At 41.2% G+C, this 71,790-nt stretch overlaps 4 protein-coding genes across 4 annotated transcripts in view; 3 read left to right on the forward strand and 1 right to left on the reverse strand.

Annotated features, from left to right (window-relative positions):
• LOC311063615 (uncharacterized protein) overlaps positions 1-9,515 on the reverse strand; it is a 9,832-nt gene extending 317 nt beyond the window's left edge. Inside the window, exons 1-12 of the mRNA XM_084083135.1 lie at positions 9,379-9,515; positions 7,853-8,612; positions 6,044-6,236; positions 5,524-5,576; positions 4,552-4,717; positions 4,274-4,366; positions 4,096-4,176; positions 3,900-3,992; positions 3,734-3,814; positions 2,221-2,286; positions 1,788-2,030; positions 1-1,539 (exon numbers count right to left, since the gene is read on the reverse strand). The exon at positions 1-1,539 is cut by the window's left edge and continues 317 nt beyond it. Coding sequence (XP_083939261.1) covers positions 728-1,539; positions 1,788-2,030; positions 2,221-2,286; positions 3,734-3,814; positions 3,900-3,992; positions 4,096-4,176; positions 4,274-4,366; positions 4,552-4,717; positions 5,524-5,576; positions 6,044-6,236; positions 7,853-8,059 — 2,088 coding nt within the window. The 5' untranslated portion in view covers positions 8,060-8,612; positions 9,379-9,515 and the 3' untranslated portion in view covers positions 1-727. The remainder of the gene's footprint in view (positions 1,540-1,787; positions 2,031-2,220; positions 2,287-3,733; positions 3,815-3,899; positions 3,993-4,095; positions 4,177-4,273; positions 4,367-4,551; positions 4,718-5,523; positions 5,577-6,043; positions 6,237-7,852; positions 8,613-9,378) is intronic.
• An 18,535-nt stretch (positions 9,516-28,050) lies between these two features.
• Positions 28,051-38,159, forward strand: LOC311056309 (bifunctional apoptosis regulator-like). The gene is made up of 9 exons (XM_084072837.1): positions 28,051-28,224; positions 29,402-29,731; positions 31,133-31,231; positions 31,644-31,737; positions 34,258-34,430; positions 34,913-35,057; positions 36,220-36,402; positions 36,935-37,131; positions 37,261-38,159. The coding sequence occupies exons 2-9, from the start codon at positions 29,409-29,411 to the stop codon at positions 37,466-37,468; spliced, it is 1,422 nt and encodes a 473-aa protein (XP_083928963.1). The 5' UTR covers positions 28,051-28,224; positions 29,402-29,408; the 3' UTR covers positions 37,469-38,159.
• A 3,072-nt stretch (positions 38,160-41,231) lies between these two features.
• txndc11 (thioredoxin domain containing 11) lies at positions 41,232-53,479 on the forward strand. Its single transcript, XM_084072803.1, has 13 exons — positions 41,232-41,524; positions 42,100-42,196; positions 42,401-42,520; positions 43,243-43,340; positions 44,572-44,701; positions 45,389-45,482; positions 45,628-45,740; positions 46,741-46,944; positions 47,939-48,695; positions 49,462-49,625; positions 50,947-51,059; positions 51,246-51,326; positions 51,973-53,479. Exons 1-13 carry the CDS (start codon positions 41,400-41,402, stop codon positions 52,502-52,504), a joined length of 2,628 nt encoding a protein of 875 aa, XP_083928929.1. The 5' UTR covers positions 41,232-41,399; the 3' UTR covers positions 52,505-53,479.
• Positions 53,480-54,756: 1,277 nt separating this feature from the next.
• LOC311059167 (lipopolysaccharide-induced tumor necrosis factor-alpha factor homolog) lies at positions 54,757-58,788 on the forward strand. The gene is made up of 4 exons (XM_084076849.1): positions 54,757-54,812; positions 55,558-55,590; positions 55,839-55,971; positions 58,116-58,788. Exons 2-4 carry the CDS (start codon positions 55,563-55,565, stop codon positions 58,222-58,224), a joined length of 270 nt encoding a protein of 89 aa, XP_083932975.1. The 5' UTR covers positions 54,757-54,812; positions 55,558-55,562; the 3' UTR covers positions 58,225-58,788.
• The last annotated feature ends 13,002 nt before the right edge of the window (positions 58,789-71,790 follow it).

Consider the following 71,790-nt stretch of genomic DNA (forward strand, 5'->3'; position numbering starts at 1 on the left):
TGCCCTCTTTTTATAAGAATTGTATCTTAATGGAAAGATAATAAACCATCAAAATGTTTGAGTAATCTTTTTGTTCTCCACCAGGAGATCATGTTTTCAACCCTGTCTGTGTCTGTGTGGGTATACTGTATGTCGCATACTACAATGTATTGTATGTTTTATGTTAATCCTAGTGATGACACTGCTTTTTGACCCCCAAACATTTGACTCCATATAACCTGTCTACTTTGGTTGCACTGTAGTTATGTAATAACAGTTTTTTATAATAGCCCTTCCCCCACTGCCCCTTGCCATGTACTCGCACACAACCCCAAAACATTGTCATCACATGCCCTAGAAGACAGACAGAACTATATCAGATTTACATGTAACTTCACTAGACAGTGAACAGGCATAAAAGGGATGGCTGGCTATATACAGTCCTCTATGAATCTAAAGGCAAAATAAAGGAGAAATATTCCGCTCATTCGTCTTGTTGCCTCAGAGCTCACTGTCTAGAGAGAAGCTGCATCAGTCATGTTCCAACTGAATCTTTCCACAAAATAAATCGCATTTCTGTCAGTCCTATGTGTATGGTAAAATAATACACTTTAGTAACTTTTTTAACTACATGAATTGACATTGCTTCAAAAAACAATAAGGAAGAAATAAATGCAAAAGAAAAGTGGACTAGATTAATAGCCCTAGCATAAAACCAGTTTACAAAACCATTCCACTGTGTATTGTGTCATTCTTGGCAGTCATCCTGCCTGGCCTGTTGCTTGGGTCTACCAAGCTGTTTCGTGGGACCCACACGCCTTCCAGCATGAGTGCGTTGATGTTGTCTCAGGCCCTGGCGATAACTGAACTTTTTCCCACACACAGCACACTGGTAGGGTCTCTCTCCTGTGTGAAGCCTGTGGTGCACCTTAAGTTCCTCGGCTCTGGCATAACCCTTCCCACAAACACTACAGAGGAAAGGTCTATCCTTAATATGGGTCTGGTAATGTGCCAACAGATAGGAATTTATGCGAAACCTCTTCCCACATAGGGAGCAAGCAAATGGTCTGTCTCCCGAATGCTGCATCTCATGCAGCTTGAGGGACGAAGCTGTGTGGTATCCTTTACCACAATGGGAGCAAAGGAACGGCTTCTCCCCGGTATGGAGGCGCTGATGAACTTGAACGTAACTCTCGGTGATAAACCTCTTACCACAATCAGGGCAGGAGTAGGGTTTCTCTTTGACGTGGCTTTTCGTGTGCTCTTCCAGCTGCTCTTTTTTACTGTACTGAACCTCACAGTAACGGCAGGCATACAGCATTAGTGCACTCACTGCACTGGACTCAACCTCCTGGGTGTCAGCCGCCGCCTGTGTATGTATCGTGATGTGATGTGCTTGTAAGGCTGAGAGGTTTTCACACTCCTTCCCGCATTCCAGGCAACGTAGAGATGACTCATTTCTGGGCGGTTCTTCTGGTGACTTCTCCACATATTCAGGATCAGGGAGTCCCCCTGTCATGGGACCAACGTCACCAGACCAATCCTTGATGCCTTTACCGCCTACATAAAGAAACAGGAGACAAATTATGCTTTGTTTTAGCTGTCTTCACTTAAACATTTTATGCAATGTCAAAATGATCTGCATGCAGTGCACGTGAGCTATTATTTCTTTTAAAATACTCAAATAATTTCACTGAACTCTGAGAATACTATAATATGACAAAGTAATGTACAAAAACAATTGGTATGAGTCAGGTGAAAACATTGTAAATGGCAATGTGCGTTGCACTGTGGTGATCATTTCTCACCTGTGTGAACCTTATAATGCGTTTTAAGATTTCCCTTCTGGTTGAAACCCCTGGCACAGATTGAACAGCGGTAAGGTTTCTCGCCTGTGTGTGTCAATTCATGCCTCTCCAGTTTGTATCCATTAGGAAAATCTTTGGCACACACTGAACAGTGGTACTCTAACTTCTCTCTGGGCTTCTTCAGGAGCTCCGGTGGTATTTCTATTGGTACAGGAATTTTCTTTCTGCCAGGGCGTCTATTGGCTGCTCAGAGAAAAAAAAGAACAGTGCGGACTTAATTATTTTGTAATTTAACACGGAAGTAAGTTGTAATTAAATGCATTTTAGAATAAAACAGACAGCAAAAAAATATGAATCACATAAAGTATTTGCTCTGTACTACATTATAAATAGCACTAAAGATTCCCTCTGCTCTTATCAGAAAGGTTAATACCTGTATTATTTTCTGTTTCTCCGTCCGTGTGTGTAAGAGATTTCCTCTTTCTGTAGCGCCTCTTTCCTTTGTTAGAAAAAAGAATGAACTGAATAAACATGGGGAACAACTTAAACTCACATTAAAACAAGGCAAGAGCACACAATTCAACATGCTGGAGTGCCCATGACTGACCACTGTCTGGAAGCAAGTGGCCATGGTACTGTATTTGCAGTGCAATTTGACCATTACTTACAACTAGGGATGTGCCGCGGTGTACACTAATTTCACGATACTATACGATACGATACATGATATTGGGCTCATAATATCGATACGATATATTATTTATTTATTTTGATTATCATCAACATTGGCCATCATCTTCAGTTTAAAATTGGTTTATTTATAAAACACATAAAAAAGGGTTTTACACACAAAAAATAATACAATTATACAATCTTAAGGAACAAGTGAAGTAAGTTTTCACTATAAACCACTTTGTTTCAGAGGACATGTAAGACACTAATAACAAATATAATATTTACTGCATAAATATAAATTCCATTAAATCATAGTCATATTCTTGTCATCTGGACTTTTACCAACCAAGTGTAGTCTAGTTATTAACAACAGCTTGAACAAAATATCTATAAGCCAGAGAGGGTCACTTGTAAAAAAACATCTATGGCTTTGATGCTATAGATTAGATGTAGGCCTATTTGACCGTGCAGAAACCTTGATGCATGTAACATTAACGAGCGTCAACGAGCATCAACTGGACACAGACACACACACCTCCCCTCTGCAGTGCTCTAAACTGAAAGTGACTGGAGTCTCATTTCTCTCCAATAGCCCTTGAATATTATTAAGGATTACTGTGATTATGGTAAGCTCACATTTCATATAACACACACCATACAGTAAGAACTCCTCTAACTTTCACTAGCCCTAAAAATATTGTGTAACAGTATGACGTCACGACGATACATATCGTCACGTTTTAATATTGCAATATATCACGCCGGAACGACATAGCTGGCACACCCCTACTTGAAACTATTTGGATGCATTCCATGTGGGGATTTAAATCTCTAAACCTCACAACGGTTCGATTCAATACATTTTTTGGGAAACAATGCTCATGCAATGCCTAATTTCACCATGATAAAAGTTCTATTTGATTATTTTGGTACAATTAATTGATTTCAAAACTGAATTATGTTTAAAAATACATTGAATTCTCAAATTTTACTGGAAGAACTGATTTATTCAGTATTAATATATATTCAAAGAAACATCATCCATTCAAATTCTTTAACCACTTTTAACCTGGAATCACTATTTTGAGCATATGTAAGCAATATGTTTCCAAAATCTTCCAAAATAGCAAAAGTAGCCAGTCTACAAACTCATCTCACGTCACTTTGTGAGCATGTAGATGGTAGATCGGTTATATGCGGCATGTATAAAACAGGGCTTAAGTGGAGCTCAAATTGACAAATCGACACTTTGACATTTTATCTGCTCTTACCAGGAACAGATTCAAAAGACGTGCTGTCCTTTTCCAGTGCTTTAGATAGAGTGGTAACTCTCCTCCTGTAAGGTCGCTTTGCTGGTTGATAAAAAATAGTTTAATTAAAAACACAAATGTCACCACTAAGGCTGTAATGTCTGTGCTACTTTTTTTATGCTCTTACCAGGAGATGGTGGGACAGCTTTTGAGTCCATTTCACCCTGTGAGGACACCACTGCAGTAGGAAATGCCCTCTTTCTTCGGGAATACCTTTTAACTACGAGGTAGTACGTGAGTTTCAATTTAAAAAAATCATTTTAAAAAACAGAACAATAAAATGGTCAGAGCTTATATTTTCAAGTGTAAAAAGGCACACTCACCAGGATTGAGGCGGGAATTATCAATTTCATCTTCAACTGGAATCACTGGAATCGCTGGTATCATCCTCTTACTTCTCCTCCCTGAGTATGAGAAAGGTTTTCACAGACTCTCCCATTTACCCCCGTATAATCTTGCCACTGCTTTGCGTGGGTCTCTCTAACATAATCATTTTCTCACCGGGATATGGACCAATTCTTTTCTCCTCCTCGGGGGTGTCCAAAGACACCACTATTTCTGCCGGAGCCTTCTTTCTCCTGCCACGTCTCTTTCCTGTTAACAGTGGGGGCACAGACATCAGCAAACCAATACGCCTGGAGCCCAATTTATACTTCTGTTGTACGGATGCGTAGGTTGAACATCAGTTGTTTTTGGCAAGCCACAGGGTCACACAACAAAGTGTTATTTAGGCCTAACAAGTGTTAACTTCTAACCACCGCTATTGTGACTTTATTTACCATGGTATGTGGGAGAAACGGTTATCTTTACTACTCGCTCTTCTTTCTCTCCTCCCTCTGAAGCTCCCGTTTCACCCTCAGTTGTGACTTCCATCATGAGGGTTGGACTGCTGCTCGCCCTCTGGTCAGCACATTCCAGATGGGACACTGAGGGAATGCTGTCGCCCTGGAGTCAAAACGTAACAATTAACCAGTGGTGGAAAAGGTACTCAAATGTTTTACTTAAGTAAAAGTATCAATACTGCAATGTAGAAATACTCTGTTACAAGTAAAATTCCGGAATTCAAAATGTACTTGCGTAAAAGTACAAAAGTATTGGTATCAAAACGTACTTAAAGTACAATATATAGTATAAAAATCTTTAGAAAATAGCAGATCTACAAGCTCACAATGCGTCGCATCGCAACACATTGTGAGCTTGTAGATCTGCTATTTTCAAATGGCCGAAATGTATATAGGGCTGAAGTGGGTAATGTATGTTTTGTAATAATAATAAAAATCTACAAAATAACTAGTAACTAAAGTTTTCAAATAATTGTAATGGTAAAGTAGTAAAAGTACTGAACATTGGAAGTACTCTAGTAAAGTAAAAGTACCTCAAAATTGTACTTAAGTACAGTACTTGAGTAAATGTACTTAGTTACTTTACACCACTGCAATTAACCACATAATGTCCTATTGCATCACATCACATGTGAGCTTGTAGATCTTTTATTTCTGGGGTGGGCTGTCACAAGTTGAAAGGTTTTGCCTATACTGACAAGCCCAAAATAGGGACACCAGGGTTAAAATGGTTAAAGAGCCTATATAAAGCCCTCTTAAGATTCTGCTGGGATGTACAGGAAATAAATAACTGCCTCATTAAAGTCACATCAGAGTGAGAAACCTTTGTCCAAGTGATCAATTCAATCAATTACTTTCATTTGAAGAATTACGGGATGATACAGTTATTGAGCAATTTTTTGTATTTACCTTGCTAGTAGTGGTTTGTGTTGTTTGAGGGTCTTCTGTGTTATCACAGCAGCCTATCACAATAAAGTCATGCAGAGAATGAGATACTTCACAGACAGTACAGACATGAAATACAACAGTCTTACAAAATGCTATGTAGTGTAGTGTACCCAGGCCTAGTTTGCAGGTTATATCATAATGGTCCAAACTGCAAGTTCTGCAGTCTTTTATAGTAGTACACCATAAGAATTTAAGCTAGATACATTTATTATTTGAAATATGTTTTGCTGATTTATGGCATTTTTGACAAATCATACCCATGGTATCCCGAGTGTCTAGCATTAACTGTGGCTACATTTTCCTGCCGTTTGTGTGACTATCACCACAGAATGACCAGGCATCCGAAATTCTCCCCAAATAATTTATTGAAACACTTTGATGAAAATTTTAATATTAAATGAAATAACAGCCACTGTCCTTTCTTTGTGAGAATGTGTATTTCTTCCACCACTGGTGGATATGCAGTGTTTTTCCTACTTACTAGGATACTTACTAGGATCCCATTCAACGGTTTCACCATCAGAGTTGATCAAACCACCTATGACTTCTTCTCTCTCCTCTTGCTGATCCTCTTCCTGTTGCAGCCTGACAGTCAGATGGAGTGTTTCATCCTTCACATTTCCTGGTGCAATCTTCACAGCTTGAGGAATCGTCTGTTTTAATTCGCCAGAACCCTAATTGCATAAGAAGTTGGTATCAAACATCAGGTTCAGCATTTATTGGAAAGAAAACTTCAATGACTGTGGTTTACATTTATAGTTGAAGATTACATCAACCCATTCAGGCTTTGTAAAAAAACAAAAAAACAACAGCATTTCACAGGCAGATTTTGCATCGCTGTTGAAAGTGATATGGCTTCAAAATTTACATTTTGCTGTTTTTGGAATGCCAAGCAAAAGGATGTCTGTGATCCATGAATCAATGTAGCAGTAATGGGACCAAATAAATATCTAACTAGAAAATGTGCTCCTCGTCGGAGCACAGGTCTCCCTCCGCCAGGCCAGGTAGTAGAAGTCAATCTTAGGCCATTAGGATGAAATATGAAAAATTGGACATGTCCATCTTGATGACATGACTATAAAAATAATGTGTACTGATTTACCGATATTAAGGCATATTTGGCTTATTAGCCAGGGATCCTTTTAAACTGTAATTTCTGTCCTTTTTTTGTAAACTGTTAATAAAGCATTCAATCAATCAATCACTTCTGGTCTCCTAAAGGGGTGACCAACCAGTACCGCGGGAAGTAGGGGTGCGGGGGGAAGTAGGGGTAACTCTAACCTAACCCTAATCCTAACCCGAAATAAAGAAACCAAAAACTGGGAAAAAAACGAACCCAATCCGCCCAGACCCGCGGAAAAAAATCCGGGGGGTGCGCATACCGCACCCCTAACCTAAAAGGTCTTCCCGCGGCTATGTGATCAACTACAGTAAAAGCCAGTTGGGCTGTCTTGCTCTATTTGTCTTGGCACCTATGAAGGTGTTGTGTGTTTCCGGTTCAACTCTACTCCTGAGCCAATCAAATGAAACTATGAGAAACTCACCCGGAACGGGAATGCCACCCTCTGGGAAAGGGAACTACAGTCATGCAGAGAGCCTATTCAGGACTCCACCACGAGCTACTGTAGTTCATCACTTTGTTATTAGAAAGCTATCTGAGAATGCGTTATGAATACGTAATGGTAGCGTACCACAAAATAATATATTGTGTTTAGTACCCTAATATTCTGCATTCTAAGACCAGGGTCTCAGCCTGAATTTATTGTCTACGCCAGGCCGAAGGTGTGACCGAGACTATGTTTTCGCCCCTGTCTGTCCGTGTGTCCGTGTGTGTGTGTGTGTGTGTGTGTGTGTGTGTGTGTGTGTCTGTCCGTGTGTGCATGTTTGTGTGTGTGTGTGTGTGTGTCTGTCCGTGTGTGTCCGTCCGTCCGTCCGTCCGTCCGTCCGTCCGTCCGTCCGTCCATCCGTCCATCCGTCCGTGTACAGCTAATCTCCGATTTTTCATATTTCATCCTGATTGACTTCTACTACCTGGCCTGGTGGAAACCTGTGCTCTGTGTTCATCTGTTTTCAAAACAAAGTATTTAATTCCTAAACCAATAAAAGCGATTGAAGCCTGTGGGGTCAGGGGTCAAAACATTTTCAAAGCATTGCAGCCACAATTGTGAACTGGTACTTTAAAGAACCACTACCATACAGGAAATATAGGAGCTGACTTTGAATGAATACTTTCTTTATGAATCTAATAAATCCTCATATTGTGGTACATAGTAAATTCACGTTGACCTACTCGGTGGTCAGATGCCGTCTTTCCATTTTGATCCTCGGGTTCTCCACACAAAGTTGTGCTTTGCTCATCACCTGCATTCTGGTCCTGAGCACAGCGCTCTGGGCGGGGCTGTGGGTCAGCCATTAGGTTAGCCCTCCCAGAGAAGCCTTTGCCATAGTCAGAACGTTGGCACTGCTCGCCTGCATTCGACCTTTCATGGGCTTTCATGTTCTCTTTCTGGATGATGTTGTTCTCACAGGCACAGCATGAGTTGTTTTATGTGGCGATTTACAGTCACGTCTCCTGGTTGGGAGAAGATCCACGAAGAATGCAGGAGTACGTACGTGTGTAGCAGTAGTAGCTCAGAGCCTCTGCCTGAGGACCAAAGGCCTATTATCTCCCCTGGCCAAGAGGGAATTCCCCTTTAGGCTAGTGGATAAGATGTTGGCTTTCCAAGCGGGAGAGAGCCGGGTTCGATTCCCGGGCGTTACATTAACATGTGGCTTCTCCTGTACATCTGGTAAAATAGACCAGACGACAGAGAGGTTGACTAAATGGCTTCTGTCCAAGGCCTCCTGATTCCTGAAAACATCGACATACATGGGACTTTAGACCGTCTGCACAAGACAATGCACTTCCCACACTTTGAGTAGTCAAAAGATTTTCTCCAGTGTGACTATTCAGTCACTATGCTTTAGTGTCCGCCGGGCAGCAGTGGTGTTGACATGCACCTTTGAAATTCCCTCCTCTTCGTTTGACGCACAATAAGTAGAGCTCTAACCTGGACAGTTTGAGGGAAAATAAAATGACACAATGAAGCTCAAATCTGTGGCTATTTTAAAGGGGTATTTCACTTTAATATTTGATTTGATTTCCATTCAAATTGATATCATGCATTAGAAAGACAATGGAGTTTGTACAGGAAAGGGGGCATGTTTGATAATATTAATATCAAATATCTAAATATTGAATCAAGCAACTTAAAAACTGTCTGGGGTGCACACAAAAGCCTGAGTAGACGTTAAACATGCCAACCATAATTATTTTAAAGTGAAATACCCCTTTAATATGGTTATATTCCCATCTATCATATTAAACTATTTAAGAATATATGTGAATAAGACCATCATTTATATATGTTTAAAACAATATCTGGTTGGGTCTATTTAAGTCCCTAAGTATTTAACAATAAAACCATGAAAAACAATCACATTTTCAACATTCTGAGTTCTCTTGAATGCAGCACTGGTTATAGGTTGACAACACATTAGCTATTTTGGCTAACGTTAGCCTACCAATTATGTGGCATTAAACATTAGATACAAAACCCGTTATTCACAAGTAATAAAGCAATTATAACGTTAACTTGAGCAAATTAAGTCAATGTTATCGCTAGACATAATGTTATCGCTAGACATCATTTCTTTAATAGTTTGGTAAAATCTGCAGTCGCTAGTTAGCTATATATTTGAGAACTAGCAGCAAATGTATGCAATAATAATATGAACGTTATTGTTATGTTGACAGAACTTGAATACGATCTATACCTCAAGCATGTGTAATGGTTGCCGTGTTCGATGGCTCTTTGTTGTATCATTAATAATAACCCACAAGAAGCAGAGTAAAAGAATACATGAAATGAAGTTTTATATTGGATGTGAAGCAGAGCGAGAAACTACTGACTGGTCTGGTGGGCTAGCAGCGTTGCCAGATTCTGCGAGGGAGATAAGCCAGTGGTTCTCAAACGTTTTCATGTCAAGGACCCCCAAATTGACACTTATTAGCCCACACGGACCCGCATTTGAAAAGATATGCCACGGACCCCCCCCCCCCCCCCCATAAAAGATGATTTTTACAGCTCTAGCAGTCAATTCTCAACCATTTTGATTGAAGGACCCCCAGTTTGGCATGCATAAGGCTACGGACCCCTATGGCATTTCTATCTCTGGGACCCCAATTCATATTGTAAAATCAATGTTCATGTAACTCTGAGAGACTGAGAGTGTACAAATGGAACCAAATAGACCCTAACAGTTCCTAACTATCCATCATTTAGCTGGGGGACCCCCTAACTCCCTCAGGGACCCCTGGGGGTCCCCGGACCCCACTTTGAGAAGAACCAATGAGATAAGCAACCGTCTATGAAAACAAGCCCAGAAGAAGCGACGCAGCAACTACGGCTATTTGAAAATAGCCGATCTACAAGCTCACAACTTGTAGATCTGAGCTTGTAGATCTGCTTCTTTTTTTTTTAAAGAGGAAAGAAGGTAATTTTTGAACTTAAAAAAAAATAAAAAATTTGACAACACAAAAACACAACACTTGTATTGGGCTGGGGGGTGGGGGGTCGCTGGCACAAAATATTTTCCGATGGGGTGGGTCTATGGCAGTTACATTAATTCGGGGGTCCTTGATATGAAAATGTTTGAGAAACACCGCAACCCGCAACCACCAATGTTTACAAGCAGCTTTACAGAAAAAACAAGCCCAAAGTCGCTTATAATAAGCGGACATGGCAACACTGTAGGCTAGGTGCGTTTAGCTCCATTCATATGTCGTCGCACAACAACGGTGTCTTCACTGTCTTGGCAAGTTGGCAGACATACAAGCTCACAACACGTCCCGATAACGTCGCGCTGTGAGCTTGGAGGTCTGCTGCTTTCGGCGCCGAAGCACAATTTCTCTTTATCTTCTTCTTCTTCTGGACTGGGCCCACGGCCACGGTACTTATTTTTCTTCTTCTTTGGGGTTTAATGGCAGCTTGCATCCTTTGTGTTGCATTGCTGCCACCTGGAGTTAGTTCCTGGTTAACTCCATAACTCCTTCAACGTTTTCAGGACAAGGACCCCCTAGCTGAGACAGAGATCATACAGCATTAACAAGTGAAATTGGAAGTTGATACATTATCTTTGTGGGATTCTCTCTCTTATCAAATCAAATTGGTCTCACAACCAGCAAATGTATTGCATTTTCTATTTAAAGCGCTGCAGAGACAGGGAGACCCCTGAAATAAACAAGAGCTTTGACCTTTCAACCTTTTAGGTGTTTTCTTTTTTTTTTTCTTAAAGGTCTGCAAGGACCTTTAAGCTGTGTTTCCATTTGAATGCCAGCACATGTGGGTAAAAACACTGAACAATCGTGGGGTGACAACTCTTTCAGAGGTGTGCAGAGGTGGCTCAGTGCTTTCCTTCTAGTTCTATGAATATATAGTGTTCCAGCAGGGAGTTCCATTGTCCCATTGATTGTGGTTTTGGCGTGAAGAACATCTAGCTGACTCCTCACTTTGATGCACTACAAAAACACTTAATTTATATTCATTATAATTTGTTATGTATATATATATATTTTTTTGTTTTGTTTTTCGTTTGAGTTATGTAATTGTCTGTATGTTGCATGTTGTATGTGGGATCGGGGTGGGGGGTAGATTTAAGGGCACAACATTTTTTGACATCCTATGGCTATTGGATTCCTTTGTACTTGTCAAAAGCAATAAATACATATTCAAAAATAAAATAAAATCAAACACTAAAAATGCTGGTAATTTTTCATACAAAATAGCTACACACCAGTTTTAGTGAAAGATTGCATGCCAACACAGTGTATACACTATACTGTATGTTGGTGTGTTTACTGTTGATTGAGAAAACAATGCTGCTCATTAATCTAAACATTTACGAGGTTAGGATGGATGGACAACAACACATCATCATTGGACTTCTACACATAGACGTACTCTTGAATATAATCAAATAAAACATACAATAGAGAGATAGCAGTGCATTTGAATGTATTTATTGACAGGATTAATATGATCATTATGGGAGCTCTTTAAATCAATGGTATCAGTACCAATGTTACATACCATAGATTACACTCTATAAAGTAAAGTATCCGTACCAGTGTTACATAGAATAAACCAGAACACCAGTGAATGTGTTGCAGTTTTCAGAGGTATCATAGAGCTTCTGCCCAACAGGTAAACGCATGTAAACTCTGTCCCCCTGCTCCAGCTCTATGATGATTGCATTAGATAGGTATTCAAACGCTCCATGGTTATTGTTTCCCCAGTTATTAATGAGGATATGCTCATTCTTATACATGAAGACCTGCATATTCTCTGATGGCCAATAGTGAGCTGCAGTAAATGTGAACTGATATACTCCTTTCAATGGTGCTTTGAAGATACCTACAGTATGAGAGAACACAGACAGACAGACAGACAGACAGACAGACAGACAGACAGACAGACAGACAGACAGACAGACAGATAGACATTATTTGATCGAGGTGATACATTTATAACTCAGCTTAAAGTTCTCTCATCCTGAGGATTGATTTCAAAGTGAAACACAACATTGTAGTTGTATTTAGATCACTGTAATTTATTTTAATGTCATTTATTTATGTCAGATAGACAATGCAAGTTTTATATTTATATTCTATACAAGTTGCGTAATTAGTTGGTGAGAGCTAATTTATTGTATAAAGTTAATTGAAATGACTTAATCTCCACCTACCTGTAAAGTGATCGTATGCGTTTCCTATGTTAGTGTGGACTCTCTTGTAGACCAGAGTGGTTTCAACATTATATGGTCCAACTTGTCCATCATTACTCAAACCAGCAGAGAAGACGACCTTTGGTTTGTCTGTCAAGTCAACCCATCAGCATTATCATATTGTTTAATATTATAAAAGCCTATTGTTGCTGTCGGGTGGAAACTCCTTGTGAATCATGACCATAAAACACTTGATTCTGTGTCAAAAGTTTGAATATTTAATTATCTTGTATACCACATTTAATAAATACCCTTTACCGAATATTTGAAAAATACCGATTTTCAAATATTCTTTGACACAGAATCAAATGTTTTATCGTAATGATTCACCAGGAGCCTGGATGGCTTGGTTCCAGGCTTAAAGTTATTATTATAAATATTTTCGGAAATCTCTATGAGAAAAATTAATGGATTTTCAATCTGTAGCACCACAAAATGGCAGCCACTGCTCTGCCCTATACTCCGCTCATCTTTTCCCTCAATACAAAATTTTTCCGCCGAACATAGCAGATACGAGCTCACGACATGATGTGCTTGTAGATCTGCTATTTTTCTTTAACGTTTGTCCCAGAAAAGGGATGCTAGGGTTCATGTGGTTAAGCCAATACACCAATCAAATGTATTACATGTGTTGTCCTGCTCTATAGCAGCTTATATCCAACTATCAGCTTCAGCAAGACAAAGAAATAATAATAGTTCACTACATTCAGGGTGGGACAGGCACTCTGAGATAGAGTAGTACTGGGGAACTAGAGCATTCAAAACTTCAATCAGTTGGAGGTTTTTAATGTTTTTATGTTTTTTTTAAATACAACCCTGAATCTAGAATCTTAATGTTTGTTAAGCATACTTACTCCACAGTTCCTGCACTTGACCCTCAGCAGCAGTCAGCCTCGTTTCTATGGTGGACAGCTGAGCATGGTGGGCTGAAACCACAACATAAGCATTAAGTCTGATCCATCAGAAATACTCCTGCAATTTGATTTAACAATACAGTAAAGTACATCAAAACAGCATCTATTTGTGAACAGGGCCGAAATTGTATCACATTTGACTTGCAATTTGTTTGTACTATTGCACTCTTCTCCTTTAATAAATAATCCAGAATAAAACTCACAACAATAAAATATAAATGCACAATAAAGTGCTGGGTGCGTAATTACTGTGAGTCCTATCTGAACTAATTGTTTGTCGACTACGCCACTTTTGTTATAGAGGGAAGTCCCCTTTGAATACACTTTAACTTCTTCTTCAGGCTTTCACAGGTTCGAGGTTAACTGGTAAGTTTCAATACTTTTGGTTTTGAGAATACAACACTGGCATGAGAATATCCCTTTAAGAAACTGGACACGAATACAGTGTATCAAAAAAGGTAAGTCATATTTATTGGGTCCCTAATACATTGGCTTCTGTGCCTTAAAAACAATCAAATAAACACTATACTAATAAAACCTATATAAACATACAAAACACAATTAATCTACACAACAACTATAAAATAAATTATAAAGTTGTGCAAATTACGCGGGGCTTAATCACAAGGGTTCCTTAGCATGGGGGGTTTCTGTGCAACAAATACTTTTCAAGTAAAGTGCTGTGCCAATAAAGTGCTTCAAGATACTCAACACGGTTTGTTCAGGGGTAATGCTGCATGTCCATATATGGGGGTAATATGGGAAAGGGTTTGAGGCCAGTCGTCTTCGTCTTCTCTCTTCTTTCTCTCCGCCTGCAATTATAGAGATCTAGACCAGTTCACTGTGCATTTACACGATACATTTGCGTTGTCTCAGGCAGTGGTTATACAGGGATTCAACGTTGCTTGTTCGAATACTCACTCGCCAGCCAGGTTTTTACACCTGGCGCTGAGTTGGTTGCGTATGCAACGTTATCGCCACTTTCCAGTCTCAGCGCTCCTTATATGGTCTGGTCTCACTCGTCTCTCATATGGTCTGGTCTCACTCGCCTCTTCCTCCCCTTCGGTTCGATCGCTTTCTCCTCTTGGTTTCTCCTTTGAATGTAGGCACACCTCGGCTTCCAAACTCCTAGGTGGCTGGTATGTCTACTTCATCTATGCACTCCTCTACTCCGTGTCTCGGCACAACCTTCCCCTCTGCTGTCCTTCTCCTCACTGACGCCTCTGTCACTTGGGTGCTCTGTTCTCTCTTTCAAACGGTCCCGCCTCCGCTTTTGTACCTGCCAAACCACACCTCCCTCTTCTTTCATTTGTCCGTGGTGACAGTCTGTCTGGGGACATTGGCCATGACCGTGGCCTTGGGCGTGACCGCGTGACTGCCGCTCTGCCACTCAATGTCTCTCAATACATGTGACCAGGGGATCATGGGGAAAACAATTATAAACAATACAGTGCGTAATAATAATTGGTACAAAAATAATAAGATGGTGGGGTTAAATGAGGCAATTATACACATTAAGCACCAATAAAAACAAATTACAAAAGTTTTAAGAACCCCTCATTTCACCCTTGTCACATATTCTCTGAGCTCAACTAAAGTAATTTAACACCAAAATAAATAGTTTTCAACTCTGCCCTCTCCTAGCTGCATTCACTGAACATCTGTTCAAATGACCTATACTTTCTTCCTTCAGGTCTTGGATCTGGCCTTCACTGGTACTGAGTCTGGCCTGGTGGTCTTGGATCTGGCCCTCACTGGTACCGAGTCTGGCCTGGTGGTCTTGGATCTGGCCCTCACTGGTTCTGAGTCTGGTCTGGAGCTGTTTGACCTGGGTCTCGGAGGCAGTCAATTTGGCACCCATAACTGAAAAAATATCACAGAGAAACATTTATGAAACTATGAAACATTTTAAATCCATACATGGGCAACACATGCGGCCCCCACATTCACTTAATGCGGCCCGCAGGTTGATATTGGGAATACTGATATGTTATTGATTACAGCTGTTACAATTCCAAACATGCAAACATGACCCGCTTTAATTACTTCAGTCTATATTAGTTGCTTAATGACTAGTATAACAATGTCTTTTTAATGTCCAATGTATTTGTATTTAAGTTCAAAAAGTTAACATAAGTATAACTAAATGCATTTGAAATTAAATAAAAATGTTACTTTTCAGGATTCCAATTGAAAAATAGCAAAAGAAAATCTGGATTTCAATTTAAAAATAGCCAAAATAGCAGATCTACAAGCTTGTAGATCGGCTATTACGAAAAAAGTTAAAATACGGAGATAAGAGGTTTCTGTACAGTATATGCACGTGGTCCTCTGGAGTAAGTGTGGAAATATAGTGGCCCTCTCTCCATCATCAAAGTTGCCCACCCCTGATATAGACCATCGTAACCTGCCACTGAGATCCTCATCTTCTTGGATTCTTCCTCGCTGGCTGCCAATCTTTCCTCGCTGGCTGCCATTCTTTCCTCGCTGGCTGCCATTCTTTCCTCGCTGGCTGCCATTCTTTCCTCGCTGGCTGCCGCCTTGGCCTCCATGTTCCTCATCTTCTCTTGCTGTACTACCACCATGTCTCTCAGTTCTTTCAGTTCATCCCAGAGGTCAGGTTGTAAGACGGTACCTACTTCAACCCTGCTCTCTCTCTCTTTGACCAGTCCATTCTGTCCCTGAGCCTCAGACAGACAGAACAGTACAACAAGCAACGCCTCACAACCCTTCATCCTGAAACCGAGTCACTAAAGCTACCTTGCAGTCGCCTTTTATCCTCTCCCACCTCCTACCTACAGGAACATTGGACACGTCATTGTACCCAGTGGAAAGTGAGGGTACAAACTGGACACTAAAGGCAAGGACCATCTGAGAACTCCAACATGTGGTATGATAAGAGCTGGCAATGTTGAATGTCCTGACTCTGAAAAGAGCGAGTGAGAATATATTTGATGTAATCAGCTGTTATTTTTTTAAACATGTATCAAGGTTGTTTTTTTCTGGTGTGATGTAATTATCTCTCTCTCTCTCTCTCTCTCTCTCTCTCTCTCTCTCTCTCTCTCTCTCTCTCTCTCTCTCTCTCTCTCTCAATTCAAAATGTTTTATTGGCTTCATAACACATGTTTTACATTGCCAAAGCATACATATAACATAAAACAAGGCACAACATTACATATACAGAGACAACAAGTGAATAGCATACATCCTAACAATAATAAGTGAATAACAAGCAATATAATTGTAATGAAAACAAGTGAATAACAAACAATGAGACAATGAGAACAGTGATATGCAGCAGTTAGTTGTTAGATGTGCTTGGCTCTTCTGTCCAGTGGCTGTCCCTCAGTTGATGACAACTCCACACATGTTGTGCAGCCAAAGATTATTAGTATTAGAAGGCTTTTCTCCTAGAACATATTGAAGTGATGACTTATTAATGGTGGATTCAAATGCTTAAATATTTTTGCTTTCATTTCAAGAAAAAATTATGCTCTAATGTCTTTATATTTGTCACATTGTAACAGGAAGTGTAGCTCTGTCTCCACCTCCGCTTGAGAGCAGAGTCTGTCTTCTCCTGTCTGCCTGTTTGTTTCTACCAGTGGTGGAAAGTAACTAAGTACATTTCCAATTTTCAATCATTTTACTCCTACTCCACTACATATCAGAGCCAAATATTGTACTTTTTACTCCACTATAATTATTTGAAAACTTTAGTTACTATTTAGGCTTACTGTGTAGATTTTGATTATTATTACAAAACCACTTCAGACCTATATAATGAAGCAGGGACCCCCTCTATATTGTACAAAATTGTGTTTCAGATTAAACCTTTTTTGTTTACTTGGTCTGCTCTTTTTTTCCCCTCTACACCTATACCTCTTTGCCACTTCCAATACACACTTCAGTAGGCTATGCTCTTTAAATCTGCTCCTGTCAATCCAGCTCTAGTCTCTTTCCCTCCATCATGTCCTTTCTTTCAGATGTATCATGTATGTCCTGAAGTTAGCAAGTGTTCTACTGCAGTGTTTCTGTTTCCCAACCTAAGAACATTAAAGTGCTTGTAGATTGGCTATTTTTGCTATTTATACAAGAATTATGTATAGGCTTAAGTGGTTATGTCTGAAAAACACAAATGCTTGTGTGCGTGCGCACATGACACACGTGTGGGGGTCTCATCCTTTGTCAGAGGGGGGGGGGGGGGGGGGGGGGGGGGGGGGGTCCAAAATAGAACACAACACTGTCTGAAAAATTATTATAAAAGCTCAAGTCCTTTGGACAGGTGAGTTTATTAATTATTAGTTATAATTATACGTTAATTAATCATAACTACTTAAATCCTATTTATTTTGTTGAGTGGTGTCCCCCAAAGATATATACTTGGTCCCCTCCTTTTTTCCCTAGACACCAGACGTGATGCGATCTTGTAGATCTGCTATTTCTGAAGAATGTTATATGTAGGCATAACCCATTCATCCCACAGTAGACTAGACTAGAGCATAGCACCATATATGGGAAGGCATACATCATCAATAAGTTATGACGAGACAGATCTGTAGCCTGCAGCTGTGGCATATATAATACGTCTGGTGAACCACTAGACTCTAAGCCTTGCACACAGACTCAAATGTTTGTTCCCAAAAATACTTAAAACGAAATTTAAAAACAAAAACAAGCTACGGCCTGCCACTGTATTTAGGCCTGTCTGATGTTTTTGCATGAAAAAAGAAAAGGAAAAGAAAAGAGAAACACACGATATTTTTTAAGCGAACATTGTACGACCCGCTACCCGGACAGTTTATAACTCTGACTTACGGTTCTAAAAGTTGGCTTTCAATATGGAGACCATCAAGCAGACCATTACTAACAATTACCTGGTGAAGAAGAAGCAGATGGGGTGCCAGGGTGTGGTGGTTGCCACCAAGGAGGCCTTTGGGTTCATCCAGAGGGCTGACGTGGTTAAGGAGATATTTTTTCATTACAGTGAATTCAAAGGTGATCTGGAGACATTGCAGGAGGGAGATGATGTGGAGTTCACCATTGAAGAAAGACAGACTAAAGAGGTGGCCATTGACGTGCGGCTGCTCCCCCAGGGAACAGTGGTGTTTGACGACGTCAGCGACAAGCAGTTTGAGGGCATTGTCACAAAAGTTATCCCCAAAGTTCTGAGCAAGAACCAGAACGACCCACTACCAGGTCGCATCACTGCCAGAATTGTCTCCACTGACAAGGACCTGCAGTTCGGGCAGAGAGACACAATATCCAAGGTGACCCTCCTGGAAGGGGACCATGTCCAGTTCAACATCTCCATCGACCGCAGAGACAAGTTGGAAAGAGCTACCAACATCGAAATCCTCCCTGACACCTTCAGCTTCACCAAGGAAAGTCGTGAGATGGGTGTGGTCGCCGCTATGCGTGAAGGCTTTGGTTTTGTCACATGCGTGAATCGGGATGCCAGGATGTTCTTTCACTTCAGCCAGGTCCTGGAAGACAGCCAGCTGCACATCTCAGACGAAGTGGAGTTCACAGTCGTACCCGACACTATGTCCGCTCAAAGGAACCATGCAGTGCGCATCAAGAAGCTGCCTAAGGGCACTGTGTCTTTTCACACGCAGTTAGAGGACTGTTCTGCAGGTGTAGTGGAGAAGGAAGTGGTGGCGGCCTCCACCAAGAATACCAGTCCCAGCAAGGGAAAGGAAAAGGAAGCTGAGGAGGGAGTTGTTGCATATGAAGACAACAGAGTGAAGCTGGTGGCGGCCCTACATCCTGATCGGCCATGTGCGAACCCGCGTCCCGATCGGCTGGTTGCGACCCCGCGTCCCGATCGGCTGGTGAATCGAGTCAAGAGCACCATCCTGGACAATGCCAGTGGTCCCCGCCTTGTTATTGTGAGGCAGCCCCGTGGTCCTAATCCTAACAACTCAAAGGGCTTCAATGTGGAGTGGAAGATTCGTCAGCCCGGTGTCATCGACTGAGCAATCATTGACTCTAGGAGAGAGAGGGTGTGACCCGAGCAACATGTCGCTTTGGTCATCTTTTCATTTTTCAAAACTTCCTTCAAACATTTTTCTAAGAGGTCTAAGCAGCAGTGTATGTTAGGATTATTCTTTGCTCAAAGGTTTCTGTAACCTGGCAGCTATTGTATCCTAACTTGACGTACCTGCTAGGTCTAAGCTTCATTGCCCAGTCCTGGGCCGTCACAAATGCTAAAACCTTTCCACATTCTACAGTTATACGTTGATTTCACTGTGTAACAGGTTTGGCCAATTTGTTGTATAAAGTTTGTTAGGATTATTCTTTGGCAGGATCTCTATTTTAGAAACTGGAACAGTTCTGGAACAGTTCTCAAACTTGGCACATCTCAAATGACAAAAATTGCATATCTGGACCAACTGGAAAAAACTTTGTTTCCTTGCAGTTTTGAAATTATATATTTGTATATTTGTTATATATTGTACAGTAAAACTGTAAAACATTTCTTTGCTCAGTCTTCGATCAAACATCACCAAAATATTTCACTATACACTCAAAATCATCATTAAGTGTGATACATTTTTTTCTTGAATTTTCTCACCAACATTTTGACTGCTGTAAGCATTTTTAAGTTCAAACAGACAACAATGACAGTCTGTCACATGTGATGTGACAGACTGTCACGAAAGTGTGTAAGAAAGTGCGTGGAAATTCATGTCTCCCGTGCAGTCAGTCACTCATAGAGGTCTAAACAAGCGGGAGGCTTGCAGTCTGAAAAAGCCAACATGAGTCTTAAACCTGTAGGCAGTAGGCCTATTCTATTCAATTACCAACAGGGGATGTCTCCACTGATTGCTCAGAAGTGTGATTGTATAGAAGTCTATGGGAAGATAATTTTACTTCTCACTTGATTTATTACCTCAATAAACATTTTCTTTATGAAAATGTTCTAAATACTTGGTTTCAATTTTCAACATAATGTAGTTTTTGTAAATGATGGTCCCATTTAGAGTAAAATAGATAGACAATAAAGTAGAGTATACTTTAGGACGGTAGTGGCTACCATGTCATTGACAAGAATGAATGTGTAATAAACTACCACAGCAATCAGGATAGAGGCATAGCAATGTGTATACCCCCAGCTCCACCCTCTTATCTAAATATGGACACTGCAAAGTTCCCTGATGGCGACCTCCCTATCAAAGATGTAGACAAACTCTCTCTGCTTCAAAACAGGAATGTACAAAGCTATGGGTGATGCTACGACCAGTATGCCCATTATTTTTTTGCCGTCTGTTCCAAATATTCCAACCATATAGCAATTTATACATGTAGCATGTTTTCATATTCTGAAGGTCATTTAATAATGTAACTCACTTACCTTCTTAGATTACCATTGTGTTTAAACCAGTGGATAAGGATTTCATGAAACAATGTTTGCGATTTTCTCAACAGTTTTGGAGAACTAGACTATACTGTCTGTGTTATTTGATATACAGTACCTCTTTAATCACATTAAGACACTGAACCCCTAATGCTCCTGAAGATCATGCTGGTGTTACAGATTATGGCAGATGTATTGTATTAAGGGAAGTTGAGAGCAACACGCACACCAAACTGCATTACTCTCAGGGGACCCCAAAAGTACATCCAAAAAAGTAATAAAAAGGAATCATACACACTGAATCAATTTAAAGGATCGACGTATCGGAAGATAAGATAACCAGTCCTTCCAGAGTTTTTCCTTTTTTTAGATATTGTATGAAGGCCCCTTGAATTTGCTTTAATCAGTTATAATTTCTTGGCAAAAGATATACTTGAACATTACAACCACCAAAGAGCTCTAAAGTGCACAAACCTTCCAACGCATGTAATCATAATATTTTGATAAATGTAGCAAAAGTGAAAATCTCACTACAAGTAGGGTTGTGAATTAAACAACCAAATTATGTTTTTTTCTGTTTCTTCATCGTCTTCTTCCTCATCTTCTGTCCTTGGACCTCCATTTGTTGCAGAATATTTATTGCATTCTGCTTTATTCAGATAGGAGATTGTTTTTGTTGTTTTCTGATCATGTTTTACAGAAGTTTGCCATGGCTGTAGTAACATTTATAAAAAGATGAAACTACAATCAGTCACAGCCATTATTAGGTTTCTTGGTCTGTACAAGGCCCTGAAACTAACGTTTGTGTTATCAGTCCTGTTGTTCATCCAGAGAGAGAGAGAGAGAGAGAGAGAGAGAGAGAGAGAGAGAGAGAGAGAGAGAGAGAGAGAGAGAGAGAGAGAGAGAGAGAGAGAGAGAGATCCACATGCATGATTCTCCATTCTCCAAATCCGAGGTAGGTGTGGAAGAATGTTTTATTTCATATTACTTACATTTATTTGCATTTATTAATCATGTAATTATGTAATTATGTTACCTATGACCCGTAGGTGGGTCAGTTGGCCAGGTGACGGGGGATGGCACTTTTTTTTATAACTGACTAGAAAAGAAAAAGGCATACATATTTTGGGGTGAGTATTTTTCATGCTTGACACAAGTTTAAGGCAAGCCATGTACAATTGTATTTTAAACTAGTGTAGTACCCGTTATCAGAGGACTTGGAGGAGGTAAGACTAGTCTCTCAAGCCTGACAACTCTTCCACAATCTTCGAATGCTATGAGAGTCTGAAACTGAATCTCAACTTCTGCTTAGCAGCAAGCTAGATAGGCTTTGACTCATTTCGATTTACAGTAGGACTTATTTACTTGACTGCAAAGCATTTTTCAGTGCTTCTAATTTACAGATTAGCCAGAAGCCTTCGAAAATTGTGTGAGCCAACAGTGTGCCTTGAGAGACCACAAAGACACACACACACAGAGATTCATAGAATGTATTTGATATTAGGGTGATGCTCATTGGGAACAATGCTCGTGGGGAACAAATCCCATTGAGAACAATTCCTGTTGAGAACACAGCCCGTTGGGAACGCATGCCACTCCAATAATGCAATACCCGTACCTTTTTCACCCGTTGTAATTGGTGCAGTAACTATTATCATAGTACTTGGAGGCCAGACTATCAGGGATCTCCATTCTCCATATATGGGCATAAAGGACACAGACAAGTTAGACAGACAGACAGACAGACAGACAGACAGACAGACAGACAGACAGACAGACAGACACATAGACACACAGACAGACAGAGACAGGCATGGCGATTGGCTTTATATAGATATACTGTAGCTCTGGACAACCACCAATCCAACCGACTTCCCGCTTGCCACATCAGTGTCGATCATTCTATGCAGATATTCTGTGCATAATTTCCTTTTGTTTCTCGTGAGTTATTTATGCCGTTATCTTGAGAAAAAAAAATTTTCTTGTGATAATTACTTCATTTCCTTTACTTTCTCATGATCTCAAGTCGATTATGTTGTTATCTCGATATTAATAAATATTAATAAACCTATATTAACCAAGATAGAAATAAATCACAATCTCAAGTCAAACAAGTGTAGACCAGAGCTATTGAGACAGAAGCTGCATTTATTGTTTTTTTAAACACAGGGCAAAGTTACATACTATGGCAGCAGTAAGGCTAGTGTGGAAGTGAATGAGTGGCATTTTCAATAACCAATACAGCACAAATAATTTATCATTGAACATTTCTAAATAAATATACAGTATTTACCCTATAAATAATAAGTAAAAAACATGGTTTTATCCCCCAAATTCTTTGAGTATACAGCCTCGCAGAAAATGGTGTTGTTCTTTTCTTTCTTTGTTTTCTAGGGAAACATTCTAATTGTGCCCCCCAGAAGTTTGGCTTGTATGGCTGTGTACATGCTGTGTATATGCTTACATACATACTGTACCTACTGTTCCTACATGAAAGCACACGCAAGCACGCACGCACGCACACACACACCCCCCCCCCCCAGGAATAATAGCTCCTGGATAAACGTAAAGGACCACTTCACTCCTTTTCAGCCTATCATCATATAATTGGTCCTCACTAATGCTCATTGCATTAATAAACAAAAAGAAGAAACTTGCTTACCGATGATGTCACTGATAGGCAGGTTTCTAATCTGTCCACAGCCCTCCTCTGAGACACAAAGTGAGATAGAAATGGTGCCATCTTATACTGAACATTAGGACCCTTTATGGCTGTCTTCAATCGGAAGGTTCCTAGTTCGATCCACAGCTCCTCCTGCCGGACCTCAGCATACGGCCTGCAAAATTGTTGTAACCACGCTTGCTGCCATGTCCCTGTTTCACATTGACATGCACTGCCTATCACAGTGAAAAAGTGTTTCACATTGACATGCACTGTCTATCACAGTGAAAAAGTGTTTCGCATTGACATGCACTGTCTATCACAGTGAAAAAGTGTTCCACATTGACATGCACTGTCTATCACAGTGAAAAAGTGTTTCACATTGACATGCACTGTCTATCACAGTGAAAAAGTGTTCCAAATTGACATGCACTGTCTATCACAGTGAAAAAGTGTTCCACATTGACATACAGTACACTGTCTGCCACAGGGAACAATTGTTTCAGCATGTTCTGTCTTCAGATTTTTGTTGAAAAATAGGACTGGGCATAGCGATCTGCTGAGTGCGTTAAACATTTCCATGGCAACAAAGAGGTCCACCAATCAGAGACATCGCTGTTACACTTAGGATTGTGGGCATTGTAGTATGTCTCTATGTATGTATGATGCATCTCGATGTGAGATGTGATGCATTGTAAGCTTGTAGATTGTCTATTTTCACTATATTTGAAAATAGGACTGAAGTAGTTAATGTTTGGATCGGGGCGGTGCATCTGATCTGGCGCAGCGCTCAGGTCCTGGACCTGGTGAGACGAAGGAGGAGCCCGGCCAGGAGACAACCCACAGTGCCTAGTCCCTCCACGTGCCAGAGCCTCCCCGAATCCCGGCAGAGTACTTCCGGAGAAGCGGACACAGTGGCCCTGTCTTTCCCTATAGGACTGACCGTGGGTGCTACTGGGACGTAAGTCGGGGCTTGATCAACCCTGGCTGGGTCACCTGGGCGAGGGTGTATGTTGTATGTTGCGAGACCCGAAACACCCTATGACCCCAGGCTACAACACTGATGATGCGTCCCAGTTGCATCCATGTGATGTATTTCTTTATTAGTTATTCTATTTATAGTGGCTCATAGGAATTTATAGACTACGTGACAACCAGGAATAGTTTGGTGACCACAGGAGAGACTGTTGACAGCCGGAATGTAGACGGCATCCCGGGAGCAGTATGGGTTAGCGCCCCATGCTGTGTCTTCCGTGAGGAAGAAGCCCAAAAAACCCGCGGTGAGGCCTTTAGGAGGGCCATTCCATTCCAGCGTACCGCAAGCGGAGCTAATACCATTAGACGGCCCAATCTAGTGGTATCGGCCCAAGGAACCATCACGCCAGAAGGAAATGTTTGGATCGGGGCGGTGCATCTGATCTGGCGCAGCGCTCAGGTCCTGGACCTGGTGAGACGAAGGAGGAGCCCGGCCAGGAGACAACCCACAGTGCCTAGTCCCTCCACGTGCCAGAGCCTCCCCGAATCCCGGCAGAGTACTTCCGGAGAAGCGGACACAGTGGCCCTGTCTTTCCCTATAGGACTGACCGTGGGTGCTACTGGGACGTAAGTCGGGGCTTGATCAACCCTGGCTGGGTCACCTGGGCGAGGGTGTATGTTGTATGTTGCGAGACCCGAAACACCCTATGACCCCAGGCTACAACACTGATGATGCGTCCCAGTTGCATCCATGTGATGTATTTCTTTATTAGTTATTCTATTTATAGTGGCTCATAGGAATTTATAGACTACGTGACAACCAGGAATAGTTTGGTGACCACAGGAGAGACTGTTGACAGCCGGAATGTAGACGGCATCCCGGGAGCAGTATGGGTTAGCGCCCCATGCTGTGTCTTCCGTGAGGAAGAAGCCCAAAAAACCCGCGGTGAGGCCTTTAGGAGGGCCATTCCATTCCAGCGTACCGCAAGCGGAGCTAATACCATTAGACGGCCCAATCTAGTGGTATCGGCCCAAGGAACCATCACGCCAGAAGGAAATGTTTGGATCGGGGCGGTGCATCTGATCTGGCGCAGCGCTCAGGTCCTGGACCTGGTGAGACGAAGGAGGAGCCCGGCCAGGAGACAACCCACAGTGCCTAGTCCCTCCACGTGCCAGAGCCTCCCCGAATCCCGGCAGAGTACTTCCGGAGAAGCGGACACAGTGGCCCTGTCTTTCCCTATTGGACTGACCGTGGGTGCTACTGGGACGTAAGTCGGGGCTTGATCAACCCTGGCTGGGTCACCTGGGCGAGGGTGTATGTTGTATGTTGCGAGACCCGAAACACCCTATGACCCCAGGCTACAACACTGATGATGCGTCCCAGTTGCATCCATGTGATGTATTTCTTTATTAGTTATTCTATTTATAGTGGCTCATAGGAATTTATAGACTACGTGACAACCAGGAATAGTTTGGTGACCACAGGAGAGACTGTTGACAGCCGGAATGTAGACGGCATCCCGGGAGCAGTATGGGTTAGCGCCCCATGCTGTGTCTTCCGTGAGGAAGAAGCCCAAAAAACCCGCGGTGAGGCCTTTAGGAGGGCCATTCCATTCCAGCGTACCGCAAGCGGAGCTAATACCATTAGACGGCCCAATCTAGTGGTATCGGCCCAAGGAACCATCACGCCAGAAGGAAATGTTTGGATCGGGGCGGTGCATCTGATCTGGCGCAGCGCTCAGGTCCTGGACCTGGTGAGACGAAGGAGGAGCCCGGCCAGGAGACAACCCACAGTGCCTAGTCCCTCCACGTGCCAGAGCCTCCCCGAATCCCGGCAGAGTACTTCCGGAGAAGCGGACACAGTGGCCCTGTCTTTCCCTATAGGACTGACCGTGGGTGCTACTGGGACGTAAGTCGGGGCTTGATCAACCCTGGCTGGGTCACCTGGGCGAGGGTGTATGTTGTATGTTGCGAGACCCGAAACACCCTATGACCCCAGGCTACAACACTGATGATGCGTCCCAGTTGCATCCATGTGATGTATTTCTTTATTAGTTATTCTATTTATAGTGGCTCATAGGAATTTATAGACTACGTGACAACCAGGAATAGTTTGGTGACCACAGGAGAGACTGTTGACAGCCGGAATGTAGACGGCATCCCGGGAGCAGTATGGGTTAGCGCCCCATGCTGTGTCTTCCGTGAGGAAGAAGCCCAAAAAACCCGCGGTGAGGCCTTTAGGAGGGCCATTCCATTCCAGCGTACCGCAAGCGGAGCTAATACCATTAGACGGCCCAATCTAGTGGTATCGGCCCAAGGAACCATCACGCCAGAAGGAAATGTTTGGATCGGGGCGGTGCATCTGATCTGGCGCAGCGCTCAGGTCCTGGACCTGGTGAGACGAAGGAGGAGCCCGGCCAGGAGACAACCCACAGTGCCTAGTCCCTCCACGTGCCAGAGCCTCCCCGAATCCCGGCAGAGTACTTCCGGAGAAGCGGACACAGTGGCCCTGTCTTTCCCTATAGGACTGACCGTGGGTGCTACTGGGACGTAAGTCGGGGCTTGATCAACCCTGGCTGGGTCACCTGGGCGAGGGTGTATGTTGTATGTTGCGAGACCCGAAACACCCTATGACCCCAGGCTACAACACTGATGATGCGTCCCAGTTGCATCCATGTGATGTATTTCTTTATTTATTCATAATATATTTTTGTAAGTTTGGGTCCCAAGACAGTCCCTTCCTAGAGATGTAAAAGTAGAATATTTATATCTGAAATGTAGCGGAGTGAAAGCCATGTGATTGCAAAAAAAAGGAGAACAAAATTAAATGTACTTAGGTACAGTAACTTACAGTACTCAAGTAAATGTAATTAGTTGCTGTCCACCACCACTACTACATTTTGGCTAATAATAAAATAATCCATGTCGAATATCCATTTTGCTAGGATGGGATGGCTCAGGGTAAAGTACAGCAACTTGCAATGGGCCTGGTCTACAGCAAGACACACTTACACCACAAAGACACCCATGTAGGCCTACCTGTCAAACTACTTCAAAAACGTCAAAGACGTCCACAAACACAACACCAGAGGGCCGGAGCTCCACAAATCACGTTCAACCCAGATTTGGTTCAAACAAGGGGTTAAATTCGTCCACCAAAATGTGAGATGCACCACCAACAGTCATAAAAAAAGTGTGAATCCTTACTCTCCCTCAATACCGCTCTAAAAGAGAGTTGCAATTCGGAACTGGCCCCTGTAAAAGGCCCAAGCCTATCTCCAGTAATCCCCCCCTGAACTGTTTACTGTACATATTTTTCTTTTTGATTACTACTCGTTTATATGATGTTTTTGCATAGTGTATATGTGTCTGTCATTAAATGTTTTGATGAATTGAATACACAGGACCCCAATGGAAATAAGCCATAGTGCTTTCTTGGGTTTTAATACTTTTAGCAGACCTTGTATAGAACTGTTCTTTCTGTGCTTTTTTTTTTTGGCAAACTGTTAATAAAGTATTGATGAATGAATGAATGAATGAATCAATCAATCAATCAATGAATCAATCAATCAATCAATCAATCAAAACGCTTCCGGGTAACTCACTATGCTCGTTCATGTGCTGCTCGTACCCAGGCTTCGCGTCTCGTAGGCGTGGTCTTCATGGAAAGAGTCCAGCCAATGAGGAGAGCGTCTCTCTGCCCCCGTGACAGGCTGTTACGTGAGTGTGTGCGGTGCGTGCGTGGGGGTTTTCCAAAGCAGAGTGCGCAGCTATGGCGGCGGCCAGTTGTACACTCGTCTGTTTGTGTCTGCGATAACGTTCATTTTAAGCTCTAGCGATGGTGCACACGAAGCATACTTTACTTTAGGTAGATAACATAGCTATGTGTTCCTCCGGCTTGTCTCCGCACAAGAGCAATTCCTGTTAAGGTAAGCATTAACTGTTGATGAGGGAGAATGACGTTGTCTTGCAGTTTCGTTTACCTCTTAACCCAGCCAGTGGTTCTCAAACTTTTTCGCGTCAAGGATCCCCGAATTGACACATATTGGCCCACGGACCCCCAATGGAAAAGATATGCCAGAGACTCAACCATTTTAAGTTCTTGGGGGTCCCAATCTACAATGTAGTATCATCATCGGTGTTAATTTAACTCGGGAGTCCGAGTGTTAGGGTCCATTTGGTTCCATGTAAACACTCAGAGTTACTGACACATAAGGGTCAATTTGGTTCGCAACTATTAATTTGGCTGGGGACCCCCTGGAAGTTAACCCCCTCAAGGACCCCTGGGTGTCCCCGGACCCCACTTTGAGAACCACTGCCTTAATCAGCTGAGCACTACGCCACGCCCAGCTTCAACCAAAAGGGCAACTTTATTCATGTGTTAAAGCAGTGGTTCTCAAGCTTTTTATTAATGTCAATGACCATTGACCTCCATAACTCTTAAGAGTCAGAGTCTCTCCTAATAGACCCATAAGGGTCCCATTTATCACAGACCTCAGTTACAGACCTGTAAGGGTCTATTTGGATTCCTGGGTGGGGGCCCCAGGAACCCTGAGGGTCCCTGGACCCCACTTAGAGAAACACTGTACTAGAAGGGCTTATATTATAATAATATACCTTGTCACTGTCAATTGTGTTGCTAGGGAACCGCGCTTGGGTCCAAATGTATTTCCTGTGTCAGCTAACCTTACTGATATTCAAACACTGCAACAGGAATTAAACTTGGATCCATTTAGAATGTTTATGTTGTCAAGTGTAAAAAGTACAGGTCCCCTAGCAGGTCCCTGTAGATTTAGGTTCTGTTTTGTAACTAGGAACCTTGTCTTTTGTTGTAGTAATGGTATGGTATGGTATAGCAAGCAAGCAACACTCCGTCTGAGTAAAAGGCAGGTCAATTTAACTTCTGCTAGTTATGTTAATGTTAGATCTCTCTGACCAATACAAATAATAATTATTATACAATAATAATAATAAAAAAAATGCTGTGGCAGTGTCTCGAATAAATACAATCTCTATAAATGAATCTCTTTTTTTGTAGACTAATCCCTCTCCATTCCTCTTTCTTTAATCACAGTGTCCTTTTATTATGTTTTTGTTAACCTGCAGACCTGAAATGTTGCATCATCGACAGATGGAGAGAGATTCACCCTGTGACGGTCCAGGATTTATAGTTGATGACCACTCATCAGAATTAACTAATGGCCGCTCATTAGAAGAATCCTCTCTGACCACCCATGCCAGCAGCACCATCATCTCAGACCACGAGTTCTCGTGTCACTGTTGCTATGACATACTGGTGAACCCCACGACTTTGAACTGTGGCCATAACTTCTGCCGTCACTGTCTGGCTCTGTGGTGGGAGTCTTCACGCAAGAATGAGTGTCCTGAGTGTCGAGAGAAGTGGGAGGGATTCCCAAAAGTCAACATACTCCTGAGGTACGTATATCAAAGTCAGAGTCTGTTGGCCAAGGATTTTCACATACAAGGAATTTGACTTGCTGCATTTCTCTCAGACACATACTGTAGGGAAGCAGATAAGAGAAAAAAAGAACATAAAATATACGAGTATGGTATAAATGGCAAACATACAGTAAGTATAAAATATAAGTAATAGGCCTATAAGTGTGTACTAGGGATGGCCAAATGGAGACATTTTATTAATCGGTTGCCGTTAGGCCTTACCGATTAATTAATCATTAACCGTTAAGGAAATGTGTTCCAAAAAAAAGTGCTATTTACCAATTATAAGAAGAAAAATGAACGTTTTTTAACACCAAATACCACTTCTCTATGCTCCGGCTTCTTTTTGTGTTTACTAGTGTTAGTTTAGTGGAAGTCACGTGTGGTTGCAGTTGTAGACTTGTCCCTTCAAAATAATATATATGTATATATATATATTTTTTTAACAGTTTGCCATTAGCCGTTAAGTGTTAACCGGTTGCCAATTTCTTAACGGTTAACGGGTAACTGTGAACGGTTGGCCATCCCTAGTGTGTACTGTGTATACATATGAGCAGTATGAACAATTGGAATAGTATTAGATGTGTACATGTGAATGAGACAAGGCGTACAGTATCATACATAATATACAGAGCAGTTAGAAATATAGTAATATTACTGTATATCATATTGCATGACTGAAATGAACAAGAACAGGTAATGTGTGGAATGCTGGATACCAGCTCTTACAGTCCAGTGAATGTATGCCATTCAGCTCCTGAGTAGTGCAACGCCACGTGAGATTTTTTGTTGTTGTATACCTGGTTCATGGTTTTGATTACCAGAGTCACTTCCCAGTGGGGAAAACTTGAAAGAGTTTGTGGGCAGGACTCAGGATGGATGAGACGGTCAGATGATTACGTCCGCTTGCTTCTTGGAAGCATACGTGTGCGTTGACGGGGGCAGTTGTAAATTTCCCATTGGGAATTAACCATAAATATAAAAGAAATATACAGGTTATTTGCTCAGGCTGTATTTACCATGTCATATGCAGATTATGATAATAAACTTTATTTGTATAGCACCTTTCATTACATGAAATGCAGCTCATAGTGCTTTACAGAGCAAGAATACAATTACAGAAAAATTACAGATAGAATCCAACCTTTTTTCAATAATAGGCAGAACAATTCCTCTAAAAAACAGTCCCCTCATGCCTCAATATCCTCTCCATGGACTTCGTCAATGTCAGACTCTGCAATGTCTCTTTTAGTTGAGACACATTTTTATTAAATTAGTTGACTCATTTAACATTGTAATATAATCAAAAACATCCCCATTCATGACTCAACTACAGTATGTTCGCCTCTAGTTTATATAGTATTTTCTTCCTTTCAGGGATGCAGCTGACAAATTGTTCAGTGAGATTGTGCAAAGGAGGAGAGCAGAGATTCAGGCTGACCCCAAGATCTCTCGCAGTTTGCTGGCGTTCCAGAGGTGAAGTATATAATGGGATATTTAGAATAAATAATGTATGTTTACCGGTATTCAAATGAAACAAAAGGGAGACAGTAACTACAGCATTGATTAAGTGTATACACTGACCAAAATGGTTTTATTTACTACAGTAGATTATGAACCTATTAAGAAATATTGGAAACTCATTGCCTCAATCAGAAAGAATACTGCATTTGAAGGCATCAAGAATTGTCCCAATTGCAAGTTTGCATAAAATACTGCCTTTAAATTTGTTTTCTGGTACCTTCACATAAAAACTATTGCCTTGCCAAATGATAGTGACTTATCAGGCAGCTTTCCACCAATTGGGACAGAGCAATACATTGGCATGTCCTGAGCCTATTGCATTATGACACAAATTGGCTGGTTTAGATAATCTGTATAATTTCAGGTATGGTGACACTTTAGGAAGACCGAGGACCAACCAGCACAGAGGAGCTGGCTTCTTCTTCTCTGGAGTACTCACTGCACTCACATGTGTGGCTGTAAGTGTACACAGACTAAACAATGCATTATACTCTCCTTCACCTTTTTAGTCTACAATTTTAAGTGCTTTATTACATACCAGTTAAAGGACCATACCGGTGTCCTACTTGTCTGTTCACAGCTTTGGCCACATATATTGTACATAAACATAGACCATGGCATTTCCTCTTAACTCATTCACTGCCAGAATTATTTCTGGCGCGTTTGAACACTGCCATATTTTTCATTGAAAAAAAAAAGTACTCAGGAGCCGAGATACAGAATTTTAAAGTTTTAAGTTAACAAGGAAGTGGATGGGAGTCTATATCTGCGAAAAATCATATCTCCTTGGTCTTTGGGTCAAAAAAAAAAAAAAAAATCTAAAAAAATAAAATAAAAAAAAAATAATATTTTTTATTTTTTTTATTTTTTAAAAAGTCGTTTTAGTCGTTCTAGGCAGGCATGGCTTATGGACAGAAGTCGTTTTAGTCGTTCTAGGCAGGGAATGAGTTAATAGCTTTATTTTTTACTCTTTTACATTTTGTCCAATGTTATTAAAACGTTAATTAACATACTTGAATAATTGAGCTTTTGAATTATATTGGTAAATCATCAATCATTTCTTCAGGGACTATTTTCAAATCAATCTTTTTAAGAGCAAGAAAAAGAAACATTAACATGCATATGTTGCGTGTTGAATTATATATTTGAAGCAAGTTTCATGTCTCTGAAAATAGATTTTCATACTGTACTGAAATTAACTTAATCCAATGGCTTCCTCAGTCAAACTACGGTATGTTATGGTGTATGGTATGCTAAAAATGCCACACCACCGATATTGTCCTTTTAAATTCAAGAAATATTTACTATGGGTAAATGTTACATTATGTGCAATTTTGAAACGGGTGGTACGCAGGACATTTGCAGAGTTTATTGACAGGAAGTTGCTCATATCATAACGGTGAATTTGTTTGAAACAGTCTTGACAGAGACAAAGAGGATAACCCAAGCTGTCCGTAGTGGGGCAATATTGGTGTTTATCGTCATTTAATACAAGATAGTATTTTTCGGTTTCATGAATGGGACTATGGAAGGAATTGCAACTTAAAGGTTAGACCCTCTTTAAGTTGCTTGCGGCTAGGTTAGTACAGAAACAACTTAACCTTCTGCTTTGCCAGTTTGTCAATTAACCACAGACTTGGTGCTTTTGTGGTCTGCAACAGAACAAGTATACAGTTTCGGTCACTCGTCCTTCCTCTCTGTAATACTTACTTTTGGTGTAAAATCTAAAAGAAAGTTGACATATACTGTATCAGCGTATCTCCTGTTCTCTTGTTCTTAGCCAATTATTTAAATCATTTGAGGTTTACATGAAACAAGGTTTGACATCATTATATTTTGTCTTCATGTTTGTTTTCCTTTAATAGTGAAAGTTTTATCACCAAAAATACAATTCTTGCGCTGGTATGTATGGAAGTTAAATGTGCTTTTTTATATAACGATGGTCTCTAACTGATGATATTGTGAATGGAGAGCATAGGCGTGTGGACTATGTTTATTTTGTTCATGTGGCAGTAGGGAGCAACGTCTCTATGTGCCTTGCTCTGTGGCAGTTAAATGTGTGTGCTGCCGTTTGCATGAGATTGTAAATAGATTACAGCATTGTGTTTGAATGGCATAACCTGACACTCACCCTGAATTTACATTACATTTCAACACGTTTCTAGAAAGGGGACATGATACCGATGTAGCTTGTCGAAGGCCATGAATGCCATTCGTGGAAACATAAATATTGAAGTGGCAGGGCTACTGTATCCCACCAAAAAGTAGTTTTCACTTTTCAGAACAAGACTGATAGCACTGTGCTATCTGTCTTGTTCTTCCTTGGGTCTTTTGACCCAAGTAAAGAGATTGTCATTGTTGATGATTAATCTTTCACGGTATTCAAAACAGCCATTACACTATAATCTTATTCATGCTTAACTTTAGTTTTTCGAGCTAGATTAAAATATAATAATATACTTGCATTAATCTTTCCTGTTGAACTTCTCCATACATGTCTAATCCTGTCTCCAACTTCATCTAATTAAGTGTCATTTCTCTGTGCAAGAACTATACTGGCTTGACTTGTTTTATGGGAAAATGAACTCACTGTTCCCTGACAGCAAAATCATTTGTATTACAACTCTTTGTAAGATTGAAGTACCATCCAGCAAACAGTAAATTTAGCAGGAATAGAACTCAGTCCTTCAAACAAGACTGACATTATGGTGAAGTACAGTACAGTACTTAAAGAAAGAGAACCTTTATTGATGTATATATATTTTTTAATCATCTTGAGTATGCAGTAGAGAGGTCACTACTAAGCAACTTTCTACAGTACATATATCGAAAAAGGCTAAGGAGGCATTAATACAAATACTTCTTCTATACTTCTGTAGGTGCAAAAGTTAGGTTTTTGGTTACATCTATGTTCCCTTCAGAGATATGCAGATTGTTTTTGTGCCCAAACCAGCAATTGTCTATATGTTTGTCATCAGGCGATGCTGTTGGTGTATCATTGGAGCAGTGGTGAGGGTGAGCAGCATGACCTGCTGATCAGTAAACCTGTGACCCGTTGGACCACAGAGGAAGTCCTGTCTTGGCTTGAACACTTGGGGCCCTGGGCTCAGCTCTACAGAGAACCCTTCCAGCAAGAAAATGTGAATGGACGGTAGGAACTAATTAAATATATAATCAGAGTTCATGTGTAGGCATGCCTGCCAAATACAGTTACAGTAGATATATGGTGCCTTCCCTGTTTACTCACTGAGTGAAAGTAAACGGGCGGTCTGGCCTTAACTTATCAATTCTACTTGGTGGTTAAGTTATGGCTGACCTGTAGGAAAGTACTGAGCTACAAACCAGTTTTGTCCTATTTTAATTTATTATCATGGTGTGTGTGTGTGTGTGTGTGTGTGTGTGTGTGTGTGTGTGTGTGTGTGTGTGTGTGTGTGTGTGTGTGTGTGTGTGTGTGTGTGTGTGTGTGTGTGTGTGTGTGTGTGTGTGTGTGTGTGTGTGTGTGTGTGTGTGTGTGTGTGTGTGTGTACATTTTGAATATTTGGTTTCTTTCAATCAAGTACTGTATTATCAGTAATTTACAAACATTTCTACATGAAACGTTCTACTGTAGTTGTGTTTTTTTCCTGTGCTCAGGTTACTGCTTATGTTGGGGGAGAAAGAACTGTCCAGCCCTAACTTCAACATAGAGAATCAGGCTCACAGACAGGCCATTCTGTTTGAACTAGACAGAGTTAAAACCCTGGGGCTCAAACCACCACAGAATCTCTGGGAATACAAGGTACTTTATATCCCTATGCAGTGATTCCCAACCTTTTTTCTCTAGAGACCCCTTTTTTACATCTGACAAAGCAGAGACCACCTACACGTGTACGCACACACTATCCATCTCATACCACGAATTGAAAGAATAGCCGATTTTAAAACCATTCGAAAAACTTTGAAAACATTTAGAATAGTTTTGGCTGTTTTTTTACAATATAGTAATTAAATGACCAAAATAGTGATGTCAGGTTGAAAGTGGAGGAAAGCTAGTTATTTTGTACAATATGTTAAAAATGTACATCCAAATGCAGACTTGTGATCTTTGGCACCTCCCTAAGGGGGGCCCGGACAACAGGTTGGGAAACAACCTTCTGTATGTTCTACTGCTGTATATAAATCTACTGATCAATAGACACTTTCTGCATAAGACATTTTTCTTTTTTATGTATTAAAAGGCAATACTCTAAAATACTGGTATGCTATACATAATGTAATACATATATGGAACCTGTAGAAAATAGGAGGAAGTATGATGAATTGTTAACCAATTCACTCACCATTACCTGAGTGTATACAGTATGTACTGTTATAGAGCGCCGAAGTGTGACGTAATTTACGCATCCTACCTGGGTCACGTTTTTTCCCCTCCATTCTGAAATTCCCCTAGACGTGTTTAATATCGCGTCAAATAAGAACTGTGTTCCAAAAATAAACAAATGATCCCGGCGGTTTGACTTCTATGGATATGAAGCATCAACTGACGGTGAGAAAAAGCTAATGTTACTTCAGCCGAATTAGTAAAATTTTCGCCAGAAACAGACTGTATCAAATATGAGGGACTGACTATCATAAACGATACCGAGCCTCCTCCCTGACAATATCACAGAGACAGTTTGTTTATTTTTGGACCACGATTCTTGTGAGACGATTCTAAGATGACCCAATGTTATTCTCCATAGATAAATTACTTCCGCGACCCAGGGGATGAACGAGTGACGCCAGGACGTCTGTACTCTATTGATACCAAGCTTCAGTCTGCCAAGGATGTTAGTTAGTTGCTAAGCTCCAGTAGTATTACAATACTTTAATTTGAGAATAGATCTCACTTTTAAAGAGTTTCAAAACTGTTGCATCGACCAAAAATATTTAAATTGTTCTGTTTGTATTCTCCCTGCTAGGCGGTTAATGCAGGGAAATCTCTGTTCTTGCTGTATGCTCTGAAGAACTCCCCTCGACTCACACTCTTCTACCTGTACCTGTTTGACTATTCCGAAACCTTCCTTCCCTTCCTGCACACATGCTGTCCAGCTGTCTCACACACTGACCAACAAATGGAGAACAGTCTCCCTCTCGTCACACAGGTACTATTTTACATTAGAAAACGGATATTGTGTTCTCAAACCTATTGTGTTCACCTGCACAAAACATTATTCCTGATACCGATACATTTTTGGTATTTCTGTCTTCTTTGAGCTTGTTTTGATTGTGTTTCAACCAACTTTTCATATTTTGGCTTTCATATTCAGAACTTCCATCAAGGGGTTAAAAATGATGCAATGAGCTGGACCAACTCGTTTTGTTTTTTGGGGGGGATTTTCGTTTGAAAATATATGGCATATACAAGATATCAAGATTTCTCAAACAAGTTTCCAGATTCAACTGATTTTATGAACGTGGGATAAATTGTTCACAGACAATTATTTTATTTTAGACATTTTCTGAGTACCCCTAAAAGTACCCCCATTTGAGAAACACTGCTATAGATTCAACTGATAAAAATCTGATTTTGTATTGTTTTTTATTATTGCTTGAAAGTCACACAATCTTTGGCTTTCATTATTTGACCAATTCTCTTTCCTTAATTAAATGTTAATGCTCTTTTTTATTTGCCAGTTTGAACCCACCTGGCACCAATGGTCAGAGTTTCTGGTGAAGTACTTCCTGCTCCCATACCAGCTGATAGCAGAATTTGCTTGGGATTGGCTAGCAGTCCACTACTGGACGTCTCGATTTATCATTGTTAATGCCATGCTGCTGTCTGTGCTTGAAGTGTGTGCCCTGTGGAGACTCTGGAAAGGAGCAAGGATCAGGTATGCACACACTCTACTCTGACACCTGCACACACTTAACACTCACACAATGACATTTACACTCGTACTGTACATATATATATATATATATATATATATATACTTAAACTAGAATTCCTACTCCCCCAGGACACTTCCAAGCAGGATGTGGAGCCACTTGTGGAAGATCTCATCTCAGGGCTTTGCCTTTGCCCTTCTTTGGCCTCTCATTCCCCAGTTTGTGTGCAATTGTCTGTTTTACTGGGCTCTCTACTTCAACCCTATTATTAATATAGACCTGGTGGTGCAGCAGCTGCTGTACCCAGAGACACAGTTGCTGCAGTGGAATGCACTTTAAGTCTGCATCCCAGTTGATGACGTTGCTGCCAAAATAAATGGCCAGAAATGCAGTTCCTGTGGAGGACGGGTATTTACATTTAGCAGTGTCCCAAAGGACATAACCCTCATACAAGATAAGATAAAATAATATTTATTGATCTCTGGGGGGACCTGGGATATGAGAGCGGCTCTTCCTTTTGTTTCGTGTCTCTACTAAACCGTTGAAAGTGGAACAATAGAAGAACTGCACCAGAAGCTAAGCTAAACCAAAACACAGATTTGAAACGAAATTATAAGCCAGTGCCAGAAATAAGCCCTCTACCGCCCTGATCTCCATGCATAATACGTTTCACAGTTCACGCTGAAATGTTACATCAGGTTAGAATGCAGATGATTCAAATAGCAGAAACAAGGCTGTCAAGAGAGATTAGCTAAATAAGTAGGGTGTGTTTCCTAATTAGCAGCAGAGTTTTATAGAATTGTGATGACATTATTTAAGTGACTGCTAAATGTTTTTTTCATCTCAATTTGTATTAAGGACTTTTCACTTTAGTCACTAGGAGTAGAATCGGTTTGCAATACACATTACAATACAAATTGCCTTTCCAAAATGATTCATCAATACTTATGACATGCACTTCACAAGCTGGGCTTTAGCAGTCACATTTTTAATACCTTTAAAATGTGACTTTTCACTTTAGCTAGGTCACTAGGAGTAGAATCGGTTTGCAATACACATCACATTACAAATTGCCTTTCCAAAATTATTCATCAATACTTATGACATGCACTTCACAAGCTGGGCTTTAGCAGTCACATTTTCAATACCAACTTAAGTTGCTGTTGAAGAAATATTATCACATGTATAAAACCTTTCTGTGCAATTTCTGCAGTGCTTCAGTCTTAGAGGTGCTGACTTCTGTGGAAAGAGAATTTTGGTGCTAGACAGCTTCTGAAAACTAAGGTCTGATTACGTCTGGTAAGGTCTGGTTAGGTTTGGTAGCATGATTGTGTAACATGTCACGTGAAATGTCAGGATGTACATGGCTTTGCATCCTGCTGTGAACCTAGGGCCTTAGAAAATGAATAATGCACTCTTTGGAGAGCAATGTAAAATAAATTAATTGTACAGTTCTATTGTTTCCTTCAATAAGAGGTATGGCACTTATTTTTGAAATAAGACTTTTCTTCTATTGAAAAGCAATTCAGAGAATTATATTGATTTCTTCTAATTTCTTTTAATGATTTTATGGAAAACCCATTTGTCCAGCGTGCCACTGTTAAGCAATGAGAGCAAGCTTGTATGGCCCTGAAAAATGTAATTTACTTTTCTTTTTTTTTATTGTTAAAAGATATTGCTGGCATTATTTTTCCATAATGGTGTTTTAGTTGAGTTGATCAAAAACGTTTTACATTATTTTGCACTTAAAGTACTACACTGTGATTATTATGCTCTGCATATGAGTTCTTATTGTTCAGAATGACTTATAAATATAAATAAAGGATTTTTTTAAGAATTAGATAATGATTGTGTATTTGTTAGAATGTTGAGCAAATATTGCTCAAAAAAGACAATGAAGACATCAGAGTGAGAATATATGGATGTCTCATCTGAGGAGCTGAACTAGGCCACAATTACTACATAATCGACGCCTAATGGCAATTATTTGAGATAATCATATTTTTTTCATAATGTCATAATCTTTTCCATGTTGAGAAAGTTTCATACATTGTGAAAAAATATATAATAGTGGAAATAGCAGATCTACAAGCTCACAGCGCGTCGCATCGGCTATTTCCACTGTTTTGTAACAAATTTTGAGTATAAAATATTAAATATGGTGTATTTTGTATTGGTACGGTCATTGTCAGTCATTTCTTTGTGTATGTTTTTTTGTCACCTGCCCCTTGCAACTTTTTTTTACAAAGCCTAAAAGCCACACAATTAAATCTCTAATCGCCATTATTTGTAGGACAATTAATTGTCAAGTAAAATGTCATAATTGTGTCAGCCCTAATCAGAACTAGATAAGTGAAATGGTCAACTGTCTATCAGATACCTCCCTGTGTACATGTTTTATAACATGATCATTCATGTGTTTATAAATTGCTTATTTCTTGTCTGACTAGTAAAGTTTATAATTAAGTTTACACAGTGTCATCCTACATTTTGCATTTTCAACATATTTATTTTTGCTACAGTGATCATGTCGTCCTAGTATTTGCGAATAGGGGAAGGGAGTCAAAGTGAGTGTGTTGAAGGTGCAAACAAAGGTGCTTATTGGTCAAATACCCGGATGTGTGTCTTAAAGAATTGTTACACCATCTGCACAACAGCAAGCAAATAATGCAGCTATGGCTGTTGGTTTGAAGCTGTCAATAATTCAGAATCTGCAATACTGCATTGTAACATCAAATATGACCAATGTTGCCAAATCATTGTAGCCTGTCCTTTAAACAGGGTGTAACCCTAATGACCTCTAGCTGGCTAATTAAGTGGCTGACTAATACATGTGTTCATGTAATGGATAGGGCACAGATATAGTCATCCTAACCTTTCCTATTAGCTGAGCACTATATCAGGCAAATATATAACATTGTATTTATATCCCAAATAGGACTGCAATTGACTCTTTTTTTTTGGGTAATTATTCTATCAATTTTTCCCTCAATTAAGGTGATATTTCTTAGGTTTAAAACAAAACGATTGTTTTGTAAAAAGTTAAAGTTCTACAATATTCTGATAGTAAGCATTGCTTGTGGCTTCAGTAACGGTGGTCTCCCTGCGCCCAGCTCTTTAGTAAACAGAAAACATTTTCAGATGGGTCAACAATCCAATCAAGAAAGAGAACCCGTTTATCAGCTTCAATTCCAATATTGTCTGCAAATGTATTATCAGATGACAGGATATACGGAGAACGAGCGCCATCTACTGCTCACAAACCCTTACAGCACGGACGAAACCTTGACGAGGGAGTAGGGACTGTCTGAAACACGCATCTTGGTACAAAACGCGTAATTATTTATTGACCGTATGTAAACGAACGGTAACCACACACTTCGTATTACCTGGACGGCTACGACAGCCTGCCCAGTTTAGGCTCCGTCCGAGCATTTATAGTTCTATATCGTTGCCTTAACTGTCAACAAGAACACTACTACTGCGGTAGCCCTGGTACATGACTGTCATACCATGACAGACAGTAATGGATGAACTTCAACCTGGTGTTTGCATTTTCTCCCTTTTAGGCCCGTACATCTACACAAACGTTCAGATTTCAAATATAAAGTGCTTCCCATGGCCACAAATGTTACAATTCTGTCCGGGGCCTCAGAAGTACCAGTATCTTCCGTATTATTCAATAAAAAGCATTTTAATCCGATCGGTGGCCATGTTCTCCGTATTTTCATCGTATGCTTTCAACTACGTGACCCTATCGGTTGGGAGGTGTATTGCACTTCAATACGGCATAACTATGAGCAAATGGCCACCGATCGGATTAAAAATATTTTTATTGAACAATAAGGAATATATGGGTACTTCTAAGGGCCCGTACATAATTGTAACATCGGTGGCCATGAAGTAAGCACTTTATATTTGAAATCTGAACGTTTATGTAGATGTACGGACCAAAAATGGAGAAAGTGCAAACACGAAGTTGAAGTTCATCCATGACCGTCGTGTGAATGTGACCCATGCGTTTAAACGAGCAACAATCCTCTGACGACCGTCCCTTGGCGTCATGATTGCGGAAGTGCTAAGTCTACGTGGGGAAGAAAGGTTGGCCTGGCCGTGTGTTTGAAAACCTGATTCATAAACAGCTCCTCCAATGTCCGATCCAGAATAACTCGTTTCTTCTCAGACAGTCTCCCCTTCCTTCCCCACCCAGTTTAGACAAATGGACGCGTTCCTCACCACCTCCCGGGGAGTATAAATAAATGGACCTGTAATGCTGCGCCGGGTGCGGCAGTCCTTACGGCAGGTGCTGGTTCTGATGGCCCGGAGACCTGGTCTAGTCTGTGGGGCCATCGTGCTCAGTGGTCTCCTCATACTAGCTGTCATGTTCACATGCAGGTAAACCGTACACACTGCAGTTAAACAGGGACTTTATTGCACTTACTGTAAACTTGGCTTTGTTTTGTTGGGATTCAGCTGCTGTAGCATAACTTGTGTGCTATCATTTCATATGAGAGAGAGGTGAGGATTAGTTTGTATTGGGTTTGTCATTACATATAATAACAGCTTAATGATGGTCTGTAATAATGTACAGTAGCCATTTGAAACCATATGACGTGTACTCCAAGGCATTTCTTTAGGCCATTTCTTACATTATAATGCTGAAATTAATACAGTATGAGTAGGCTATTACCTTTTCAACTTAGGTTTCTTGTTATTGTTGTGGAAATTAAAAGGGCATTTTAAATTACACTAAAGACTAAGGAAAACAGTGTATTGACCTTGTATTCCCATTACCCGAGTAATTCCTACCCATCCATGGAAATTCAAACTTAGCCTATAAGCAAATACATTAAAGAGGCAAATGGTCTCAGGCAGCCTTGGGTCCTACTCTCAGCCTATTCTTTTCTAAGCTATAAAACCTATCATTCATCATACATGTTTTCCCATTATCCTCCAAATTTTGTTTCTAGTCGTGCTAAGAATGTGGTGGCAGCAGCACGTCCTCCTGTGCGGTTCTTCTCCGTTGAGGCACCAGTGGTGGACTTATACTTGGGCCAGCTGGACCAGGTATAACACACACAGAATATGCAAACATTTAACAAGGCGATTATCAGAGGTATCTATCTACATGTACATGTTGTGATAGAAACGCCGGTGGATCTCGCACTTAGAACATGTCAAATCTATCTTAACTATTGTACCTATACTGTAAGGTCATTTATTCAACATAACACCCATATCTTGTGAATAACCGATAAGATCTGTCAACAGGTTGAACGTCTGCGGGGGGTGGCAGAAGTGTCTCTCATCTTCTTCTACGCTCCCTGGTGTGCTCACTCTATGGCTGCACGACACGAAGTGCAACAGGTGGCCAAGAGGCTGGCCAAACAGGTGATACCTACCTGAGAACACATAACTATACTATATACATTTAAAATGGGACAGGATTTGCATGGAATTGTGTAGTGACTACTGACTAATACTATATATCATTGTGTCCTCCAATAGTCACCTCAGTAGTCCCCTTACACCAGCCATGTATATGAATAAACATGTATACTACTGGTACCACAACAAAGGTCTACTGGCTTTGCAACATGGAGGTCATGAAAAGGGTTGCAAGTGACCTTCATCTCAGTTGTGAGAGGATTAAATGTTGAGTCTTAGGCTCCGTCCACACGTACCCGGGTATTTTTAAAAACATAGCTATTTATGTGCGTTTGGGGGGGTTCGTCCACACGCAAACGCGTTTTGGCTCATGTAAACGCATCTTTTTGAGAACTCCGGCCACAGTGTAGATTAAAAAGAAATGCAGTTTATGCGTCGTCTTGTGGACGACATAAACGTACAGGACCAGTCATCCTTGGCTTTTTATAGTACAAAATCCTTTGTTTAAAATGTAACATAAAATAACTGTAATGGATGGAAGCAAAGTGAAATGGATGTAGAGACCTTTTCCTTTCAAAGCACAGAATAATAAGTTGACAGATATTTACTGAGGAAAATGGCAGTGACCCCCGCCTGTTTGAATGACAAATAAACTGGCAATGTCAACATTGCATGTTCAAGGCTGCTCTGTGGTTTTGAGAGAGTGTAACGGTTGAAACCCACAGGTGCAGTTTGTGGCTGTGAACTGCTGGTGGAGTCAGGGAAAGTGTCGGAAGCAGAATCGCTTGTATGAGTACCCGGTGATCCACCTGTTCTACAGAAGGTAAGGCAGAAATGTATTGTGGCTAGTACTCAATGTCAACAGTTTCATATATTTTTTTAAATAGTGTAGGGCAGTGGTTCTCAAACTTTCTCATGTCAAGGACCCCTAAATTGATATGTTTTTGGCCGCGGACCCCCATCTGAAAATGTTTTGTACCAGGGACCCCCAGAAGAAAAGATTTATGTAAAAGGGAAAAAAAAGGAAAATTATCGATAGCAGATGATCTGCATTTTTTTAATAGCCAACGTATAAATGGATAAAGTGGTCAAGATGTTTGTAATGCTATATTAACACATTTTTCTGGGGACCCCTGGAACCCCCCCCCCCCCCACTTTGAGAACCACTGGTGTAGGGTAAATGTGAAGGAACAGCTTGATATATTGCTGTGCAACCCAGCAAGCTATCGCCTACTTGTTGTTATAAACACGAGGCCTATCCAAATTTAAGAAGTCTTAAAGCTGCAAGCCATGACTACCAACAGGAAAATTACCTCTACTGACCATCAAATACACTGGTACCTTCTTTTCTAATTTGTTTTGTCGTCTCCATTAGTTTGCTGGCTAGCTTATTTATTTGTGAGTTTTATTTGTGAGTTTTATTTCACAACCGCAAAAGGTTATACGGTAAAAGTTTAATCAAGAGTCAATATAAAACTGAGTAGATATAGTTCGGAACATGCACCAACTCTACATGGTGGAGTCCAACTCCTTAGCTGCAGCATAATGACTGGACAACATATGCAAAACAGCATCAGAGGTTTCTCCCTAGTGCAGTGGTTCCCAAACTGGGGGTCCCCAAATTACTTTTAAAAAATTGGGCGGGGGTCCCCCTCGGATAATTAGCTTAATGTGCAACATTGTTTTCTCACTCAACAGTACATACATACATACAATACAGTATACGTGTATACAGGGTATCTGCACATGTCTAAAGTTACAATTTAAGGACTTTTAAGGACTTTTTACCTTTTTTAATACCAAATTGGCCAAGTATTATGTAAGAAAGAGGCGAATATTGTGAAAATAGCCGATCTATAGTTCGGCTATTTTCACAATATTTATCTGTGGAACCGAGTCAAACTAAATTCCAAGTGCTTGTCAGGGTGGGGGGGGTCCTCAGTTCAAGTATGATTATTTTGGGGGGGTCGCGGCCTGAAAAGTTTGGGAACCCTTGCCCCTAGTGGGATAAAGATACATGATGTATTTTGTAACTGTGGGTCTATATACTCTAGGTTTGGGCCTATAGAATACAAGGGTCCGTTTATGGCTGCCTATGTGGAGAGTTTTGTCCTCAGAGTCATCACACCACTCACCTACCTGCCATCACAAGCCATGCTCCAAGATTTCCTCTCCTACCACGAGGTAGCTCTCTGGGGTTAGAGCCACATGAAGGAAGGGGATCGTAAACATGGGTGCTACATAGAGGGAAATGGGTTTTAGGGGAATGCTCCTCACATGTATGCTGTGCATGCTGGTTGATCAAGGAAGTGAAATGTTAACCCATTCAATCCGGGAACGCCATCTACAAATGTCTTCTAAAATCCTAATCCTGAAAAAACGTATGTTGTTGCTATATCAGTGGTGCTCAAACTTTTTCATGTCAAAATGATATGTATTTGGCCGCAGACCCCCATCTCAAAATATTTAGTTCCAGGGACCCCCAGAAGCAAAGATTTGAGTTACAAATGTTCGCTTTAAAAAAAAAAAAAAAAATTTGGCACGAGTGCCGCGCTATGAGCTTGTATATCTGCTATTTTTGAATATCCAAAGTATAAAATAATGGTTATAGCTAAAATGTCACAGATGCGTTCCTGGATTGAATGGGTTAAACTGTATGAAGTGTTACTTTTTTGAGGTCCCTCATTCACAAAATGAGTTGGCTGCACTGGCTACATTTATCGCTATCTCTACTATAGTGTCTTCTTTGAGTTGTAGTATGAATATTGTTTCACGTGATATATTCCACGTCTGACCAAAGTGCCATTGCATTTATTTTATTTCCATGTTTTAATCTTACTGTCATCTTACTGTCTCCGCTGTGTCCTATAGCCAAGAGTGGTTGGTTTCTTTCAGTTCAACTCCTCTCCTCAGCCACCAGGGTACATCACATATCTATCGTCTGCCCTGCAAGCGCTGAAGAGAGGTAAGCTCAGTTGACAATAAGTTAAGAGTCAGTGTAGCCACTTCTTTCTGTAATCATTAAAGGTAGTCAAAGTAGGAGAGTGTGGAACATGAAAATGACTTCCATTGCACACCTTTAAGCACACTTGAACTGTTTTCTTCTTCAGATTTTCGAGGTGTGGTGCGTTTTGGCGTGGTGACCAATAGGCAGGTGGCAGAGGCCATCTCCGTCACTGAGGATGAGACGGTCTACCTCCACAGAAGATTCAACACTTCCTTGGTAAATGGTATCATCAGGCTGCAATACAGGGACGTGCACAGATAGACTCTAGGTCAGCGCTACTCAACCCGCGGGCCGCATGCGGCCCCAACGCAGCGTCTTGGCGGCCCGTTGTGGTAAAAAAACAAACAAAAAAAAAAGTTTTTTTTTTTTAAAGCACAGGATAAAAATATACATTTCTGTTCAAATATATGGGTTGCTAATTTTTTTTCAAAAACAAACATCAATTGTTACAGGTATAATGCATAGTTTTCTATGCATTTGGGTTTTTTGGGGGGGTTTGACCCCCAATTTTTTAGGTGTCCCTTATTTCAATCTCTGGGAGTTGGCAACCCTAACCATGTCAAATGTCAAACTGTACATTTTCTTATAACAATAACAATGTGTAGTGTGTGTTCCAAAATCGAAAAATCCAAAATAGGACCGTAATTTTTAGCTTGTGGCCCCTTGGACTTTTGGTATTTTGCTGAGTGGCCCCTGAGCCATCTTAAGTTGAGTAGCCCTGCTCTAGGTGGTGCTAGAGCGCCTGCCCTTTGCCCTCTTGACCAGAAGTGCCCTTTTGAAAAAAAGAAAAAAAAGTTTTTTTTTCTTCAGTTTACAGCAGGGGTCCTCAGAGTTACTACAGGGGGTCCGCCAAATCTTTACGTGATATGATTTTTATTTTTACCATAACCACTCGAAACCTAGCATCCCTTTTCTGAGGAGAACTTTAGCCAAAAATAGCAGATCTACAAGCCCACAACGCCTCGCAGCGCGAGGCGTTGTGGGCTTGTAGATCTGCTATTTTTGGCAAAGAGGTATAGGTGTAGAGGGAAAAAAGAGCAGACCAAGTAAACAAAAAAAAGTATAATTTACTTGAGCACCTGCCCCTCAAAATGTCTGTGCACGCCACTGCTGCAACATAAAAACGTTCAGTAGTACTAGGGGAAAAAAGAAGAAAAATATATATATATACAGTACAGTATATATACACTGACTGTATATCTTTTTTCTTTCTTAGATTTTCCCTCGCTGGGAACGCAACTTCACCTCAGAGGGAATCTGTAGCTGGGTGTTTGAAAACAGAGAGACCGTCCTCCACTGGCTGCAGCCACCAGGAACAAAGTCGCATCTCCTGGAGCAGGAGCTAACCAAAGGCCCTGCACTGCTGCTGTTTCTACCACACAATCCACTCGGGTCCAAGCCTAACCCAACAATGATGCAGGTCAGTGAAGATCTTCCACTGCACGTCGTGATGATTTGACAAATGTGCTGCTAGCTTTTAAATACAGGATTTTATCTTAACCCATTAAGACCTGAGGTCGATTCTACAAATGCCTTCTAAATCTATAGTTCTCACGTCTTTCAAGATTTTTTCAAAAATGTACAAAAATAGGAGATGTACAAGCTAGCAGCTCGCCACGAAGTGACGTGCTATGAGCTTGTATGTCTACTATTTTTGAATAGCCAACGCAAAAATCTAAGAGGACAGAGATGCTTTCCTGATTTTAATGGGTTATAAAATGTAAGGTGCAGTAAGTAGGGCTGCCACGATTACAAATTTAAGTTGACGATTAATTGTCACTCAAATAATTGCAATTAACGATTTAATTGTGTGTTTGGCATTGAACATTGGAACATATGAAGCCTTTTAGGCTTAGTCATCAAATATTGCACAGGGTAGATAAAGTAAACCTTCAACATGGAAACGATTATGACGATTATGCAAAAATAATTGCGATTAGACTATTATGTAATAATTAGGGTGACCACCTTCAAACAGAGTAACAGACCCATTGAGGGACAGACTTACCCGTTCCGCGGGACATCGACCCGTGCGCGTGCGTTTTTTTGCGCGGATCTGGGCGGATTGGGTTCGTTTTTTTCCAGTTTTTGGTTTCTTTATTTCGGTTTTAGGGTTAAGATTAGGGTTAGGTTAGGGTTATGTTATTTAATTCTTATTTTTGCCTGATTTTACCGATTTATTATCAAAAAAAAAATCATTTTTTTTCCATATCTTTGATTTTCGGGACATTGCTCTGCTTGTGCGGGACAGAGGGTCCAATTTCGGGACTGTCCCGCGAATTTCGGGACGGGTGGTCACCCTAGTAATAATTGTGACAGGCCTAGTAGTAAGTGATAAAAACGTCGGTCACCTCATAACTTACCTGTGGCACTTCCATGCTTTCCTCTGCACTTTGTCTCCCCTCATTTCTTAGATTGCCGACATTGCTGTGCGCTATCATTCCTGTTTCGACACCTATCACTACAGCCTGGACAGCAGCAGCGGCGGTGCCTCTCTGTGCTGCCAGTCGGTGCTTCTTCCTCAGTCCAGCGCCGCCGCCGGAGTGTGTGAGCTGTGCCTCGTCTTGTCCCGGCCCGACGCGGTCGACCCGGAGACACGCTGCTCTTTCCCGTCGGCGGCTCGGGAAGGAGCCGCGTTTCATTCTTACCTCAGAAGCTGCTGTCTCGACCACCGACCACCACCTGCCTCCGCGTTTCCAATCACCGCGGCTTCAGTTGCCTGTAGCAACTTCCTAAGTAGCTACCACAGCCTGTTTGGGCTGTACAGTGCCTGCTGCAGAAGAATACAACCTCAACTCAGTGACACTCACTCACAGGTCAAAGAAGGGCTACGCTCGCATGGACCACCCCTTGCTGCTGCTGCACCCCCTCCCTCCTCCTCCTCCTCCTCCTCCATCCATCTATCCTCTGTTCCGTACCAGGAAGGGGGCGGGGTCACGGGGCTGCGGTGTCGGACCAATAAAACACTACGGTTCTATGTGCTCGATGTTGACCTGAACTGGCCTCTGGCCCTGCGCCTCGGGGCGCCGAGCAACAGAAATGCTTCCCAGCAACATCGGGAGCGAGATAAGGAGAGAAGTGATTGGTCATTTGCCACCATTGTGAACCTTAAGGACGAGGTGAATTATGTTCTCCATCAGAATCCAGCCACCACGCTGAGAGAGTCTCTGGGTAAGAATGGGGCAGTTTTTAGGTGCTGTAGATTCAGCAAAATGCATCGTTCAGTGCAATTAACCATTGGTCTTTTTAACTCTCTCAGTGCCACACAACGAGATATCCAGAGTTTTTTCTGAATGCCCTCAGTGCCAAGAACGAAAAATCCTGAGTTTTTAATTTTTTGTTGTTCAGAACCCAAGATATCATTATCTGAAGATTTGCAGCTCCATCCACTCCTTGTTTAACGTATAATTGAAAAAGGCTGTATCTCGCTTCCTAAGCACTTTTTTTTACTTTGAAAAAAAGAAAAGAAATTGCTGGCACAGTATGAACATATTTTTTTTATTTCATTGGCACTGAGAGAGTTAATGCATGAAGGGAAATCATGATGGATTTCCATCAGCTATTTGACCAAAAGAAATAGAGTTTAACCACATGATGAACCCTAGCATCCCAATTCTGGAGTAAACATTCAGAGAAAATAGCAGATCTATAAGCTTGTGAGCTTATAGACAGGATATTTTCTGCCGTAGAGATTTGATGTTGAGGGGAAAGGGGAGGGGGACTAGTATTGATCCCTGGGGGGCTCCGGGCGGTCACCAAAGTATCAGTATATAGTTTTCAAGTGCTTGATAGAAAAACATTCTATAGAATTATTCGTAACTTGAACGTTATGCAACATGTCACTGTCAGAAATACATTGATTTTGATATACTGCTACTACTAATGTGTGTGTGTGTGTGTGTGTGTGTGTGTGTGTGTGTGTGTGTGTATGTTACAGAGGCCTTTATCTCGAACTTCAGTGCCCCATACAGCCCTTTGCAGAGACACCTGGTGGGACAGAGGGAGGGACAGGGGAAGGACGGCAAGGAGGCGGGTGTCAGGCCTCTCATCACAGAGCTCACCACCACTACGTTCATCCCCTCTGTCATGGAACTGGACAAGGTACAATCTTAACTCTCTACACATTGTTGTACTTTGTCCAAGCTCGACTGTGTTCTGATTTGTTGACCGATTTGTTATTCAAACACCCTATAGCCCTCCTACAGCGTTCTGGGCATGTTATTGTAGGTCATGTCATATCTTACAACGATGAGCTTGTTCATCGGCTATTTTCGCCTCACGACACTGTCATATGACAGACAAGCTGTGTGTGTGTGTGTGTGTGTGTGTGTGTGTGTGTGTGTGTGTGTGTGTGTGTGTGTGTGTGTGTGTGTGTGTGTGTGTGTGTGTGTGTGTGTGTGTGTGTGTGTGTGTGTGTGTGTGTGTGTGTGTGTGTGCAGTGGTGGAAAAAGTACTCAAATTCTTTACTTAAGTAAAAGTACCAATACTGCAATATAGAAATACTCTGTTACAAGTAAAAGTCCAGAATTCAAAATTTACTTGAGTAAAAGTACAAAAGTATTGGCATCAAAATGTACTTAAAGTACCAAAAGTAAAAGTACTAACATATTTGAAAATAGCAGATCTACAAGCTCACAACGCGTCGCGTTGCGAGGACCCCCTTAAGTAAATGTACTTAGTTACTTCCCACCACTCTGTGTGTGTGTGTGTGTGTGTGTGTGTGTGTGTGTGTGTGTGTGTGTGTGTGTGTGCGCGCACGCGCATCCCACTAGTTAAAAATGTAACAATTTGGGTGTTGAGAGAGCAGCAGTGGAGAGGAACGGGAAGTGGGCGGACCATAACTGTATATTGAGAGAATAAACATGTTGGATACTGATGATGATGATGATAAAAACATCAGTGCAGGCGATGCACATTTGGCTGCAGATTTCTACCAGTAGGGGCACCATTGAGCCACATCTAGGGCATGAAAAATCATTTGGCGTACATCATTGGTTCTCAAAGTGGGGTCCGGGGACCCCCAGGGGTACTTGAGGGGGTTCCAGGGGGTCCCCAGCTAAATGATGGACAGGAACCGAATGGACCCTTATGGGTGTGTAACTCTGAGAGTTAAATTAACATTGATTATACAATATGAATTGGGGTCCCAGAGGTATAAATGTCATTAAATGGGGGTCCGTAGCCTAATGCATGTTAGACTGGGGGTCCTTGAAATTAAAATGGTTGAGAATCACTGCTAGAGAGCCGTAAAACCCTTCTCTTATTGGGGTCCCTGGCTTATCTTTTCAAATGGGGGTCCGTGGGGTAATAAGTGTCAATTTGGGGGTCCTTGACATGAAAAAGTTTGAGAACCACTGGCGTACATAACTGGAAAAAATATGACCAGGAAAGTCATTTAATTGGTGTGTTGTCTCCCTTCAAGGATGTGCTACTCTTCTACTATACCCAGTGGTGTGGATTCTGCTCTGCGCTCAACCACATTATCATTCAGCTGGCCAGATTATTCCAGGGCAACAGTACTGTCACAATTGCCAGGTAGGTGCATGTTTGTTATTTGTGTGTAAGATTGTTGATGGATGCGTTTCTATGTATTTTCTATGACTGAGAAAAGTTGTTGTGAGGGTCTGGTGTCATTGTCATTTCTTATCACAATGCTGGTTATGTAATGCAATCAACTGTACCTTTTTAATATAAATACGCTGTCATAACTACTTTGTTCAGGGTGAATGTTGCCCGTAATGACCTTCCATGGGAGTTCATGGTGGATCACGTTCCCTCCATTCTCCTCTTTCCTAGATACAGGTGAATCGTCATTTTTTTGTTGTTGTATTTGTTCCACTGTTAATGTATTGTTGTCAGTACATAGCCGTCACATAGGCGGGTGATGAAAACATGAGTAACAGCTAGTCATCATTTTCATAGCCGTGAATGCTAATAACAGTAAGTAACACAAGTACTGTACTTAAGTACACTTTACTGGAGTATTCCCATTTTCAATACTTTTACTTCTACTCCACTACATCTCAGAGGAAAATATTGCACTTTTACTCCACTACAATTATTTGACAGCTTTAGTTACATTGCAGATTTAGATTATTGTCACAAAACATACATTAAGTACTTCAGCCCTATATACATTTCGGCCATTTGAAAGTAGCAGATCTAGAAGCTCACAATGCGTCGCGATGCGACGCATTGTGAGCTTGTAGATCTGCTATTTTCAAAAGATGTTTATACATTCACAACTTGTGAAATGGAACATTCTGCACAGTGAGTACTTTTACTTTTGGTACTTCAAGTATATTTTGATGCCAATACTTTTGTACTTTCAGTAAATTTTGATTACCAGACGTACGCTGCGGTATTGATACTTTTACTTAGTAAAAAAAATGACTGCTTTTTCCACCACTGGGTAACACATCCCCCCTGTGTTCTCCCACCCTTCAAGGAAACATCTGAGTGTGAAGTTCCCCCACGACACGCCCATCACACTACCCAACTTGTTACACTTCATCCTGAAGCACTCGGGCTCCGCCCACCACACGGTGGACGGCGCGACGAACGCGTCCAGCGAGGGCGGCGGCGAGCCGGCGCGCAGCGCCCTCCTCCGAGCCGAGTTCCTGGCGCTCCAAGGCGAGGTCCAAGCGCTGCATCTCGCTCGCGAGCGTCTCTCCCGACAGCTGGCTCAGCTTTGGCACGACAACCGGCAGCTGACTCTCGACGCGCGCGCGCTGGAGGCCCAGAATGTGGCGCTGCAGCACGAGAGGCAAAGCCTGGAGGAGCAGCACCGGGAGAAGAGCCGCCAGCTCGGGGAGGCGGTGAGGAGACTGCAAGAGCTGGCGGACACCTCCGAGAGCCTGCTGAACGAGAACATCCTGCTCAGGGTTCTACTGAGGGCGCTGAAGGACAGGACCGAGGCGATGGGGGAGGAGGTGGAAGGGAAGGAGGGAGAACAGAAGAGAAGCCATATGGCCTCGTGACCAGCGGTCTGCAGAGACTCTTGAGAGCATATAAAGAGGGGAGGCTATGGGGCGGAGGCAAGAGAGACGGGAGATTATGAAGATAATTTTTTGGAGGGTGGAGATCAATGATTTAAACGTATTGAGGTGTGGTGAAAGACACAAACTAACACAAGCCGAGGAAAAAAGTGGCCTCATAGCTGAGAGCAGGGTAAGGCAGTTATTGTCATGTTTGGAGAAATGACAATGCTACAGAGGAAACATTTAATGGAAAGAGGAGAAATGCAACAGGAGCTGTGACCAAAATCATGATCAAGGGGTTTAGTAAAAAAGAAAACTCAAAAGGATGCTGTGATGACAGCTGTCCAGGCTTAGAATTTAGAACAGTTGTTTTGGAATACTTGGTGCACTTAGAATGTGCATTTCGTGCCAACTGTCCAGTCAAAGGGCTCTGTTCTGATTTAATAGGAATACTTGGTAAATCACAAGACCATCGAGTGGCCGGTGAGCGACCATCGTTGTTATTGCTCCAACAGAGACTGCACTTAACTTTCATATTGTCCTGAAAGTATGCACTCATCGACTACCCTACAAGCTTAGGGCAGGTGCACATGATTTCTGTCCTCAATCCTATGTTTTTAGATTGATGTATGGTAGGAGGTAGGTGTATGGATAAAGGATAGTGATCAGTAATTTGGATGCAGGGAGAAATAATGAAGCTGAGTTATATTTGATAATAAAAAATAAACATGCAGCACCTGTCACTTAAATATAGGGGGGCCTTTGAAGACTTGAACTGATTAGAGAAAACATTTTTTTGAAGGAGATAATAGTTTCCTGGAGAATTCTTTTTTTGTTTTGTTAAATTAATCTATTTTTACATCCTAAAAATCACTAATCACACAGTTTTTATGGAATATTCAGGTATAAGATGCTGCAATTGTTTACATGTGAAATATTGCACCCGTTTTTACTGATTAAAAACATGCAATTTGATCTTTTGTTTCTCCTGAGTTTTGTGAATGTTGACAAAAAAATGTGTTACTGACTACTATTTGATTTTGTTTTGTAAATCGTGTTCTCCCAAACTGAGATACAAATGGAAGTCTTGCAACATTTCAAATACAATCTATAGATCATGTCAGTCAAATTGTCCTGTTTAAAATACCAGCTCATCTGGCTTTACACTTGAAACTTGAGCCTGCCTTACGTTTTTTTTATTTTTTATCTTGTGCTACAGTAGTAGTCTTATTACATTTCATTATGATTGCCTGTTCAGTTGAGCCACAGAGCATAAACTCGGTGTCAGTATTCTGGAGCGAGAGTATGCTGTTTTTAATGCATAGGTGAAACACGCAAAGCTGAGCAGGATGGTGTTTGCATTTAAGTTTGACCCAAACCATAACCTGAAGAAAAGATACAAAGGTTACAAGAGTTTTAATTACTGTGTGTGTGTGTGTGTGTGTGTGTGTGTGTGTGTGTGTGTCAAAAGTTGGAAGCAAAATCTAATTTGGAACATGTGCTGTTTATTTCATGTGCTGTTTATTTCAGATTGAATGGAAGGCAGTTTGTCTGGAATTCAGCGTCACCCTTCACTAGTTGTCTCACCAAAAGAAGTCTTTTCTATCTAAGTCTAAGTCTATTATGTCATTCTTTCTTCTCATTGTGCAGCTATTCTCATCATTAATTCCTGTTAATGAATGGTGAAGTCACTATAACTTGACCAAAGTACATCATTAGTTAAGTTGTTTTTTTTGCTGGCTTTTATGCCCACAGGCGGGAAGCAGTAGCGAGGACGGTCGGTCTCCAGTGGTAGTTTTTCATGATTCATGTTATGCATGCTTACAATAGTTTTAGAAGGCGAGACGGAGAACTGTAGCCGTTTTTGTCCATTGTTTGAGAATACTGGATACTGAATAGAGCCATTGATTCTGAGGCTTCGTTCCATATTGTTTCATGTTTTGTGTGTTCCTCTTTGCTCGTTTGATATTTCTTTACAAAGTGTATAAGATATGAGGCTGAATTTAATAGCCATACCGGTACTCCTGCTGAGCACTCGCTTCCACAGATTTGATTTTTACACTAATCCAATATGTTCTGCTGTGTGGAAGTGATTGAGCAAAGTTACATTTGAAGGTATTTCCCATACACAAACAGGGCCAGCCACCGTATAACTGCAGAGAGGAGGACACAAGGATGTAAGGGAAGGTGGTACCGTCCAGAATGGCATGACGACCACTGGGAAATCTCTCCTCCCTCCTTTGCCAGTTTTGTCTTGGCTGCTTGCAGATCCAACCGAGAGGAACTCAAGGTTGCTACCCCAAAGCTTGTAAGTACCATGCATTATGTTGAATTATTTGGTCCTAACAGATTTTTTGTTTTGTTTTACATTGCACGTAACGTGAAAATGAAATGAAGAAATTAATAGAAAAATGACAATCCCCTCATGCATTATAAAGACGATATCATGTCACCAGAACAAGGGACGTGTTTTCAATGAGTCTAACATGGTTAATGTGGAGTTTGACATTTTAATGTGCTTTGGAGGGGAGTGTGTATTATCAAATTAATCTAAATATTGAATCAAGCAACTTAAAAACTGGGGCGCACACAAAAGTCTGAAATAGACGTGAAAATGAACCCATAGGTGTTTTAAAGTGAAATAGCCCTTTAAGTCTTATATACTTTGTCACACGCCTAATAGCAAAAATATTCTATATGCTCACAACGGATGGCATCGCTTGTAGATCAGCTATTTTGGAACATTTTCAAGCTGTACTGTGTAACTTCTTTAGCGATTTCAATGTTATTTTGTCCTATCTGTATGGTAGAGTATGTTAATATGACATTATGACAGTGTCTAGTTTGACTGGTTGACAACTGTTAATTTTGTCGACAGAAATTGCCGATCTACAAGCTCACTGTAGAAAGATTGTGAAAATGTGCTGAATAGGACTGCCAAGGTTAATTAACTGTTGCACTTAACAGCCTGCCAATATGCATCAGTAAACATTAATATTAAAATAGAAATGCTTTGCATTGTGTATTTAAGTACATACTGTATCTGATCACAGGCACAATGGCAAATCCTCATGTGGTGGTGGTTGGTGAGTTGGACTAATTTCTTTGACTATTAGAACAAAACTTTCAACTCCTACTGTAGATCTCTCCTGAACTGGAATGGTGTAAAATATATCCTATAAGTATTTATGTATGTATTTATTTAGTTCCCATTGTCTCTTCCTTATTTCTCCCTTGGGATTAAGACACAATGAATTATTCTTTGTTGAATGACATACAACAAAGTGTAAATTAGACTTTTAAGTTCATACTCTCTTCATCTATTTGTTCTCAGCGACCATCGGCCAACTGAGAGATAATCCAGTTCAGATTACCTGCCACAACTGTCACCAGACTGTTCTCACTAAGGTTGAGTTCACCTCCGGTTTGATCACCTACCTGTTCTGTGGAGGCCTCATGTTCTTTGGGTATGTGCTGTAGGAGGGAAATATTAATCAGCTCCTCCTACACCCTGTCTTTGAGCTGTAAATGAAAATGGAGTGAGCATGTGTCACATTGATCTGGACCACATTATTTAGGCATGTGGTAAAAATGTGCTACTGTGATCAAAGGTCATTGTGTTGTGAAATAATACTATCTGCTCTCTTGTTGACCAATGAATAGAATGATTTATCTAAATTAATGTTGGACAGGCTGTCCCCTCATGATCGAATAATTGATTAAATCAGTCTCTTTCAGGGGAAGACATTGCGATAAGGTGATCTCTAAAATTGCATTTTTGTATAGAAATACTAGAAATTTCAATATGAAAACAAAGAAACTGTTGGTGTCTGCTTTGATCCAGTCACCTCGACTATGCCTGTTCTGCTTGGTACAGTGGTGTATCTGTGAGACTAAGGGATAGGTTACAGACGGTACAAAACAACATCAATAGATAGTTTTGTTGAATGCTCCTCCTAGGACACGTTGGTTATAACCAGTTTAGGGAGGTGGGGATGCTTCCTTTGCAGTACAGGGTGGATCAACTTGAACTTGGTCATATGTACAACATTTTAAGGACATTTTTATGGGAGTAATGCTAAATTGATTTCACATCATCATGAAACCAGAGCAAACCAAAGAGTATAATCGTCGCAGTCTGGCAGAAACCAGCTAACTCCATTTGTCAGCCTTCATTTATTTTCATAAATCAGTGCTATTGAACACCCTTTAGGTCTGTGTTGGTTAAAAAATATTGAGCCAATGAAAAGTATTCATTCATTCGCTTCTGACAAAACCAGCTATCCTCAAACCTTCTGCTAAACCAGCTAACTCCACCAAAGAGGGGTTGAGTTGAGCTGGTTTCGCTGACTCCAGGCTCCACACCATTTTTACCTCCAACATCATTGTGAGCTTGGAGGTCCAGTCAGCTGTTCTTATCATGATGAATGATGCAATGATAAACAAAACCTCCTAACCCCACTTTTTTTATTTTATTTTTAATTTCCTGAAAAATGAACTTTAAAAAAAATCTTTGGCTGGTTTCTGTCCGACAGCAGAAATATGTGATATGGTAACTTCAAGAGTCAAAGGTTGTGGCAAGAGTTCTTTCATATACACAAGTATTCTCTTTGGAATTACCTGCCTCTAACTGTCAGGCAGTCTATCAGGCAGTATAGAAAAAGCTACATGCTAGTGAGGCACTTTAATTTGTAGTATTAATGGTTGTTATTGTTAGCATTGATTTTATTTATTTTCAGGACTACATTGGACATACAGTAAGTGTACATTCTGGGTTGGAGTTATATTCTGTTGGAACTTTTTTCCATGCTCAATTAATTATTTCTTCAAAAAATTATTATCACAAATCTTGTAAATTCTAGATACAACCCTTCATTTCTACCAGTCTTTGTAGGTCAATAGCCAGTAGCCACTGTGAAACCAACATTAGGATGTTCAGTTCTCAACCTTACCAACCTGAAAAAGCTTGTCTCCACATGACTGCATGTGGCAAACAATTATACACATTTGTCCATTAACCACTTATCCCCATTTCATACTTCTTCGTACAAGGGTGTCGCGTGGTGTGTGTATAGCCGATCTACAAGCTCAACATGTATTGCAACGCATTCTAAGCTTATAGATCTGCTATTTTCCAAAATATTCAGCAAAGATTTTTGCCTATAATGTCCAAAGTAGGGACGCCAAGTCGAACCATTAGTCAACAAATTCCTGATTATTGCCAGTAAGATTTTTTTTAGTCAAGGACTGCCCTAGACACTACTCTTAATCTATTAAAACCATCATTTTAGATTTTAGCTATATGTAGCAACATACGTTGTTTTTTTCAGAAAACTCTTAGGATTTAGAACAGTGCTTTAAAATAGCAGAAACTCACATCTGCTTTTTTTAAATCATTTTCAAAAAAATGTGTGAAATTTTTAACACACACCTTCTCTTCTGCGAGTCCCTGGCACCAATCATTTTCAGAGTGGGGGTCCCCAGGGGTTCCCCAGAGTCTTTGGGGGAGGGGGGGGGGGTTGAAAACTACTGATTTAGAAGGCATTTGTAGAATCAGACTCAGGTCTTAATGGGTTAAATAACTGACATGGGTCTTCCCTCCTTCCTCCAGGTTCGTTCTAGGTTGCTGCCTCATCCCCTTCTGTGTGGACCGTCTAAGAAATGCCAAACACATCTGTCCTGCCTGCAAGACTGTGCTGGGCGTGTATAAACGCTTATAGCTGTGATAACGTCTGCTTTTTGGAACTGAACAACACCAGTGATTCTGAACCTGTGGGCCGCCGGGGCCCACCGTGAGAAGATTGTAATGATAATATAACATTAATATATATATTTAAAAAAAAAGGAAATCTTGTAAGTGTCTGTGGCCCACCCGTCTGACCACTTGTTAAGTGGTCAGATCTGGCGGGCCGCGAACATGTTCAAGATTTACGAGTTGGTGAGAAAAGGCTGAGAACCACTGAACTACACCACACTGTTCTGCTCTAAACACGAGTAGAGGCAGCAGGCTTCTCATCCTGGGAGATGAATGCACCATGTGTTGAATTGGATAAATCAGCCTAACCTAATTAAGCTGAATCTAATTGTTAGGGAGGTTGTCATTCACTGTAGCTATGTTGTGCCCTTGTTACAATGTTTAGATGTTGCTCTGGCAACAGCCAAAGTGGTTGAACATTTTTGTTTTGGAAAATAATGTGGTGTTCACTTTGATGTAACTTGCTTTAAAATCAACACAGTCAGCTGCCAGGTTTGTGCAAATGAATTGTTGAATTTGTCAGTTACTTATGACAGAGGTCTTCAACAGGGGGTCCGCGAAATTGTTGTTTGATTTAAAAAAATAATTAAAAAAAACGTTTTAAAAACTTTTTGTTAATTTTTTACCAAAAATGTCAATATGTCTTTAAACATAACATGAGATATTTTAATAGCTTAGTATTGAATGCACAATAACATGGTATGTTTATACATATTTTGTAGAGAAAGAAAAGGTCTTTTGCACACCTACTGGGACAACCTGTGGGTAGGAGCAGGCTCCAGGCAACTTCAACTATGTGATTATGTTTTATTCATTGAGCATGAAAAGCATTGAAGAGTTGAATGTTTGAAGACTCATGAGCGTCACGCTTGGTACAGACATGCGCAGAGCAAGTTCTGTCAGGGAACTCACTGCAGTTGCTGGCGGCCGGCCTCAGCTCTACGTTTGGTAACTCATCCAATCACACACTCACTTCAATCTAAGAACACTCTATTTAACCCTTTAACAGTCTGCTCAACCAATTGGTAGAGCACATTTGAAGTCACTATTTCTCATGTTTGTCGGCTATTTTCACTTAAAGTAAACAGTAACATGCTGTTGTAAATTTCAGTAACTGTTATGGTGTTACACTACTACACTATTACTAATTAGGCCTACTGCAAAAAAGTAGTTGTGTTACAATAACGTTAGTCACAACACTATACTCAAGTAACTTTTACAATTTTTAATGGAATATATATATTTATGAATGGCTTTTATAAAAAAGAAAACATACAATTTAACAATCGTCTCATGAGGAACACATGTATCACTTTGACCGGTAAGCTCTGCCCTTAGATTGTCCACAATTTTGAGCAGTTTGAAAAACACGTTTTTGGCAGTTCTGGCTTAACCGTGCATACGCTTTTTACGAAACTCGGCCATATGGTAGATGGTCATGAAAAACTATCAAGAAATAATTCTCACACTCATTCGTCAAAGGGTGGTGCTATAGCACTCAATTGAAAGTGCCAACTTTCTTTTTCCACATTTTCCTCAGCTACCTCCAACCCAGATTTGGGAAGAATTCATCCACCTCGACCCATTCCAAAAATCGCAAATATCAACGATATATAATGATCTACTATCTTTGGATGATGCCCCAGATTAATAGAGTCAGGGAGGCATGGGAGGCTGAACTTGGGCTGACTTTCGATGACAGTTGGTGGGATGCTGCCCTAAGTACTTTCCACACAAGCTCAGCGTGCGCACGTCTCACACTTATACAATTTAAAGTACTATTTCGAATTCATTACTCCAAAGCTAGACTATCGCAAATCTATCCTAATGTGACGGACAGTTGTGACAAATGTCATTATTCACCCTGTAACTTAACCCATATGTTTTATTCATGTCCGCTCCTGATTAACCTATGGAAGAATTATTTTGACACAATGTCCAAAATATTCACAATCCCTGTAACCATTTCTCCACATACTGCTATCTTTGGGACCCCAGAAGACTATGCCCGGTTCACTCCCAGACAATTAGAGGTTTTGGCTTTCACCTCTGGTAAGACGCCATCTTCTTCTCCAGTGGAAGTCTACTAAACCACCCTCTAGTACCCAATGGCTGAGAGAAGTAATGTCCTTTGTAAAATTAGAAAGGATAAGATATTCTACCAGAGGTAATCTAACTACATTTCAAAGGAAATGGGATCCTTTCTTGACATTTTTTAACTCTATCTAATCATCTAATCCCCATACACTTGCTGGATGACTGAGGCCCCCCCTCCCCTTTTCTCTCTTCTCCTCTCTTTCTACCCCCCCCCCCTACCTCTTTTCCTAAATCTCTATTTCTATCTGGTCTTTGTTTTCATATTCTCTGTTCTCAAAAGCGAGATTATGTGCCATGCTCTTCTTCTTCTTGTTGTTATTTTAAACTGTTCCTTTTTATTTCTCTGATGTCTGTTTGTTATGTTTGTTTAAAAAAAAGAAAAAACATTTAAAGAAGTAGGCAAGACGAATGATCATATGCTGAAGATGGACAGTTTTCTTTTCATGTATGCTTAAAATAAGCTTGATATATGCGATCATACTGAAGTGAACTGATCTTGTACCTAACTTCCAATAAAAATATTAATGAAAAAAAAGAAAGTGCCAACTTTGAACAGGTACAACTCATGGCCTGTTTGACCTACACGCACTTCGATACACACATGCGTCTCTTCATGCCCGACAACTTTCGTGGTCTGACTTTTGACCTCTGACCTTTACGATCTCCCACCATTTTGAATTATATGAAAAACATTCATTGGCTCTTAAAAGCTTAATTCTTTCACTTGTGGAAAATCCGCCGCTAACGTTTTGTTGGCAAAGGTCCTAAGTTCATGTGTAAAACGTTTCGTGCAGATTGCTCAAAAATCCAAGGAGGAGATTTAACTATTGCAGTTTTATGACAACTACCTCCAACCCAGATTGTCTGTCTGTCTGTCTGTCACTCTTTCTGTCTGTCTGTCTGTCTGTCTGTCTGCTTATTTGAGAGTGTTTTTTCAATGTATGACATATACTTCATTGTGAAAATAGCCGATCTACAATCTCACAACTTTTCAGATAGCAACGTTTAGTGAGCTTGTAGATCGGCTACTTTCACTGGTTTAAAATGCTGTTTAAAATGCTAATTTGTTAATTGCATGGTCTTCTTTCTCTCAAGTTCAGTCTTCTATGTTTCTATGGCTTATTGTGCATATCATTGCTTCTTTCTTTCTTCTCTCTGCAATCACTGGCCCCATATTATCGCTGCTTGTAGCTATATTAATTGGTTTGTTTTTGACTCTTTATTGTCCTAAAATACAGATTCAGTTTTTTTGTAAATGTATTCCTCAGCAACGAGCATGTACATATTACAACACCAACAAGTAAAAAAACAAGTTAGTCAGACTCATTTTATAGCACAGTCACGTTCTAATGTAAAGCAACAGGCTGCCCTCTAGTGGCACAAAACTAAAACTACAACATCAGTGATCAGTGAGAATAAAGGTTTACGCTACTCTATAAATCTATAAATATAGATTGAGGCGTTGTGAGCTTGAAGATCGGCTGTTTTGAAAATGTTTGCCTCTTTCTTATATTATTTGACAATTTGGCCAATTAATGTTTTTTATAGTTTGTTGATTATTTTTGATGCAGTGATAGTGTTTTTCTTTCCTCTCTTACTTTTTTGGGGGTATTAAAAAGGTATTTTAAGTCCTTAAATTGTCACTTCACTGACATCTGGGGACCCCCCTGTAAGTGCTGTTATTAAAATACAAACTATAAAAATACAAAAATTGCTAAAATACAGAAAATGAATGGTAATTAAGTTCCTAATTTCATGATATAAATACATATTTTGGGTCATAATTGATTTCATGTAAGGTTAAAAATGTAAAACATGATGTGATTAAACTTTCTGAACAAAAGTTCCCTGTCTGTCAGTAGCACTACACCAGACTAGCCATGAAATATGACTGTCATACCATGACAGTCATGGAGCCTAGAGTTCCTGGTTTTTGATTTTTTTTTACATTGCCAACTCTCACATGTACATACATGTTCAGGTTTCAAATATAAAGTGCTTACCCAAGTGCCACGGATGTTACAAGGCCCGTACCACGATAAGTACCCGTATCTCCCGTATTGTTCAATAAAAAGCATTTTAATGCCATCGCCAGCCATTTTTTTCCTTCTTTTTTTTTGGTAATATATCAGTGCAATACACCTCCCAACCATTAGTGTCGCATAGTTGATCGATCGGATTAAAATGCTTTTTATTGAACAATACGGGAGATACGGGTACTTATCGTGGTACGGATCGCCTTGTAACATCCGTGGCACTTGAGTAAGCACTTTATATTTGAAATCTGAACGTTTATGTAGATGTGAGAGTTGGCAATGTAACTCATTTAATGTAAATCGAAAACCAGGAACTCTCGGTTCCATGACGCTTGTGGCAGACGAGCGTCTTGATGCATGATTGCATGTCATTGCTGACAGGTGGTGCAAACAAACCTGGTCGACTAAACTCTGTTAATTTGCAGTTTATTGTGATATCGCGCTGCTAAAGTTATTTAAGACGTCTGAAACCAAGGACAGACGGTCAAAAAGGACTTTAACAAACAAAATAACGAAGAACCTCTTTTCCACAACAAGCGGCCAAGATTTTTATGCATTTGACCCGCAGTTTGGGAACCATTGTTCTACTACTCAATGCTCAATCTAGGCATTATACTTGTATTTTGTAACTGCTGTTCTACTGTTATGGCAGTACGTATGAAAGACAATTAATAGGCTCTATGCAAAGCAGTCATATTGGAAAGAAATTGGCCCTCTTTCTTACTTCCTTCACAGGTGTGTGATACTACAGGTGTGTGATACTAATGAAGGCTCTGTTCCATTCTGGTCAGGGTGCTGATATTGGCCCAATTCCAAACTCCGCCCTAAGCCCTCAAGCCCTGCACCATCATTAGCTTAAGGTAAGTCAGCTGGAAAGTGCCTGAGTGTGGGATGGTTTAAGGGCTCCAAAAGGGTACAAAAGCAATGGAACATCCCTTTGTGACGTCCCACGTTACCTTGACGACAGATGTCAACGTTGCCGTGACAACCAAAGATGCGACTGATACTTGCCTCCCTGGGCCGCGTGTATAAATATTAAACTTTCACGACAGCCTAAGAAGGCTACAAACTTAGAATTTCTCTAAATATTATAAACTTTTATATTATAAAATATTATAAAAAAGAGACATTGTATCATGAGTGAAACAGCTATCGATACAGTCAATATAAGTAAATCATTATATGATAGCCTTAGGAGTAACTTTATATTTTTGGGACATGTTCTTATTTTGCACAACAACTTTGTACAACGAAGTATAAAATAGGGTTGATTAAAGTGTTTAATCAATTTATTTGATAATAAAAATTCTATTACAATTTTTCCTTTAGAAATAAAATAAATAATAAATAAAAATAATCCCTCAAAAACCTGCTTTTTGAAGGTTCTCAAACGTTCAACTGAACTTCTTTTTATTTTTTTATTCCATTTTCCTCACTAATGAACCCTGGCCTGATGCCATGACATGAATTCCCCTCAGTCCTAACCCCCGCCCTCCGCCCCCCCGCTACTCAGACCGGTGGTAAAAAGACTCGCTTGCCCCTGGGCCTCTTAATAATTCTGCATTTATTTCTCTGCCAGCGACGTCGCAGAAGAAAGGCCTCTTTCCATTTTAAATCCGGGCACCGTGGGCGTCGGCGTCCTCTGGTAACTCCCACTACGCAATGTATTGTGGGCAATTTCTTTGCCAAAGTCTCCAAAGGTACTGACTTACGGAAAGGGTGCAGAAAGGGACGTTCCCGAGCCCTCGCTAACTTCAGGCTGACTTTCCGATTTTAATTGGAACAACCCTCAAGCCCTTACGGAGCTCACATGAACGCGCACCCAAGTCAATGAGTCAGTGAGGGGGTGGTTTGGAATTGGGCCTTAGTGCATGTTAGCTCACTAGAAACACTCCATTTTGGTTCCCAAATGGCCCCTTATGGTGGGTGTGTAACTCTGAGAGTTATGGGGGTCCTTGAAAATAAGACAACCACTATGCCACACTAAATGGAACAAAGCCTTCATTAGTATCATTGGTGAACACCTGTGAAGGAAGTAAGGAAGGGGCCCAATTCATTCCCAATATGGCTGCTGTGCATAGAGCCTATTGCAGTAATGACATTTGTATGTGTGTGCATATATATATATTTATATCGTAAAAGTACGATTAAAGTACGATTACGTATTTTAATCGTACTTCACACCTATGCAGAGTGTCCCTGATTTCCATGCAAACACTATTGCAGTTTGAAAAACACTTGTTTTTGGCAGCATACACTTTTTACGAAACTCGGCCATATGGTAGAGGGTCATGAAACACTATAAAAAAATAATTTTCACAATCTTTCGTCAAAAGATGGCGCTATAGCACTCAATTGAAAATGCCAACTTTGAACAGGTACAACTCATGCCCTGTTTGACCTACAGCCATGACACTTCCTACAGCCATGAAACTTCAATACACACTTCATGCCCGACAACCTTCGTGGTCTGACTTTTGACCTCTGACCTTTAGATCTCCCACCATTTTGAATTATATGTCGGTCTGGGATTGGGACAGGAGTAGGTACCGATTCAGAAACAGCGGAACACACAGTGTGCATCAGACGGTCCTTCACTCCCTGCAGAGCCTGGAAGCTATTAAGTTTGAAAAGAAAGTGCTCATGGGGCTGGTTGACGATTGACTTGAGTTGATCCTCATCATAGTCCCCCACTCCGATGGAAAACATAATGACTCCCTGTTTCCTCAAGGCCATGGACGGCACCACAACGTCATCTTCCGAGGCCCCGTCTGTGATCACCACAGCCACCTGAGGTACCCCCTGGTCAGCCCGGCTTCCAGCCTCCTTCGTGAAGTAACGACTCTGGAGGAACGTGATGGCCTTGCCCGTGTAGGTTCCCCCGCCTCGGTAGGGGAGACTGTCCACTTGCTCTAGTAGAGACCGTTTGTCTGTGTGATCCTTCAGTAGGAACTGCTGATGTGGCACATAACCGTATTGTGCCAGGCCAACCCGTACTTTATCTGAACCAACATCCAGGCCTTCGATGAAGCTGTGGAGGAACTGCCGGACCTTTTTGAAGCTTCTTAGGCCGATGCTCCCAGATTCATCCACTAAGAAGACGATGTCAGCCCTGGTCTTTGTTTCACATGCTGCAGAGCAGGGACAAGAACATAACAAAGCAAAGTAATATAAAATATATTCTGTCATAGCTTGGAAGAAGTTAATTCATTTGGCATTCTTTTTAAAACATGATTTGCATTTTCTTTCCTTTTTTCAGTTTCTTCATTTCATATGAAATTATAGAGTTATAGCTACAAAATGAGATCATGATCATTTAGATTGACCAATAATTTTGGAAGAGCCACAGCTGTGCACCAGTGCTTTAGCTGCCACTGTAGCCTGCATCTTTTATGAACTCACCTGGTGTAGTGGGAGCTGTTGTTTGTGTATCTGGGGTTGTTTCTGTATAGCAGAGATATGAGATTCACAACATTATACACTTGGACTGAAGTTGACAGATGAAATATCACAGAATGGAAGAAGTTAATAAATATGAGCAATGACACTAAGGTGCCGCTCTGAAGGCACCAACTAGAGGTGTAGATGTTGAATGTTCATGGACCACAATGGCAACAAGCCTTTGGGCTTTGCCTGGGTTGAAGAAGAAAGCAAAGAAGAAGTTTATAAATTACTAAAGCCTAAATAATTATAGCCTATACGTACCAATGCATGATGGAGCTCGGCCACTCCAACGTCCATTTTCACCACAGCGGATACTTTCTGGTCCATCCAGAAGCTCATCAGGTGACATGCAACCAAACCAGAGTTCATCACCAGAAGTTGCCTCCTGGCTGTCTCCTATTATTATAACGTTGTTTCTTGCTTCTATCACTGGGCAATGAATGGCTGCACAGAGATTAAATGAAAAGGAAAAACAACAACTTAAATTACCAATGAACACTGAATCACTTTCAACCTGGCATCCCTATTTTGGGCAGGTCGTGAACATGAATAAAATCTCAAACATTCTCAAAAATAGCCAATTTACGAATCTACAAGCTCACAACGTATTATTTTGCGACATGTTGTGAGCTTGCAGATCGGCTATTTTCACCGTACAACAACGTCATACTCTAGGGAGTGTGCGTGCTCAGTTTCACGCCGATCGGTCCAACAGTGCTGGAGATTAGCTCACAGACGGAATGACACACGGACGGACAGGGGCGAAAACATAGTCTCGGCCAGCCGGAGACAATAACTTACCAGGTCGGTCTGGGTCTGGGACAGGAGTAGGTACCGATTCAGAAACAGAGGAACACACAGTGTGCAGCAGACGGTCCTTCACTCCCTGCAGAGCCTGGAAGCTATTAAGTTCGATAAGAAACTGTTCATGAGGCTGGCTGACGATGGACTTGAGTTCATCCTCATCATAGTCCCCCACTCCGATGGAAAACATAATGACTCCCTGTTTCCTCAAGGCCATGGACGGCACCACAACGTCATCTTCCGAGGCCCCGTCTGTGATCACCACAGCCACCTGAGGTACCCCCTCGTCAGCACGGCTTCCAGCCTCCTTCGTGAAGTAACGACTCTGGAGGAACGTGATGGCCTTGCCCGTGTAGGTTCCTCCGCCTCTGTAGGAGAGTCTGTCCACTTGCTCGAGTAGAGACCTTTTGTTTGTGTGATTCTTCAGTAGGAACTCCTGATAGGGCTCGTCACTGTACTGTGCCAGGCCAACACGTACTTTATCTGAACCAATATCCAGGCCTTCGATGAAGCTTTGGAGGAACTCCTGGATCTTCAGGAAGTTGTCGGTGCCGATGCTCCCAGATTCATCAACTAAGAAGACGATGTCGGCCCTGGTCTCTGTTTCACATGCTGCAGAGCAGGGACAAGAAAATAGTATTTGTCACCATAGATTTGATTTAGATCAACTGTCTTTAATGGTCACTTCACTGTCCAGCAGGCGCAGATACAGACATTTTTAATTGGGGGGGCAATAAGAAATGTTGATGGGGCGTGGACCATCAACGTGGCGATTGTTTTTTCTAATGTTTTCTTCGCCTACTTTTTTCCTTTTGGGCTTGTTTTCTTAGGCTTCTCTATGGCTTCACCTAGGCTTCAACAATATTGTCAAGCACTGGTGCTGTACATTTGTTCTCTGTTGAATAACACCTGCACATGCAAATGTACTTCAGAATATAGTTCAAATCAATAATAGGCCAAATATTTCAAGTCAATATATGCAATTTGGTTGACAGTAAAGTTGTGTGTTAATTAAAAGGAAGTGTGTTTTGGTCAGCCTTGCCTGGGTTGAAGATGAAAGGAAAGAAGTTTATAAATGACTAAAGCCTAGATAACTATAGCCTACGTACTCATTATGCATGATGGAGCTCGGCCACTCCATTGTCCATTTTTATCACAGTAGATCCTTTCTGGTCCATCCAGAAGCTCATCAGGTGACTTGCAACTAAACCGGAGTACATGACCAGAAGTTGCCTCCTGGCTGTCTCCAAATATTTGAACGTTGTTTCTTGCTTCTATCACTGGGCAATGAATGGCTGCATAGAGATAATTAAATGAAAAGGAAAAACAACAACTTAAATTACCAATGAACACTGAATCACTTTCAACCTGGCATCCCTATTTTGGGCAGGTCATGAACATGAATAAAATCTCAAACTTTCTCAAAAATAGCCAATTTACGAATCTACAAGCTCACAACGTATTACTTTGCAACATTTTGTGAGCTTGCAGATCGGCTATTTTCACCATACAACAACGTCATACTCCAGGGAGTGTGCGTTCTCAGTTTCACGCCGATCGATCCAACAGTGCTGGAGATTAGCTCACAGACGGAATGACACACGGACGGACAGGGGCGAAAACATAGTCTCGGCCAGGCGGACACAATAACTTACCAGGTCGGATTGGGACAGGAGTAGGTAGCGATTCAGAAACAGAGGAACACACAGTGTGAAGCAGACGGTCCTTCACTCCCTGCAGAGCCTGGAAGCTATTAAGTTTGACAATAAACTGTTCATGAGGCTGGCTGACGATGGACTTGAGTTGATCCTCATCATAGTCCCCCACTCCGATGGCAAACATAATGACTCCCTGGTCCCTCAAGGCCATGGACGGCACCACAACGTCATCTTGTGAGGCCCCGTCTGTGATCACCACAGCCACCTGAGGTACCCGCTCGTCAGCACGGCTTCCGGCCTCCTTCATGAAGTAACGAGTCTGGAGGAATGTGATGGCCTTGCCCGTGTAGGTGCCCCCGCCTCGGTAGGGGAGTCGGTCCACTTGCTTGAGTAGAGATCTTTTGTCCATGTGATCCTTCAGTAGGAACTCCTGATAAGTCACATAACCGTATTGTGCCAGGCCAACACGTACTTTATCTGAACCAATGGCCAGGCCTTCGATGAAGCTGTGGAGGAACCGCTTGATCTTCAGGAAGTTTTCTCTGCCGATGCTCCCAGATTCATCCACTAAGAATACAATGTCAGCCCTGATGTCTGAGGCACATGCTGCAGTGCAGGGACAAGAAATAGTATTTGTCAAAAGGTGCCTTCAGGGATGTCATTGGACTGTGATTTACAGCAAACTCAGTACAAAACTTAAAATAATAATAATTCTAGAGGCACAGTTTGTGCACCAGTGCTTTAGCAGCTACTGTAGCCTGCATCTTTTATGAACTCACCTGGTGTAGTAACAGGTGTAGTAGGAGCAGTTGTTTGTATCTCTGGGGATGTTTCTGTATAGCAGAGATATAAGTTTCACAACATTGTATCACTGGGCAATGAATGGCTGCATAGAGATACTTAAATGAAAAGGAAAATCACACCCTGTGTGAAGGAAGCGGTGCCTTTGGGGCGGGGCTTAACTCATTTCAGTTCGTCCCTATTGGTGGTCTGAGTCCACTTACCAAATTTTTACTTGGTAGCATGCTGCAAACTGGAATGATGGCTGTTTAAAGCCCAGCCAATGGGCAGACAGAGGGGGCGGGGCTTAAGTAATTACAGTTTGTCCCTATTGGTGGTTTTAGTCCATGTACAAAATTTTTACTCCCTAGCATGCTGTGAACTTGAGTTATGCCTGTTTAAAGGCCAGCCAATGGGAAGACAGAGGGGGCGGGGCTTCAGCAATTCATGCTCGTCCCTATTGGTGGTCTAAGTCCACATACCAAATTTGGACTTGGTGGCATGCTGCAAACTAGAGTTATAGCTGTTTAAAATCCCGTGCTCATCCCGTGCTTGGGGGTCCCTGGACCCCTCTTTGATAACTTCAGCAATTCATGCTCGTCCCTATTGGTGGTCTAAGTCCACATACCATATTTGGACTTGGTGGCATGCTGCAAACTGAAGTTATAGCTGTTTGAAATCCCGTGCTCATCCCGTGCTTCCACGGACGGACGGACATAACATACGCTGGGGGTCCCTGGACTCCTCTTTGATAACTTCAGCAATGCATGCTCGTCCCTATTGGTGGTCTAAGTCCATATGCCATATTTGGACTTGGTGGCATGCTGCAAACTTCAGTTATAGCTGTTTGAAATCCCGTGCTCATCCCGTGCTTCCACGGACGGACAAACATAACATACGCTGGGGGTCCCTGGACCCCTCTTTGCTAACTTCAGCAATTCATGCTCATCCCTATTGGTGGTCTAAGTCCACATACCATATTTTTACTTGGTGGCATGCTGCAAACTGGAGTTATAGCTGTGTAAAATCCCGTGCTCATCATCCCGTGCTGATACGGACATACGGACAAAGTCAAGCTTAGAGCGGTTGGCACCGCTAAAAAAAAGTTTCATTGCATGTGAAAACTCTGAAGAAATGAAAGACATTTTGTTCTATTGCCTGTGACTGAAATTATTATCTGACAACTCTATGACCATTGATACATTAAAGGGATAGTTCACCAAAAAAAAAAAAATTCTATCGATTTACCCCATTGAGACTTGAATTCATGTATATATTTTTTTGTTTTTGTCGCATTCCTACAAGCCAATAATTTGATGCCCAGCGTACCGGTAGGCAGCGGTTCCGGTAGGAGACACAAAGGAGACTCTTTGTGTCTCCTACCGGAACCGCTGCCGGTCATCAAATTATTGACTAAAGAATGTGACAAAAACAAAAAAATATCCATGAATTCAAGTCTCCATGGGGTGACTAATCCATAGAATTTTTTGAACAAGCCCTTAAAGCCTAATTTATACTTTGTCGTATGAAATGAGGCCTATATTCACCTATGACAGGGGCGAAGAGTCTTTTACTGAGAACGGATTCCTTCATTGGATTGTTTCTTGCCTCACACATATATAAGGCTATGTCCTTAGGCTGGTGGATGGTGATAGGGAACAGAGCCGGTTGACCCGGCTGCTGGACAGTGACGGTCCTGTTCAGCTCGTCATAACCCCGCATTAGGCTGTAGTGTATGGGTAGGCTGCCTCTGTCTGAGAGACAGAGAACCTGGAAGGGCTCCCCCAGGATAACGTTCCCCTGTACCCATATTCTTGGCATAGAGACGGTAACTGGAGGGCAGACACACAGAGAGAGAGACAAGATACAAAATCCTTAAAATCCACCAAATATTTCAGTACCAATTATAACCATGTTACCAAGTTATGTCCTAACTGTACTCACTGTTCAAGATGTATAGGACATGCTTGGGATTTTAATAAAGATGTCTAATTTATGTCAGTAAGACTTCATCGAAGACATCTGAAGTGACAGCAATTCTGCTCTTCAACTCAGTTCGAAACAGTTCAGTTTTAACCCATTAAGACGGGGAACGCATCTGTGTGTCATTTTAAGATTTCTTTGGCTATTCAAAAATAGCAGATCTACAAGCTCATAGAGCGGCACTCGGTGCCGCGCAATGAGCTTGTAGATCTGCTACAAAAATTGTAGATTTGCTTGTAGATTTGCCCAAAAATGTATATTTTATAAACCGAACATTTGTAAAATATTTTGTTCCAGGGATCTCCAGAAGCAAAGATTTGAGTTAAAATCACACCCTGTGTGAAGGAAGCGGTGCCTTTGGGGCGGGGCTTAACTCATTTCAGTTCGTCCCTATTGGTGGTCTGAGTCCACTTACCAAATTTTTACTTGGTAGCATGCTGCAAACTGGAATGGTGGCTGTTTAAAGCCCAGCCAATGGGCACACAGAGGGGGCGGGGCTTAAGTAATTACAGTTCGTCCCTATTGGTGGTTTTAGTCCATGTGCAAAATTTGTACTCCGTAGCATGATGCGAACTTGAGTTATGGCTGTTTAAAGGCCAGCCAATGGGAAGACAGAGGGGGCGGGGCTTCAGCAATTCATGCTCGTCCCTATTGGTGGTCTAAGTCCACATACCAAATTTGGACTTGGTGGCATGCTGCAAACTGGAGTTATAGCTGTTTAAAATCCCG

Source organism: Gymnoscopelus microlampas (assembly GCF_963454915.1).
Source record: "Gymnoscopelus microlampas genome assembly, chromosome: 2".
In the NCBI taxonomy this organism is placed as follows: Eukaryota; Metazoa; Chordata; class Actinopteri; order Myctophiformes; family Myctophidae; genus Gymnoscopelus; species Gymnoscopelus microlampas.

What these genes read in the sequence shown, in the direction of transcription:
- LOC311056309 (XM_084072837.1), top strand. Translation starts at nt 29,409, where the DNA reads ATGTTGCATCATCGACAGATGGAGAGAGATTCACCCTGTGACGGTCCA. An exon ending in AGTTTGCTGGCGTTCCAGAG is followed by an intron (nt 31,232 to 31,643) that starts GTGAAGTATATA and finishes GTATAATTTCAG; the next exon opens with GTATGGTGACACTTTAGGAA. An exon ending in AGAATCTCTGGGAATACAAG is followed by an intron (nt 35,058 to 36,219) that starts GTACTTTATATC and finishes TCTCCCTGCTAG; the next exon opens with GCGGTTAATGCAGGGAAATC.
- txndc11 (XM_084072803.1), top strand. Translation starts at nt 41,400, where the DNA reads ATGCTGCGCCGGGTGCGGCAGTCCTTACGGCAGGTGCTGGTTCTGATG. An exon ending in ATCCACCTGTTCTACAGAAG is followed by an intron (nt 43,341 to 44,571) that starts GTAAGGCAGAAA and finishes TATATACTCTAG; the next exon opens with GTTTGGGCCTATAGAATACA. An exon ending in CACGCTGAGAGAGTCTCTGG is followed by an intron (nt 48,696 to 49,461) that starts GTAAGAATGGGG and finishes TGTATGTTACAG; the next exon opens with AGGCCTTTATCTCGAACTTC.
- LOC311059167 (XM_084076849.1), top strand. Translation starts at nt 55,563, where the DNA reads ATGGCAAATCCTCATGTGGTGGTGGTTG. An exon ending in TCCTCATGTGGTGGTGGTTG is followed by an intron (nt 55,591 to 55,838) that starts GTGAGTTGGACT and finishes ATTTGTTCTCAG; the next exon opens with CGACCATCGGCCAACTGAGA. An exon ending in GGAGGCCTCATGTTCTTTGG is followed by an intron (nt 55,972 to 58,115) that starts GTATGTGCTGTA and finishes TCCTTCCTCCAG; the next exon opens with GTTCGTTCTAGGTTGCTGCC.